General features: G+C 45.3%; 1 protein-coding gene across 1 annotated transcript; it reads left to right on the top strand.

Moving 5' to 3' along the window:
* The first annotated feature begins 23,345 nt into the window (after positions 1–23,345).
* On the top strand, positions 23,346–49,504 carry VXN (vexin). Its single transcript, XM_086336757.1, has 6 exons — positions 23,346–23,497; positions 28,186–28,241; positions 37,379–37,529; positions 41,637–41,698; positions 44,567–44,658; positions 46,941–49,504. The coding sequence occupies exons 1-6, from the start codon at positions 23,431–23,433 to the stop codon at positions 47,122–47,124; spliced, it is 612 nt and encodes a 203-aa protein (XP_086192883.1). The 5' UTR covers positions 23,346–23,430; the 3' UTR covers positions 47,125–49,504.
* The last annotated feature ends 21,019 nt before the right edge of the window (positions 49,505–70,523 follow it).

The raw sequence follows: 70,523 nt of genomic DNA, 5'->3' as shown, positions 1-70,523 counted from the left end.
TTGGGAAATTTAAAATCATTTGAGATATGAAAATGCATTCGTTATCTCTCTGAAATGTTCCATGCCATTTCCACCAGTACACAGATGTCTCACTGTGACTCACCAGGAGGGGTGCTTGGTATTCATGCTGAGATGACTCTTAGAGGAAGGATTTAAAGGTCAAACATGAAGAAACAGATTTAGGAAGCCTCGTGTTTTTAATCCCATCATTTCAGTCCTCACAATTTGAGAATACAGAAGAGATGTATTTCTTGACTTAAGAGTATGACACAAGAGATCATGTCAATTTCTGTAAACCAAACATATTTGTGTATCTGAAACAACAATTACATACATTTTTTCAAGTTGGATTCTACTTATCGATTGATTTCCTTAAATGATCAAACTGTTCCTAGGGGTCACAGCTCCATTTACATGGATTAATATAGTTGTTAAGGAAAGGAAAATTAAAGGAATCCTATTCAAAAGTTTATATAATATTACTTTCATAAAATTATCACATATGGTGGCATTTTCACTTAAAATACATCATCCCTAATTTATTTCTTGATACAAAATCACCAATTTGTTTCACGCAGGTCCTGTTTCTTAATTTTTGCCACAAGCCACAATAAACTGCTGGTGTGTTGCACTTCTGTCCCTTTCCCGTGCCCAGAGGAGGGCTGTACTGGGATTGTCCTTATGAGTATGTCTGTGGACACAGCTGGGGGGTGTTTTCCAGTGGTCAATGAGGTGAGTCTGCTCTTGTAAAACAGAGACAAGTACAGTATCAAAATAGAGAGCAAAAACGGCTTTTCTGGCCTTTTAACCCTGAGAAAGATTAATGGTTGTTTAGATTAGAAACTGTACTCTAATGAGGGACTGTCGCCCCTGGGGAGTGGGTATGAGAAAGGGGGTTGTTCACCTCCAGGTCAACATTGCACAGGCTGCAGGGCCTCTGATGACCAGCAACCCCTAGCGGAGACAGCTGCCCAGGCTCCTCCATTGAATGCTGGGTCCTCTGGGAGTTGGTGAGGAGGCCAGGCCACAGCCTGCTCCATCACCATCACAATGGCCTGTGGAAGGTGGTCCCCAGGGATAAACCACACTTTGAATGGGAAGAAATTGGTTCTTAAAGCCTTAGGTTGAATTACTGGCAGCTGGGGGTAGGAGGGTCTAGTTTCTCATGCTATTATTCTTTCCAGCCACCCCAATAACTCTCAGAATTAATGCATATCTCCCCACCCCCCCAAACTGCTCTAACTGTAATTTTGTCCCATGTGAAATCCCTCATGAAACTACATGTGGGACAGCCAACTTCAAAGTAACTCCGTCTCATTTCTTCTGGCTTTAAAATTGACTTTTTTCTTTGAGTGCTTTTAATTGGTTTTCTAACTTATAAAATTGGAAACTGATTAAAATAATCATGAGCGGAAAGAAATAAAGAAAAACTACCATCATATCATTACCCAAACACAGCTGTGATCATTGGCTATATTTTCTTTCCATCTTTTTAATTTGATGGTGTCGTTTCTAGCTCTTTTCCCTTAAGCCATGACATTTTAAGTATTTTCTGTGTTGCCATATAATCTTCAGGACCATTATTTTAGAAGGTACATAACAGTTTACTGAATAGGAATTTAATCATTTATTCATATTACAGGGCACCAAAAGTGCTTCCAAATTTTTACTCCTACCACCACCATCACAGTGAATAAATGAGAAGGTACATGTGGCTTGTCTCATATTCTAAATTAACTTCTTAGATTAATGAATCCCCAAATAGAATTTTTACGTTAAAGTATGGCCATTTTGAACTTCCCTGGTGGCTCAGTGGTAAAGAACCTGCCTGCCAATGCAGGACATGCAGGAGATGCAGTTTCCATCCCTAGGTCAGGAAGATCCCCTGGAGGAGGAAGTGTCAACCCACTCCAGTATTCTTGTGTGGGAAACCCATGGACAGAGGAGCCTGGCGGGTTACAGTCCATGAGATTGAAAAGAGCTGGACATGACTGAGCAACTAAAGAAACCTCACTTTACAGGGTTGTTATAAATGTCTGCAGGAAGTGCCTGACCTACAGTCTATACTCAGCACTTGTGAGTTCTCTTCCCTTCCCGAACACCCCTACATGATGTCAGCTGGGTACCAAGGGCCTCTAAACTTACCCCAGGACAAGAATGACCTGGGGCACTAGTTTAGAAAGATAGAGATCACCAGGCCTTTCTTCCATCCCCCAGAAATTCAGATCTTGTCAGCCTGGGTTTGAACTCAGGGATCTGTTGTTGGGTAAGTTTCATTTAGGAAAATGAGGCTGCTCTGGGACCTGTTTGGCAGCTTCTCTGCATAGGTGGTGAGAAAAACAAAGCTGCAGTCTCAACCTTCAACGTGCACAGAAACTTCTGGAGAGTTTGGAAAAACATGGGTTTCTGGGTCCCAGCCCCAGGGTTTCTAATTTAGTAGGTGCATTCTGAACTAGTTCCCAGGTGATGCTGCTAGTCTGAGACCACATGTTAAGAACCACTGAACCCATGGATTGCAATTTTCTCATATTTCAAATTCAGGAGATTCCAGCTGGAATTAGTCCCACCCAGCGCAGAGCAGGACCATGAGTCCATGATGAGGGTCAGGACAGGACCAGGACACGACCACAGGACATCGTCTCCCCCAGAGTGGGAGACCCCAACCCCAGGCACCACCCTGCCTCTTTCCCACTGTGCCGGCCTCACCATGAAGCCCCTTCCTCCTTCGTTTCCACCTGCTTTTCAGGCTGAAGCCTTTTCAGGGTATGGAGAGGTTCTTCCATCAAAGCCCAGACAGAAAGGAGACACTCACTAGTGACTGCAGCATTGAGGAAGACCACGGTATTGGCTGCAATCAGGATGTGACTATTAAAAACTGCAGTAAGTACCAGGGCATTGAGTTTCATTTTTGTAAAATTGGTATAAAGAATAAAAGATCTCCCAGCTATGGGGTTAACAGACTAGTAAGATCACTCTGTCTTACCTCTGTTTGTAAAAAAGAAAACAAAAATTCTCCTTTTTACGAGTGGTAAGTCACTTCAGTTGTGTCCGACTCTTTGCTAGACCCCATAGACTATAGCCCACCGGGCTCTTCTGTCCATGGGATTCTCCAGGCAAGAATACTGGAGTGGGTTGCCATGCCCTCCTCCAGGGGATCTTCCTGACCCAGGGATTGAACCTGCGTCTCTTACATCTCCTGCACTGGCAGGCAAGTTCTTTACCACAAGGCATTGACAGGTTTGATTTGTCCTGACATCTCTCTCCTTGGCCTGCAGGTGGCGCCTTCTTGCATGGTCTTATTGCATCCTTCCATGGCAATGGCAGAGTCGGACACGACTGAAGCGACTTAGCAGCAGCAGCAGCAGCAGCATGGTCCTTCCTGTGTGCATCTCTGGTGTTTCTTTTGTGTCCAAATTTCCTCTTCTTCTAAGGACACCAGACAGATTAGATTAGGGCCCGCTCATTTGATTAACCTTATACTTCTTTACATGCCCTGTCTCCAAATGCAGTCACATGTGAGGTACTGGAGGTTGGGGCTTCAGCACACGATTTTGGGGAAACTCAGTTCTGTCCTTCACACTGGGTATCCCATTTCCCCCCTAAGAAGGCTGGAGGCCAAGCCAGCGAAGCCAAAGTTTCTTGTAGGGGCCAGGATGGGGACAGGCTAAGAGTGCTCCCCCACTTATGGTGTTTCTGCTCTCAGGTGACTACTTGGGCCCTTGAGAGGGGAGGCGGGGTGTCTTATGCAGCAGTTCCCATCACATTGCCGGAGGCAGGGGGCGCTTAGTGGGCATTCAGGGAAAATTTGAGAACTGTTCCCTCTCTGACCCCCTCCCATACAAACTTAGGGAATATCAGTATTCTTGCCTGGAGAATTCCACGGACAGGGGAATCTGGCAGGCTACAGTCCATGATGTCGCAAAGAGTCAGGCATGACTGATGAACACTTTTACTTTCTTTCACTAAATGTCCATAGACAGAGGAACGGATAAAGAGGATGTGGTACATCTATACAATGGAAAATTACTCAGCCATTAAAAAGAACAAAATAATGCCATTTGCAGCAAAATGGAGGGACCTAGAGATCGTCATCCTGAGTGAAATAAGTCATATAGAAAAGAAGAAATATCATATGACATCCCCTTTATGCAAAATCTAAAAAGAAATGATACAAATGAGCTTATTCACAAAACAGAAATAGACTCAGACTGAGAGAACAAGCTTGCAGTTGGAGGAAGACTGGGGTAAATAGATAGTGAGTTTGGGACTGACATGTACACACTGCTATATTTAAAATGGATAACCAACCAGGACCCACTGTTTAACACACAGAACTCTGCTCAGTGTTATGTGGGAGCCTGGATGGGAGGAGGGATTGGGGGAGAATGGATACATGTATATGTACCTGTATGGCTGAGTCCTTTTGTCGTCCACCTGAAACTATAACAACATTGTTAATTGGCTACACTCCAATATAAAATAAAAAATTTAAAACCAAACAAAAAAATGAAAAGGGTTTGCTAGCAAATGAGGGGTAGACTTGAAGGATTTACATCAGAAAGGGCTAAAAGCCACTGGTAGGGAATTGCACAATTTTACATTCCCATCAGAAATGTGTGAGTTTCTCTGCATCCTCATCATCACTTGGTGTTACCACATTTTTTTTTTATTTTAGCCACTTTGGTAGGTCTCACTGTGATTTTAATTTGCATTTTTCTAATGGCTAATGATGTTGAACATGTTTTCATGCACTGATTTGCCATCTGTGCAAGAGGATTTGGTATCCTCTTTAGTGAAATGTCTGGTCATGTCTTTTGCCTGTTTTCAAATTGGATTATTTTTTTACTGTTGAGTTTTGAAAAAATGTTCATATAGTCTAGTTATAAGTCTTTTGTCAGATATGTGGTTGGCAAATATTTTTCTCCCAGTCGATTGCTTGCCTTTTCATCTTCTTACAGGGTTTTTCACAGAGCAAAAGTTTTTAATATTTTTTAAATTGAAGTATAGGTGATATTGGAGAAGGCAATGGCACCCCACTCCAGTACTCTTGCCTGGAAAATCCCATGGATGGAGGAGCCTGGTAGGCTGCAGTCCAAGGGGTCGCAAAGAGTCAGACACGACTGATCGACTTCACTTCTACTTTTCACTTTCGTGCATTGGAGAAGGAAATGGCAACCCACTCCAGTGTTCTTGCTTGGAGAATCCCAGGGACGGGGGAGCCTGGTGGGCTGTCGTCTATGGGGTCACACAGAGTCGGACACGACTGAAGTGACTTAGCAGCATAGGTGATATACAATATTATATATGCTATGCTGCTGCTGCTGCCGCTAAGTCGCTTCAGTCGTGTCCGACTCTGTGCGACCCCATAGACGGCAGCCCACCAGGCTCCTCCGTCCATGGGATTCTCCAGGCAGGAACACTGGAGTGGAGTGCTATTGCCTTCTCCGTATATATGCTATAGGTGTACAATATAGTGATTCACAATTTTTAGGTTATACCCTGTAATTTTTACAAGATACTGCAGAAATTTTTAATTTAATGAGATTCAATTTATCACATTTTCCTTCTATGCATCATGCTTTTCATGTGAAGTCTAAGAACTCTGACTAGCCCAAGATCGGTAAGATTTTATCCTAAACCTAACACTGCAAACTTGCTGAACTCACTTATTAATTCTTTAAGTTTACTGTGGATTCCTTGGGATTTTCTATGTTGACAATTATGTCATCTGCAAACAGGGACAGTTTTATTTCTTCATTTCCAATATGTATGCCTTTTATCTCCTTGCCTGATTGCATTGCTAGAACTTCCAGTACTATATTAAATAAGAGAAGAGAGAGCAGACATCCATGTCTTGATCCTGAACCTATGGAGAGAGCATTCACTCTTCCATATTAACTGTGATGTTAGCTGTAGAGCTTTTGTAGATGCCTTTTATCAAGTTAAAGAATCTGTCATCTTTTTTAAAAACATTATAATAACACAGTAGCTTTTCTTACTTCCTGATGTTTATGCTTAGATAATCTATTGGAGATGGGTTATTTTTGTAATCAAAGGACAAAGCAATCTTCTCTATTTCCATTACAATCCTATTAAGGTATTATAATTTTATTATAATTATCCATGCAGATATTATAATTTTCATTTATCAAATAAATGTTTATATAATTTTATTTATTTATTTATTTTTGGCTGTACTGGGTCTTCACTCCTACAAGCAGTCCTTCTCTAGTTGCAGGGAGAGGGGGCTACGCTCTAGCTGAGGTGCACTCGAGGCGCCTGGGCTTTTCATTGCAATGGCTTCTCTTGTTGCAGAGCCCAGGCTCTAGGTGCACAGCTTCAGTAGTTGTGGCACACGGGCTTAGCTGCCCAGTGGCATGTGGAAGCTTCCTGGACCAAGCGTCGACCCCGTGTTCCCTACATTGCCAAGTGAATTCCCATCCACTGCGCCGCCAGGGAAGTGAAAGTGAAAGTCAGTCCTCAGTTGTGTCTCAGTCCTCTTTGCAAACTCATGGACTGCAGCCCATCAGGCTCCTCCGTCCATGGGATTCTCCAGGCAAGAATACTGGAGTGGGTTGCCATTCCCTTCTCCAGGGGATATCCCAACCCAGGGACCAAACCTGGCTCTCCTGCACTGCAGGCAGATTCTTTACTGCCTGAGTCACCAGGGAAGTCCCACGTAAGCTTTTTAAAATCAGACACTCCAAGAGGTAAATTGACTTGCCCAATTTACATGCAAATTAGTAGGGTCTGACTAGGTCCTAATAGCATTAGTTCAATAACTTTACTGTAAACCTAGTATTGATAATACAGTTGAACCCCTATATGCCAGGCACTATGAGTGCTTTACATGCATTATGCCATTTAATGCTCAAAACAACCTGACGAGGGTTATTACTATCATTCCCATTTTACAGATGATGACACCAAGCCTTGGAGAGGTTGGATAAGTGAACAAGGTCACACAACCAGCAAGAACACAGACACAGATCATGCTCTTGAAAACCACCCACCGCCAACTCCTGTGCCAGGTTTTGGGGATACAAAGCTGGATGAGAGTCTCCCTTCCCTGAAGGTGCTCTCAGGTGAACAGGAGAAACAGATCAGCTTTGTAGCTTGGTTCCTAAAGAAGCCATGGCCCCAGTTAGTGAGATATCTCACCAGTGTTAGAGAGCTCAATAACATTTATTGATTGAGTGGTCAGAAAGGAGGGGAGGAAGGGAAGGAAGGAAGGAAAGAAGGAAGGCAGGCATTAATCTGTTCTGGGGGGGCCGATCTAATGTGAATCATATTTTATGTAGAAGGTAACTTGGTGGCCCAGTGATAAAGAATTCGCCTGCCAATGCAGGAGACACAAGAGATGCTAGTTTGATCCCTGGGTCAGGAAGATCCTCCGGAGTAGGAAAGGGCAACCTGCTCCAGTATTCTTGCCTGGGAAATCCATGGACAGAGGAGCCTGGCAGGCTCCGTCCAGAAGAGATGCATGCGACTGAGCACAACTCTTTCTAGTAGAAAATACTTTCTACTTTATAGAAGTAGAAGGAATTCCTTAAACCAAAAAACTACCTGCCTCTACCCATCCTGGTCAGTTTGCATAACTGTGCTGGGCAACACACTGAAAACTATCAAATATAAAGAAAGGGACTGAAACATCGTTGAAAGAACAGAACCAAAAAGTAGTAGGAGCTGGCCATCCAGAAAGAAAAGCAAATCCTTCCCACCCAGCTCTATGGAACAGCCAGACTCAGCCACAACTGCAGCCCAGGGAAGGCTTTGCTTTCCAAGTAACTTTGACCTGATTGTTCCAAAACTCCTGCCATCTCACAAGACCTCCAATACCAAGCCCGCCTCTCCTTGTGCACAGATTCTCACCTACAGGTAAGGTTTCCTGCAGGGCAGAGACGCCAAGAGACATTGTGGGGGACGCTCTCCTCTCTGTACACTATCCTTTCTCCTCTCCCATCCCCTAACTATTCCCTCTTTTACATACTCCTCTTCCTGTTTTCCCTCTGTGCTATTCTATGACCACTGGGAATTATTCATTCCCAAAGAGGAGAAACGGAAATCCAAGTTAACACTGATTGAGCATGGACTGGGCAACAACTTCTGTTCTAAGCGTTTTATTTAATAATGTATGACCAACCTAGATAGCATATTGAAAAGCAGAGACATTACTTTGCCAACAAAGGTCCATCTAGTCAAGGCTATGGTTTTTCCAGTGGTCATGTATGGATGTGAGAAAGCTGAGCGCTGAAGAATTGATGCTTTTGAACCGTGGTGTTGGAGAAGACTCTTGAGAGTCCCTTGGACTGCATAGAGATCCAACCAGTCCATTCTGAAGATGAGCCCTGGGATTTCTTTGGAAGGAATGATGGTAAAGCTGAAACTCCAGTACTCTGGCCACCTCATGCAAAGAGTTGACTGATTGGAAGACTCTGATGCTGGGAGGGATTGGGGGCAGGAGGAGAAGGGGAAGACAGAGGATGAGATGGCTGGATGGCATCACTGACTCGATGGACATGAGTCTCAGTGAACTCTGGGAGTTGGTGATGGACAGGGAGGCCTGGCATGCTGCAATTCATGGGGTCGCAAAGAGTCGGACACGAGTGAGCGACTGGACTGAACTGAACATTTCGATAACCTTATGAGTTATTATTAATATTCCTCTTCACCCCAAACACACACACACAAACACACACACACACACACACACACACACACACACCTTGGTTCAAGCCCACCATCTCTCACCTGGTTCACTCTAGTCACTTGCTTCAGTGGCTGCCCAGGCTCCAGTTCTTAACCACTTCTTCATCCTGCCCTCAGGATGGTTTTGATAAAACACAAATTATATGACCATGGCTTTCCTTTAATTAAAGTCTTCCGGTGGCTTTCCCTGGCCTTTAAGAGGAGGCACACACCCCATGGCAGACATTGGGACTGTCATGATCTTGCCACTGTCTCCTGACCCATGCTCCTGTCTCCCCACGAACTCTTCCTACAATCACACCCTCTCCCTGGGGAGTCAGAGAGCCCTCATCTGAGGTCTCTGAACTCCCTAACATCCTCTGTGTGCCCCTGGTGGTAGTGGTGATTTAGTCGCTAAGTCATGTCTGACTCCTGTGAGCCCATGGACTGTAGCCCACCAGGCTCCTCTGTCCATGGAATTTCCCAGGCAAAAATACTGGAGTGGGTTGCCACTTCCTTCTCTAGGAGATCTTCCCCAACCCAGGGAGCAAACCCTGGTCTCCTGCATTGCAGGCAGATTCTTTACTTACTGAGCTAACAGGGAAGCTCTATGTGCCTCTACTGTGCTGCAGAAACATCGTATTCAGTGCTCACTTATTTCCTAGTCTATCTCCCCCTCTAATCTGGTAACAGAGGGTAAAATCGTGTCTTAATCATCTCTAGATCCTTATTGCCTGGCAGAATAGTGTTCCTATATAGCAGTACGTTTCCAGTAAGTATTTGCACAGTAGGATGGAAAGAAGAGAATGAATAGTCATTGGCCAAATTCTCTAACTTTTCAAGTGAATTCATGCAAAGCCCATGAGCCCCAGGTCCTTAGCTATAACCAATGAGTGCTGGAACCAACATCTTCTGTCCAATACATCCTGATAAAAACAGCCTGGCAAAAAGTGTTCTAGGACCCACTTTTTAAAGTACTGGTCTTCTGAGAATGTTGGGAGAACAATTTGGGGGGTCCACAGAACTTAGGAGCCTCCTCTTACAGATCAAAACACAGAGAAACCTCCAGCTGAGCTGATAAGGAACAACTTCATCAAGAAAAGACAACTATTTAGCCCCACAAAAGAAAATCTTCCTACTGGTAATAAGGCCATTAACATGTCAGCAGCTTTTCCATTATGAATCTGACATTTCTTTCTTCTTCAAAGCTCCATTTGAGTGCTTTTTTAAATGAAATAATAAAGCCATCAACACACAATAAAAGCTCTACAGTATTTATAATCAGGTGTCTCTAGAGTATCCTATATGTTGAAGAAAAGATTGAGTTACTAGGCCTTCCCTTTCAAATCCCTTAAAACCTCAGCTTTAGAATGAGTGACTCAACCTCTTCTCTTGGGTCTTAATTTTTATGTGGCTTCTTATTACTTTTTTTATCCCCTTTAAAACTCTTAAATCTCCTCAACACAGCTTTGGCTCCTTCCATGGCTGAACTGGCAGCCAGCTGATCTTTTTATTGGTGGGTAATGGATTTAGTTTGATTGCTGACACGGGAACAATGAGAGGATAAACAATTCCATTTGTGGCCATGAAATTCCCCATCTGTTGAGTGCGTTCAGGCCTGGAGAGTGGTGGGCAGAGACAGAGCCATGCCTGATGTTAATAGCCTCTGTCACACAGGCTGAACATGTGGCTTCATAAATCAAGAGCTAACAGCAACTCTAGCTGCCCTTGTCATTAACTCTCTGGCCATTTAAATATCCAAGAATTTACCATCAGGTTGAGCCTAAAGACTTGATTTGCAATTCTGATCTCATCAAGAGACTGGAGGTAGCAAAGGAAGCCAGAAATCATTTTCCTAAGTTTTTAAAAAAAAGTTTCAGATGCATATTCAAATATTTACAAATGAAATAGATGATATTGGAATGGGTTTCAAAATAAAATGGGTTAGGGGAGTGGGGCAAGGTATAAGTGAAAAAAGACTGGCCACGAGCTGATCATTGGTAAAGCTGAGTGATGGGAACCTGAGGGTTCGTTATACTATATTCTTCATTTTTATATTTGTTTAAGAGCATTCATAATTTAAATCATTCAAAAGTTAAGGTTAAGAAAAACACTTCAAGATAACGGGAATATGGAAGTTTTCATTGTTTAGCGTAAGCATTTTGGCCTAATTCTATCTTTTCTTTTAAGAAAAAGGAAAAAAATTATGCTCACACAATGGTTCGAGCATCTAACAAGGCAAACCAGCCATGACCACCAAACAGGAAGGGAACACATCCCAGAGGGAGACAACACCTCTGGGTTGTCAGGCAACATCTACTGTGGCTTTTCAGCAACCAACACCTCCTACAGGCCAAGCACTACGGCCTCCACTGGGGAGGACCTCCTGGCCCAAGATCACACCCCTTCCCCAGGCAGCCTCCATCCAGTGCTAGTTGAGTAGGAGGCCTGGCCAACACCCTGCCCCAGTCTGGATAACCCTGGAGGACGCTTCATGGGCTAGCTGAGCTCCTCGTCAGGACTACCTGGCAGATTAGCACTCCCCCTGCCCTGTCTCACCTCCTTCACTTCTGCCCCAGGGGCTGATCCTGTGAGCACCAAAGTCAGCGTGTTGTTTAGTCTGATTCTTTGCAATCCCATGGAATGCACCATGGCAGGCCTACTGCGTGCAAACTTCAGCTGAACCAGCTTCCTGGAAACTTGTTCTGCCACAGGGCCCCCTCTCCCCCACAAATATCTTCCTCTTTCACTCTTCCCCAGTGCCATCCTTAACTCCTCTCTTTCTCTCACACCCACAGCCTATTGGTCAGAAATCCTATTAGAAAGTGAAAGCGAAAGTCTCTCAGTCATGTCTGACTCTTTGCTACCCCATGGACTGTATAGCTCATGGAATTCTCCAGGCCAGAATACTAGAGTGGGTAGCCTTTCCCTTCTCCAGGGGATCTTCCCAACCCAGAGATCAAACCCAGGTCTGCCATATTGCAGGCAGATTCTTTATCAGCTGAGCCACAAGAAATCCTATTGGCTTTACCTTAAATTACACCCAGAATTTGACCAGTTCTCACTGCCCCTTCTACCACTGCCCTCATCCGAGTCCCTGTTATCTCTCACCTGTGGTCCTTCAATGCCCTCCTGACTCCATTCCTGCTCCTGCCCTGGCCACCCTTCAGTGCTTCTCAACAGAATGAAGCTCTCAAGTCAGGCATGGGGCAGCTCTGCTCCAAACCCACTGGTGATTTCCCATCCACTCAGAGTAAAGGCTAAATCCGTGCTGTGACTCAGCATTCCTAGGACAATTCTAGTTTACACCTAGTGTCCCAGCTTTTCACTTTCAAAAGTAGCCTAGTCTGGATCATCAATTGCATGGAACCCACCTACCAGGCCCTCCAGGAAGGAGCTTCCTGCTACCCTGGGACCTTACCTCTTAGTCAGTCAGTTCAGTCGCTCAGTCGTGTCCAACTCTGTGACCCCATGAATCGCAGCACGTGTCCAACTCTGTGACCCCATGAATCGCAGCACGTGTCCAACTCTGTGACCCCATGAATCGAAGCACGCCAGGCCTCCCTGTCCATCACCAACTCCCAGGGTTCACTCAGACTCACGTCCATCGAGTCAGTGATGCCATCCAGCCATCTCATCCTCTGTCATCCCCTTCTCCTCTTGCCCCCAATCCCTCCCAGCATCAGAGTCTTTTCCAATGAGTCAACTCTTCTCGTGAGGTGGCCAAAGTACTGGAGTTTCAGCTTTAGCATCATTCCTTCCAAAGAAATCCCAGGGCTGATCTCCTTTAAAATGGACTGGTTGGATCTCCTTGCAGTCCAAGGGACTCTCAAGAGTCTTCTCCAACACCACAGTTCAAAAGCATCAATTCTTCGGCACTCAGCTTTCTTCACAGTCCAACTCTCACATCCATACATGACCACTGGAAAAACCACAGCCTTGACTAGATGGATTTTTGTTGGCAAGGTATGTCTCTGCTTTTGAATATGTTATCTAGGTTGGTCGTAACATTTCTTCCAAGGAGTGCTGCTGCTGCTGCTAAGTCGCTTCAGTCGTGTCCGACTCTGTGCGACCCCATAGACGGCAGCCCACCAGGCTCCCCTGTCCCTGGGATTCTCCAGGCAAGAACACTGGAGTAGGTTGCCATTTCCTTCTCCAATGCATGAAAGTGAAAAGTGAAAGTGAAGTCACTCAATCGTATCCGACTCTTCATGACCCCATGGACTGCAGCCTACCAGGCTCCTCCATCCATGGGATTTTCCAGGCAAGAGTACTGGAGTGGGGTGCCATCGCCTTCTCCGTTCAAAGCAGTAAGCATCTTTTAATTTCATGGCTGCAGTCACCATCTGTAGTGATTTTGGAGTCCCAAAAAATAAAATCCAACACTGTTTCTACTGTTTCCCCATCTATTTCCCATGAAGTGATGGGACCAGATGCCATGATCTTCGTTTTCTGAATGTTGAGCTTTAAGCCAACTTTTCCACTCTCCACTTTCACTTTTATCAAGAGGCTCTTTAGTTCCTCTTCACTTTCTGCCATAAGGGTGGTGTCATCTGCATATCTGAGGTTATTATTTCTCCCAGGAATCTTGACTCCACCTTGTGCTTCTTCCAGCCCAGTGTTTCTCATGATGTACTCGGCATATAAGTTAAATAAGCAGGGTGACAATATACAGCCTTGACATACTCCTTTTCCTATTTGGAACCAGTCTGTTGTTCCATGTCCAGTTCTAACTGTTGCTTCCTGACCTGCATATAGGTTTCTCAAGAGGCAGGTCAGGTGGTCTGGTATTCCCATCTCTTTCAGAATTTTCCACAGTTTATTGTGATCCATAGTTTATTTGATCCAGTCAAAGGCTTTGGCATAGTCAATAAAGCAGAAATAGATGTTTTTCTGGAACTCTCTTGCTTTTTCCATGATCCAGCAGATGTTGGCAATTTGATCTCTGGTTCTTTTCTAAAACCAGCTTGAATATCTGGAAGTTCACGGTTCACGTATTGCTGAAGCCTGGCTTGGAGAATTTTGAGCATTACTTTACTAGTGTGTGAGATGAGTGCAATTGTGCGGTAGTTTGAGCATTCTTTGGCATTGCCTTTCTTTGGGATTGGAATGAAAACTGACCTTTTCCAGTCCTGTGGCCACTGCTGAGTTTTCCAAATTTGCTGGCAGATTGAGTGCAGCACTTTCACAGCATCATCTTTCAGGATTTGAAATAGCTCAACTGGAATTCCATCACCCCCACTAGCTTTGTTCATAGTGATGCTTTCTAAGGCCCACTTGACTTCACATTCCAGGATGTCTGGCTCTAGGTCAGTGATCACACCATTGTGATTATCTGGGTCGGGAAGCTCTTTTTTGTACAGTTCTTCTGTGTATTCTTGCCACCTCTTCTTGATATCTTCTGCTTCTGTCAGGTCCATACCATTTCTGTCCTTTATCGAGCCCATCTTTGCATGAAATGTTCCCTTGGTATCTCTAATTTTCTTGACAAGATCTCTAGTCTTTCCCATTCTGTTGTTTTCCTCTATTTCTTTGCATTGATGGCTGAGGAAGGCTTTCTTATCTCTTCTTGCTATTCTTTGGAACTCTGCATTCAGATGCTTATATCTTTCCTTTTCTCCTTTGCTTTTTGCTTCTCTTCTTTTCACAGCTATTTGTAAGACCTACTCAGACAGCCATTTTGCTTTTTTGCATTTCTTTTCCATGGGGATGGTCTTGATCCCTGTCTCCTGTACAGTGTCACGAACCTCAGACCATAGTTCATCAGGCACTCTATCTATCAGATCTAGGTCTCACTTCCACTGTATAATCATAAGGGATTTGATTTAGGTCATACCTGAATGGTCTAGTGATTTTCCCTACTATCTTCAATTTCAGTCTGAATTTGGCAATAAGGAATTCATGATCTGAGCCACAGTCAGCTCCTGGTCTTGTTTTTGTTGACTGTATAGGGCTGCAAAGGATATAATCAATCTGATTTCGGTGTTGACCATCTGGTGATGTCCATGTGTAGAGTCTTCTCTTGTGCTGTTGCAAGAGGGTGTTTGCTATGACCAGTGCATTTTCTTGGCAAAACTCTATTAGTCTTTGTCCTGCTTCATTCCATATTCCAAAGCCAAATTTGCCTGTTACTCCAGGTGTTTCTTGACTTCCTACTTCTGCATTCCAGTCCCCTATAATGAAAAGGATATCTTTTTTGGGTGTTAGTTCTAAAAGGTCTTGTAGGTCTTCATACAACCGTTCAACTTCAGCTTCTTCAGTGTTAAGGGTTGGGGCATAGACTTGGATTACTGTGATAGTGATTGGTTTGCCTTGGAAACGAACAGAGATCATTCTGTCGTTTTTGAGATTGCATCCAAGTACTGCATTTCGGACTCTTTTGTTGACCATGATGGCTACTCCATTTCTTCCAAGGGATTCCTGCCCTCAGTAGTAGATATAATGGTCATCTACCCACCCCTTGTTCACTCTGTTCTGGGACTCTATAATAGTCTACAAACAAGCAGACAAACTCCTACTGCAGAGTGTTTCCACTTGCTGTTCCCTTGCCTACGATTTTTTTTAACTTTATTTATTTGCCTGCACTGGGTCTTAGTTGCAGCATGTGGGATCTAGTTCTCTGAACAGGGATTGAACCCCAGGCCCACTGGATTGGGAGCATGGGTCTTGGCCGCTGAACCACCAGGGAAGTCCCTGGCCACCTCATTTAAAATTTCAAATCTCTAACCCAACCCTTCCTATCATTCTTCCTATTAAATTTTTTTCTCCTTTTTAATCTTATCACTATCTAATATGTATGTATTTTACTTATGCTGGTGTCTTAATCCATTCAGGCTGCTACATACCACACACCAGGCAGCTTGTCAACAATAGAATTTTACTTCTCTCAGTTCTGGAGATGGGAAAGGCTGAGATCAAGGCACCAGCATGGTCATGTTCTGGAGAAAGCCCCCTTCCTGCTGTGTAGCTGGGGCCTTCCTCTTGTGTCCTCCCTTGGTGGAACGGGCTAAGGAGCTCTGGAGGGGTCTCTTTTACAAAGGCAGTAATTCAAATAATTTTTAAAATATCTATTTGGCTGTGCCAGGTCTCAGTTGCAGCACGAGGGATCTTTGATCTTCCCTGCAGCATGTGGGATTTTTATTCACGGCACATGGGCCCTAGTTCCCTGAAGAGGGATTGAACCCAAGCCCCTGCACTAGGAGCATGGAGTCTTAGTCACTGGATCACCAGGGAAGTCCCTGAAGTAGTTTTTAATTTCAGTAAAAACAAATAGTATAAGTATGCCCCATGCAATATTTGGGACATACTTATACTAGAAAAACTATTTGTTATTTCTCTTTAATTAAAACAACAAGATAACCTGTGTTTTATCTGACTACCTATACCCGCAAACACGTGCCCTCCGATAAGGAGAGTCTTCACGCATGAAGGGCATCACTTTGCATAAGTTAGAGATTGAAATCACCTCTCTTTCTCTCTGAGGAACTGAAAGGAGAATTGCTACACCTCCTAAAATTACAAATATATCCCCAATTTCACAAAATAAGCCACTGAAGATGAAACAGAGGTTTCTCAGAGGCCCACAGCCTGGCATACCCTTCCCCACCCAAGTCTGCAAAGATTGACCTGGGCATGGTAGTGGACAGCCCAGGTTTTGGAGTCCTGACTGACCCCCAGTTAACGACTCTCTTCTATAAAACAGTAGGAGGCCCACCTTGCCGGGCTGTAGGAAGACTAACGTATAAGTGCCTGGTACACAAGAGGTGATCAACAGTGATGTCATTTGCATGGTGTCTTGCTCATGCTGGGGTTTGGTAAATGTGAATGAATGAACTTTGTATGGAGTGAGCCAGGTGGCCACAGGCCACCATTCATGTTGAGGGGCTGCCCCTGCCCTGTTCAGCCACTAAATCTGCAAGCCTCAGGTGTTTTTAAAGCCACATACTGGCGGGCAACTCTCCAGACCTTTGGAAGCAGAAAGAATGGATGTGTAGCTCGGGCATGCAGGTGTTTATCAAGCTGCTTAGGCAAGTCTGGGTTATGAACAGCCAGGATTTAAAACCATGGATCCAAGTCTCGGAAGAGTGCTCAGTCAAGAACCCTCTTCTTTTTTCTCTTCATCAAAGGTTCTCACTTTATCACAACCAGAAGCCCTGGAAGAGCTTGTACAACACAGACTGCTGGGCTGCAGCCCAGAGTTTCTGACTTAGCAGGCAGGATGGACATGAGAATTTGCATGTCTAACAAGGGTGATGCCGATGCTGCAGTCTGGGGACAACTTGAGAACCACCTCGCTCCATCCAAACACCAGCTGCATAGCTTCATCAGCAGGGGGTGTTTATCGTACCTATGTCTGGGCCCTAGAGGATCGTGTTTAAACAGTCTGTGGGTTGTAGGTGGGGCAGGAGAGAGAAACCTGAGCTCCTCTCAATTCTAATGCCTCCTGGTCAGGAACATCCATTCTCCTTGAGCGAACTCTGCTGAAATCCCAAAGGGTGCCCTAAAACCAGTGAGGCTCCTCAGAAAGCCTGTCACTCAGGCCCCATCCTCAATACATTGGAATCAGAATCTGCATTTTAACAAGAATCCCTGGCAAACCCATCACAGTAAAGTCTGAGAAGCACTGCTTAAGCTCCAGCCTAAATGGAACATCTCAGAGAGGGCATCTTCTAGCACCTCTGCCAGGGCAGGTCTCCAGAGCTCTCATGATGGAGAGAGAAATACAGAGGTAACACCACTCAGCCCCTTCCATTAGCCAGTGAAGAGGGTAGCCAAGTAAGAAAGTCACTCACATTGACTGATTGCCAGCTGAGTCAGTGCAGAAGCAACATGTGAAAACAGATGTGAGCATCTACGTCTGTGTGTCTATTTATGCTTTGCAAATGGGTTCATCTGTACCGTTTTTCTAGATTCTACATATATGTGTAGAATATTTGTTTTCCTCTTTCTGACTTAACTTCACTCTGTATGACAGACTCTAGGTCCATCCACATCTCCGCAAGTGGCACAATTTTATTCCTTGTTATGGCTGAGTAATAGTTCACTGTATATATGTACCACATCTTTATCCACTCCTCTGTTGATAGACATTTAGGCTGCTTCCGTGTCCTGGCTACTGTAAACAGTGCTGCTGTGAACACTGGGGTGCCTGGATCTTTTGGCAGAAATAGAGGCACAGATGTAGAGAACAAACTCATGGATACCAAGGTGGGAAAAGGGGGTGTGGGATGAATTGGGAGATTAGGATTGAAAATATACACTATTGGTATTATGTATAAAATAGATAACTAATGAGAACCTACTATATAGCAAAAGGAACTGTACTCAGTGCTGTGTGGTGACCTAATTGGGAAGGAAATCCAAAAAGGATGGGATATATATATATACATATGACTGATCCACTTTGCTGTACAGCAGGAAATAATACAACACTGTAGAACAACTCTATTCCAATGAAAATTTAAAAAGAAAAAACAGTGTATAACTCTCCCCGGTGACTTCCCTCTACCTGGGAGAAGAGAAGCCCAAGGGCAGGACAGACTCTGCCTAACCTAGGGTTAGCGTGGTCCTGGATGGGGTGGCGACCAGTACTCAGAGGTGTGGGATATACTTATTATCACACATAGATTATAGACTTTGTATTCCAACACGAGGACTCAGCCATCCACCCCTCCACCTCAGCTAGAAGGACTCTATTAATTACAATCAATATTCTGGACTCAGAGCACAAAAGCCAAACAGGATCATTTTGGCAAAAAAAATTTAATAATATCAGGTTTTGCCAAGGGTGTAGCAAATAAGCCCCTCATAGCCTATTAGTGAAAGTGTCAATGGATGCAGAATTTTTGCAAGGCAAAAATCCCTCAGAAGTTTAAATATGCATATGCTATGACCTGTACTCCCCAAACTAGAATTATAGCCTGCAAAAATATTAGAAGACACAAGTAAAGACACAAATATGGGGATGCCCTCTGCAGCATTGTTTCTAATTTTTTAAAAATGGAAAGAAGCTATGGGTTTATCAATAAAAAAGTGGATAAATTCTTACAGTGCAGTAGTCTCCTGCACATTTAACGGAGGGGAACTATATATGTCCCCACATGAATGAGTCTGTACATACATGCATGTGTAGTATAGTTCTATTTATATATATTTTAATTATATATATATATATATATATAGACATGAAAAAATATGCAAATACACCCACCAGTCTGTAAACAATGATTGTTTTCAGGAAGTGAGAGTTAAATGGAGGAAGTAGATTTCACTTCTTCTGTATACCTATCTACAATTTTAAATTTGTTATAGTAAGCAGGTATTATTATATAAAATACATCTCAAACAGGTAAAAATGATTTCTTAAGAATTGTTTTTTTCTGGATGTGTTTCCTTACATAAGCTCATTTAGTTACACTGCTGCTGCTACTAAATTGCTTCAGTCATGTCCAACTCTGTGCAGCCCCATAGACGGCAGCCCACCAGGCTCCTATTTCCCCAGGATTCTCCAGGTAAGAACACTGGAGTGGGTTGCCATTTCCTTCTCCAATGCATGAAAGTGAAAAGTGAACGTGAAGTCACTCAGTCGTGTCTGACCCTTCTTGACCCCACAGACTGTAGCTTATCAGGCTCCTCCATCCATGGGATTTTCCAGGCAAGAGTATTGGAGTGGGTTGCCATTTCATTACACATCTCAGTCTTAGACACAGTACTATATGCTTGAATTAAATTTGGGCTTTCTTAGATAATAGTGAGAGCTGGACAATAAAAAAGGCTGACCACTGAAGAATTGATGCCTTTGAACTGTGCTGGAGAAGACTCCTGAGAGTCCCTTGGACAGCAAGGAGATCAAACCAGTCAATCCTAAAGGAAATCAACCCAGAATATTCACTGGAAGGACTGATGATAAAGCTGAAGCTCCAATACTTTGGCCACCTGATGCAAAGAGCTGACTCATTAGAAAAGACCTAATGCTGGGAAAGATTGAAGGCAGAAGGAGAAGGGGATGACAGAGGATGAGATGTTGGATGGCATCACCGACTCAATGGACATGAGTCTGAGCAAACTCTGGGAGATAGTAAAGGACTGGGAAGCCTGGTGTGCTGCAGTCCATGGGGTCTCAAAGAGTCAGATACGAATGAGCAACTGAACAGCAACAAAGCAGGAACCCCTTAAGATTAAATCCAGGTAATCTTGATTTGCTTCTTAGTGTCCAGAGGGTTTTTTTTTTTTAAATCAATTTAGTATCTGGTCCTTGAAACTACATTCATAATCTTTTAGCCCCTGCCTTTCAATATTACCTCTAATTAAGAATGTGTTCACAAAAATCTAGAATATCTTTTTCATAAATTGCTGCTAAACCATTCTGTATTGAATTTTTTGTAATGTAAAGGCAGATGTTTTCATTTAGTTTTGTTAAGTTTCACCCTGTAATTTTTATTACCTAGTAAGAGTCTGTTACATAATTTGGGATCTTGCTTTTTATTGTACTAGATACTCCTCTAAATGTTATATGATCTAAAAGTTTAATCACTATGGAGGTTACAAAATTTATAGACATATCTTTTAGAGACTACTCTTTTTAGCTGAGAATGACCAAAACCTACGTAAACTCAAGCACAAAGGAATCTATCAAACGGAGATGGAGGTGTCTTATCGACCACGAGACAGGAAGAGACACAAGGCAGAAATGAGAAACTGTCAAGCCAGAGCAACACTCCCTCCCTCCCCTCTGTCTTTTTCAATCTCCCCACACCCTTCCCTCACTCTCCTCACACTCCCCTCACCCTCTACCCTCATCCTTCCCACTGGCCCTTACTGAGTGCAAACAGACCAGAACAGAACCACAGACCCACAGAGAGTAAGCCAGGGTGAAAGGACCTGCTACCCTCCGCCAGTTAAAGTCCTTTACATTTAAAAAAAAAAAAATTTATTTATTTGGCTGTGCCAGGTCTTAGCTGCAGCACTCAGGATCTTCAATCTTCATTGCAGCATGTGGAATCTTTAGTTGTGGCATGCAAACTCTTAGTTGTGGCATGTGGAATCTAGTTCCTCTACCAAAGATCAAACCCAGGTCCCCTGAGTTGGGAGTGTGGCATCTTAGCCACTGGACCACCAGAGAAGTCCCTGAAACTCTTTACCTGGGCTTTGCATCCAGGCTTCAGGCCCCTTCTAGAGTAACAGTTCCATTTATGTCCTCTGGCTTCCCCTTAAGTCCATCCCCACTGACCCTGAAAGACACTGCAGATGTTAAAAGTCAGCACCTTCCCTCTGGGCCCAGACTAAGGCCCAACTTCTGTTTCCAGGAGGCAGTAGTTTGGGTTATATGTTCATCCTGCTTCAATCAAAGGGAAGAGATTCAGGTAGAACAAACATGGCTTCCTAGAGCCATCCTCCGTGGCCAGGTGCAGTCCTCAGAGACAGAGGTGTAATGTTGACAACCACCTGATGAGTAAACACTCCAGCTTTGTTTAACAGAAATATCAATGGTCACCAAATCCAAGCCTAAGCTCAGATCCCCCTCCCAGGTTCAAAGTAGGGGGATGGATTTAAAGGTGAAGAATGGACTACAATTTTAGTGGTTCAGTACATTGGCTTTGGAATCAAGTTGTGACTCAGATGGTAAAGAATCTGCCTGCAATACGGGAGACCCAAGTTGGGAAGATCCCCTTGACAAGGGAAAGGCTAGCCACTCCAGTATTCTGGCCTGGAGAATTGCATGGACTATAGTCCATGGGGTCACAAAGAGTTGGACATGACTGAGTGACTTTCACTTTCACTAAGTATTAAAATATATTCTGATTCTGCCATGAACAAAGTATTTTAATCTTGGGCAAACTACTCAATCTCTTTTGGCCTCAGTTTCCTCACCTATAAAATGGCAAAAATAACAGCTAGTCTCATTGACTAGTTGTAGACATTAAATGAGATTATATAGCAGGCTTCCTAGCTCTTAGCAAGCATCTAACAAATGCCAACTATCATTGTTAATATTACATCATCATCTGGCCAATGGGCACACAGGAAGATACTCAACATCACTAATTATTAGAGAAACACTAAGCAAAATGACAATGAGATATCACCTCACACTGGTTATAATAGCCACCGCTAAAAATTCTACAAATAACAAATGCTGGAGAGGATGTAGTGAAAAGAGAACCTTCCGACACTATTGGTGGGAATATAAATTGGTATAGCCACTATGGAAAATAATATGGAAGCTCCTCAAAAAACTAAAATTAAAGTTGCCATATGATCCAGCAATCCCACTCCTGGGTTCATATCTGGAGAAAACTGTAATTCAGAAGGATATATGCAACCCCTATGTTCATAGCAGTACTATTCACAATAACCAAGAAGTAGAAACAAGCTAAATTTCCATCAGCAGATGAGTGGATAAAGAAGATGTGGTGCACATACAGTGGAACATGACTCAGCCACAAAAAAGCATGAAATAATGTCATTTGCAGCAACACAGGCAGACTTAGAGATTACCATACGAAGTGAAGTAAGTCAGAAAGAAGAAGACAAATACCACATAATATCAATTATATGTGTAATCTAAAATACGACACAAGTGAATTTATCTATGAAACAGACCCATAGACATGGAGAACAAACTGCAGTTGCCAATGGAAAGGGGAGGTGGGGGAGGAATGGATTAATTGGGATTAGCAGATGCAAACTATTCTATATAGAACAGATAAATAACAAGGTCCTACTGCATAGCACAGGGAACTACATTCAATAACCCCATGATAAGCTATAAGGGAAAAGAATGTGAAGCAGAATATATGTATAACTGAATCGCTTTGCTGTGCAGCAGAAATCAACTATACTTCAATAAAATAAATTTAAAAAATTTTACATCATCATCATTATTGGTATGAAGAAATAAATCTGTAACAGAGCAATGAAAGCCAATGGGTTTGACATAATACACCTGTGTGTGTGTGTGTGTGTGTGTGTGTGTATAGGATAAAATATGAGATATACAGGATATATAGAGAACAATAGGATATTTAGGATAATGAAATATAACCTCCCTGTAGTCAGGTATCTCTAGTGTCAGACGCTGCTTGTTACCACATCCTTGCAAGCACTTGCAGGTTTCTACAAGGAGGTGCAAAAAACACACAGCTCTCTAGAAATGTCAGCCTTGTCATGTACTGGCATGAGGCAAGAACGCTCTGGAAGAACAGCCCTTTTGTTTAAAATAGAAACTTTGAAGGAAGCCAAATTAACACATGACAAATTACTGAATAGCCAGTTCTTCTGGAAAGGGGAGGGGGAAAAAAGCCTCTTCATTTCTGAAATGATAGGGGAACTGCCGGTACCAAAAATCACGTTTCCTTTTCAGTATCATCCTCCAGCCACGCTTGGCGCTAACCGAGTAGGCGATTTCACTTCATCACCACTTCACAAAAGACTTCCAAATCCACTGCAGCAGGCACGGCAAAATAAAGATGTTAAATACATCCTGGCTGGGAGGGGACTGAAGCGCTAGGCTCCATCAAAGGTTTGCAATAATAGGATTCATAAAAAAAAAAAAAAAGACAGATGGGATTAGAAAATGTTGCAGTGAAGACTCTGGAATGAAATGAGATCACAGCACCAGCCTGTCTTTTGTGAACAGGCACAATGATCCCAGAGCCAGATTGGATTAGGAGACCTCGCGACTAGGGGTTCAGAGAGAGGCCTCCCATCCCCGGGCACTTTTGGGGAGAGAAGGCTGAAACGATGCATCAGATTTACAGCTGCAGTGATGAAAATATAGAAGTTTTCACCACCGTGATTCCTTCCAAGGGTGAGTAAAATTGCCCTTGACTGTTTCCTTAACGTGGCTGTTTCGGTCAGAGGGTAAAAGACAGTCACGTGCTGTTTTACTACGTTTACCCTCAGGTCTCTGAGGTCGGATGGCCTCTGTTGTGATGGTGTTTGTGGGTGTTTCTGAAAAGGGGAGGGGGCATGGACGAACATCGGTCATTGAGAAACAATCCATCAAGGGGGAAAGGAGGGCAGTTAAACACTGAATTCGATACTGGCAAAACCCAATATGCTGAGTAAAACTGACAGTGAGCCATTGTGTTAGGAAACAGGGATGAAAACAAAATTCCCAGGGCAGCTGGAGAGAGACTCTTCTCCAGGGAACAAGAGGGTTCCGAACTGAGAAACAGCTGGCTCTAAAGTATGATTTCTCACTGTGCCGTGAAACAGGAGGGGGGAGCCTGCTGGCAGTGGTCCGATGAAGTGGTCCAAGAATACTCTGACTCAGGCTAGCCTCCGCACAGACCCCAGGGCCACGCTCCCAAACTTAACCTGGAACTGGCACTGCCAGAGGGTGTGACTTTGTAAAAGCCCTGCTGCTCCGAGGGGAACGGTGTCCAGTCCCAGGCAGGGTTCTGTGGCTCTGGACACTTTCCTCGCCCCACCTGCAGGACTCGGCTCTCTGTTCTGCTGCCCCTGCGCTCTCTCTGCAGCCCCTGTCTTGCTGGGAGAGCCCGGGACCCTGGCTTAGCCCTGGGTCTCACTGTCAGACTGAATGAAAAGGTCAGAATATCTGCTGGTGCAGTGACCCCTCTGTTCAAACAACTCCTTTCTTCTTCCCATGTCAGCCATCAACAGGGCCACTGCTGGGGGGCAGGGAGGGACCCAGTCTGGCCGCAGAGAGACAGCCAGCAGAACATAAATTCAGCTTTAGACATTTATTGCCAGTTAGAGGGGAAGGAAAAAGAACTGGGGAGTCTGCCCACGTGCTAAAGTTGGAACTCTCTGGAGATTTTGGAAGGTACCTGAAAAGTCAAAGGTGACCCTCTGACCCAGCAGTTCCAGTCCTGTAAATACACATGGATGCTCACAGGGCAAAACTGAAAACAGCCTACATGTTCTTGAAGAGGGGAAGGGGTTAAAGGTGGTGTCACCAGACTCTGGAAGACCCCACAGCAGTCAACAGGGATGAACTGGGTCTATGTGTGTGGACACAGGTCCACACTTAACCTCTCTGGGCCTGAGTTTCCAATCTCGTACAAAAGGAAGAACTAGAACTCATCTTCCAAGGTTAATATGGGGGAAAATTGAGATACAGACAAAACGTATAAAGCATATAGAATAGTACCCAGCAGGTAGGAAGCACCATTAAATACATCACTTACAGAGTGATTTCTATTTTTATTCTATATTTACAGCAATGAATAACTTGAAAGCATAACATTGAAAGGGAAATAAAGCAGGCTAAAGATTGTTAAATTTGGAAATATGAAACAGTACTATATATTGTTTATACACACATATCTAGAGAAAAGCATTAAAAAAAAACCACAGGCCGGAAAGACACCAAGTTAGTGAGATTAGTAGCTCTGGGGAGGGAGGAAAGTAGAGTTAGAGGTGGGTAAAAAGGGGACCAAAGCTGCCCTCTCGCTTGCTATTTCTTTTGCATGAGAAGAAAACAAATTGAAAGCAAATACAAAAATGCTAAAATGTCCATTTTCTATAAATGTTTTCCATTTAAAAAAATTTTAAGGGAGAAAATCCTCAAAGCTGAATGGCCCTTTTAAATCAAAAACTTATACAATTCAGGAGGAAAGTCATACTTCACCTGAAGAGAATCATTCAAAACAGGGCCTTTGAATCCATTGGCTTAGCAGGCTCATCAAGAGACCTACCACCACGTGTGGGCTGTGTGACCTTGGACAGGCACTCAACCTCTCTGGGCTCGAGTTTCCAATCTTATAAAAAAAGGAAGAACTAGAACTTATTTCCTGAGGTTATTGTGGGTGGGGGGGTGGAATTGAGATATAGAAGACATGTAAAGCATCTAGAACAGTACCTGGCAGGTGGTAAGCACCACTAAATATTGGGTTGGCCAGAAAGTTCATTCAGGGAATTTTTCCATACGATGCTATGGAAAAAACCCGAACAAACTTTTTGGCCAACCCAATGCATCACTTACAATGTAGTTTCTCTCTTTATTCCAGATTTACAGCAATGAATATGCTTAGTCAAAGATAAATACACAACCTTGAATTTCTTTCTTGCCATTTTTATTCACGGCCACCTCCGGGTATTAAACCAGTCATCAGTATTCATGGTCATGTCACTGCTCAGGAAGCTGTTCTCTGGGAAAGGGATATTTACAGTGTTATATTAGACTGTCAGTGGAAGAAGCCTGCCTCTCCCTACACCTTGTTTTGTCTCATCTCACCTCCTCCAGAGCCTCAGGCTCTCAGTGGGAGAAGACGGTGCCTGCCAGGTCTTCCTAAGTCATTGCTTATCAGATAGATTCGTAACTCTTCATCCCATTCCCACCCTTCCCTGCCTCTAGAAATACAAGTTGGTTTGATTTCCTCTAACAAGGGTTATAGTTCTCCCTGGTGTGTCCTTTCCCAAATGCTCCTGTTTACTATATTCAACGTGCAATGAACCAAACATTCACAGAGCAAAATTTCAGAGGCAGAGGCTGTATTCCACCACCCCATCTGTGTAGCCCTAACCCTCAGTGTCTACCTATGAAATAGAGTTAATGAAGAGACCCAACCCCACAGAGTTGTTATGAGAAGTGAATGAGAAGGAAAGAAGCTGTCCATCACCTACTAAAGGCCAATGTGAGCCATTATCACACCTATGATTGTATTATATCCCTCTTTCCAACACACACACACACACACACTGGGTTCAACCTAAATCTATGCATTTAGCTGAGTCATCTTAATTTCTCACAAAAATATGGCAACAGCAAGTGTTACAGTGTTTAAGTAGTTAAAAGGCACAATACAGAGACCAAGTCTGTAACTGAGGACAAGTGTGTATTTTCACTTCCCAGAGAGAAGGGGAGCCCTTAAGGGAAAGATTTCACAGGCACAATTCACAGTAAACATAAAAGATAAAAATCTGTGGTTTTACCAAGAAGTTATACCAGAACTTATTTCCTGAAGCACACCAGTGGGTTTAATTCTAGGGTGAACGGCCTTCAGAATAATTCTCTTGGGAATAAACAACAGTGGGGCGGAGTTGGCAAGGGGAACTGGGGAACTGCAGGAGGAAACGGAGAAAACTCTAGAAGGAGAACTCCTGATGGATGTACAGTCTCCTTCCACCTGCCCTTACCTTGCAGAGACAGATAATCTTAATAACCACCCCTGAAGCCTGGGAACTCACTCTTTGCCAGGCACCAAGCTAAGGACTTGATAAAGATTAGTCCATTTAATCCTCACTGTAACCCTTGCAGGCACTTCCCAGGTGGCTCGGGGATAAAGAATTCCCCTGCCAATGCAGGAGGTTCAGTCCCTGGGATGGGAAGATCCCCTGGAGGAGGAAACGGCAACCCACTCCAGTATTCTTGCCTGGAGAATCCCATGGACAGAGGAGCCTTAGGACTACAGTCCATGGGGTCTCAAAGAGTTAGACATGACTGAGCATGCCTGCACATAGCCCTCAGAGGTGGTTGTGAATTCCACGCCCATCTTCCAGATGAGTACAGGGAGTGAGGATGAGTCAATGACCCTGGTCAAGTTGGGATTCACACCGAAGTGAAAGGAGTGGAGACCCCTGGCTCAACCAGTGCCCTGCTCTCCTGGCTTCAGGGCTGCCCTCACTCTTCAAAAAACACCAACAGAGCTCTCACCTGAGCTCTTACCTGACCTCTGACAAGAGGTCATTTCCATTCCAGGGTAATGACATGGCAGGATTTCACTTCTAAGTCACTCAACATCAATGTGCAAAAGAGATGCCTGGGTGTTTCCACCTCCAACCAAATAAACACCTTTTCCCAACCAAGGAACTTTTTATGGCTAATTGACTCTGAGTTTTTTCATTGTGGTAAAATGTACATTATAAAAACTTTATCATTTAACCATTTTTAAGTGTTCAGTTCTGTGGCACTAAGTACATTCACATTGTTGTCCAAACATCACCACTGTCTGTTTCCTGAATTTTTTCATCTTCTCAAACTGGTGCTCTGTAGTCATGAAATCATAACCCTCCATTCCCTCCTTCCTCCAGCCCAACGTTCATCCATGTTAGAGCAAGTTTCAGAATTTCATTCTGTTTTTTTTTTTTTTTTTTAAGGTTGAATGACAGTTCATTGTATGTCTATGCCACTTTGAGTTTATCCGTTCATTTGTTAATGACTCACCTTTGGGCTATCATGACTAGTACTGCTCTGAACTTTGGTGCATTTGATCAAGGAACATCTAAAATTGCAGTTGCATCCTTCTCTTCTTCCCATCCCCCCTCCCCTGTGTCCTGTGCCACTCCAGGTACATAGCCTCTCAGTATTGCTACTGTAGCTGCATCAGCCTCAGGAAATGAAAGTCGCTCAGTTGTGTCTGACTCTTTGTGACCTCATGGACTATACAGTCCATGGAATTCTCCAGGCCAACCCAGAGATCAAACCCAGGCCTCCCTCATTGCAAGTTGGGTCTTTACCAGCTGAGCCACCAAGGAAGCTCTCAGCCTCATAGGTGTTCTCTAAAACAATTCCTTTCTCTCTCTTTGCAGTGACCAGTCCAGCCAGAAGAAGAGTCAAAAGCTCTCAACATCTCTTAACCAAGAATGTAAGAAAACTTCAGTTTTGATCCTTTTGTTGACTTTCATTTAAAAAGCAATGTCCAGCTTCTTCACTTGCCCCACTCCATCCACGCTCTTAACCAGAAAGGTTTTCTGTAGCCCAGGTTGCTGCTGCGCTGTCCATTGTCCACTTAATCAAAACAACTGACAAATGTCAACCAGACAACAAAAAGCTCTGTACTGGACCCACTTTTGCATCAGATAGTTTTTGTTTTACATATACATTTTCTTCTTTTCTTAAACAGAATCCATGATATGGGTACAGCATCCTTGATCTAGGTGTTCCCCTGTTGTTGGCATTCGTAATATTCCATTTTTTCACTACTATAAATAGCAGTGCAATAAATTTATTTGTACAAAATACTATTGGGGATTAATTCTGTGGTGCATAGGCCTCAAAGTAGTATTAACAAGTAAAAGAAGAGTTTCACCCATCCATCATTGGCATTTCTTCTACTGTGCTAAAGTGGACAATATAACAGTGATTTTTAAAAGATGCTTTCTGCTTACAGTTTTGTCCCATATTACCAGGAATTCTGAACAACTGCCAGGCTTCCAACAATGCTTTTCCATTTACCTCCAACCTCATCAACATTTGGCTTTCACGTTTTTGTATTATTTTTTGCTACTTTAATAAGTACATGCATTACCTTAAAATTAGTTTACACGTCTTTAGAGCTGCTGAATTTCTCATTTTACTTACAGATTTCTTTACAAAAGCTTTCAATACAGTTTTGTACTTTAAAAGATTTATTTTCAAGGCTAATTGTTCCCTCTTGCTTATACTGGAGTTTCTATTTCTATCACAATTTTTTTGTAGAACACCATTTTGATTTTCTAAGGATCTCAATTTTTAAAATCCTATTCTCCATTAAAAAAAAAAAAACTTTCTAAGTGTCCTGGAAGTGAAATTAGGTTTCAGTCATTGTTTTATATATATTTATTACTTTTTAAATTTCTAAAGCAGTATGTTCCCATTGCTGCTAAGTCGCTTCAGTCGTGTCCAACTCTGTGCGACCCCACAGACGGCAGCCCACCAGGCTCCCCTGTCCCTGGGATTCTCCAGGCAAGAACACTGGAGTGGGTTGCCATTTCCTTCTCCAATGCATGAAAGTGAAAAGTGAAAGTGAAGTCGCTCAGTTGTGTCTGACTCCTAGCGACCCCATGGACTGCAGCCTACGAGGCTCCTCCGTCCATGGGATTTTCCAGGCAAGAGTACTGGAGTGGGGTGCCATTGCCTTCTCCAATGTTCCCATTACAAAATTTCAAACACTAAAAAGATGTAAAATATAGTATCAGAAAAATCCTGAGAAGCTGAAGAACACAGTGGTTAGGTATGTCGATTAGAGTCAAACTACCTGGTTCTTATCCATTTCCTAGTTTTAAATCTCTGTTCTATCCATTTCTAGCTTTGTGACCTTGGGCAAACAGCCCCACCATTCTGGGACTCAGCTTTGTTAATGTTAAAATGGGGATAATCGAGAATATATCCCAAGAACTATTGGAAGGAACAAATGATTTAATACACATGAAGTCCTCAGGCTTTCCTGGTGACTCAGACAGTAAAGAATCTGCCTGCAATATAGGAGACTGGGGTCAATCCCTGGGTTGGGGAGATACCCTGGAGAAGAGAATGGCAACCCACTCCAGTATTCTTGCTTGGAGAATCCCATGGACAGAGTTATAGCTCAGAGGGTCACAAAGAGCTGGACACGACTGAGTGACTAACACTTTTACTTTCTTTCTTTCAAGTTCTTGTCCAAATCTGACACATACTGAGCATTCAATAAACACTAGTATTTTTAAGTGAAAATTTCTCATATAACAGTACACAGTTATCATGCTTTATTGCTCAATAATATGTTGTTTTGCAATTTACTTTTTTCACTAAATAAATTTTAAAATCTTTACATGCCAATTAACACACACAGACCTTCCCCATTCTTTTTAGAGGCTGTATGACATTGTATGAATGCACTATAATTTTTCACTCAAACCTAATCTGAAGTTTTCTAGATTATTTAACCAAATCATCAATAAATGGGTTTTCCCCATTTTTCCACTAAAATAGTGCCACAAGAAATACTCTTGAATGTATTTTTATGCTCCTGTGCAAATGTTTTTGAGGGTAAATTCATAGATATGAAAATGCTGGGTCATCAAACTAACACCTTATACTTAAATTTACATAATCCTGTATGTCAATTTTTAAAAAGAAAGAAAATGCTCAAAGGATATAAACACTGAAAAAATTTTATAGCCGTTGCCAAATTCTTAGCAACTGTTCTAAAGTTCCTTTACCAGAACAGTTAAACCAATACTATATGACATCAATGTTGTTACTCTTTGACAATCTGATAGGTGAAACTATTTTAATTTGCATTTATTTAATTATTAATATCATTTTTCATTTTTCATAGATTTTTATATTTTCCCCCTATGAGTTAAAAGACATATCTTTTGCTCATTTTTCTGTCACTTGTATGTCCCTTTTTAAATTGACCTTTGAGAATATTTTTATATATTAAGAAAGAAAGGGCTTTTAATGGGGTTTTTTTGTTGTTAAGGCAAGAATTCTTATTTCTCATGATCCCGAAAAACTTAAGACCACAATCTAGAAAGGAAAGTGCTTTTTAAAATTTATTTATGTATGTATTTTTGGTTACACTGGGTCTTCACCGCTGCACATGGGCTTTCTCTACTTGCAGCGAGCAGAGGCTACTCTCTAGTAAGGTGCACGGGCTTCTCGTTGCACTGGCTTCTCTTCTTGCAGAGCATGGGCTCTAGGCCCTCAGGCCTCAGTACTTGTGGTACACAGGCTTGGCTGCCCCATGGCATGTGGCTCTTCCTGGACCAGGGCTCAAACCCATGTCCCCTGCATTGGCAGGTAGATTCTTAACCCCTGGACTACCAGGGAAGTCCAGAGCTCCTGAGTTTCAAGAAGCAGCAGGTGTCCCCAAAAATGGAAAAGGGAGGGGTTGTGTGTAATTTCGACTTTGAGAACAGATTCAAGTTTGGTATTACAGATGGTCCCCGACGTATGATGTCTTGACTTTCATGACTGCTGTCTTTACTATGGTGCCAAAACGAAATGCATTCGGAAACCATACTTGAAATTTTGAATTTTGATTGTTTCCTAGGCTATCGATACATGGTCAGTTAGTTAAGTCACTCAGTCGTGTCTGACTCTTTGCGACCCTGTGGACTGTAGGCCACCAGCCTCCTCTGTCCATGAGATTCTCCAGGCAAGAATACTGGAGTGGGTTGCCATTTCCTTCTCCGGGGGATCTTCCCTACCCAGGGATCAAACCCAGGTCTCCCGCATTGCAGGCAGATGCTACTTGCTTGTGACTCTGGGCAGTGTAGCAAGCCACAGCCTTCCACCAGCCACACAATCACAAGGATATAAACAGGATATACTTATTGCCATTCTGCATCCAGACAACCATTCTGTTTCTCACTTCCAGTACAGTATTCAACCAGTAACATGAGACATTCAATACTTAATTATAAAATAGACTGTGCAAGAGGATTTTGAGGAGGTTGATATAAATATTCTAAGCACATTTAAGGCAGGCTCTGCTGTGATGTCTGGCAGATTAGTTGTATAAAATGCATTTCGACTTACGATATTTTGGGGGTTTTTATCAGGACGTAACTCCATTGTAAATTAAGAAATATCTGGATTCTGGATTTGAAGGACCACAAATCATTCATGACTCAGGGAAGATCCTTTGGGAATTAGGAATGTTTGGTTCTTATCCAAGTTCTTGCCTTGAATTCCTGACCATAAACAATGTTTGTGTCTGAATCACTGCTTATACCAATGTCTACTAGCTTTATAAGGACAGAACTGTGAGGATAAAATGGAAACTAAATCATACTTTTTAGGAGGTAAATAGGGTCCTAGGGAAGAAATTTCTCAAGGGATTCAGAACCTAAACAAAGGAGACAACTCTCCATGGTAGAGGTGAAGCCACATAGGCATGAGGTATGGGAAGCCCCCAAAACATGGAGCACTGCCTCCTGGAACATCCAGCTGACTTCAGCCAGGCTCTATAGACAATGGACATGAATCTGAGCAAACTCCAGGTGACAACGCAGGACAAGGGAGCCTGGTGTGCTGCAGTCCATGGGTCACAAAGAGTTGGACATGACTTAGCGACAAAACAACAAAACTCCATAGAACCAAGCTCTCAGCTTTCCTGGGAATGGAAATTTCTGAAAAAGACTGCTATGTTTATAGTTTAAAATATTTTTACTTTGAGAAAAAAATGACTCAAGTATATGAATACAACATATAAAAATTGCTTTTATTTAAAAACAAACAAAACAGAAGTTAGGATCTTGTCTTCAAATATGCAATCTTCCTACAGGTAAGAGAGCTTAATAACACTCTCTGGCCTTTGAGCTCTCCTCTGAATTTCTGATTTCCCCTAACTGCCTGACTCATCCTCTGCTCATAAAACTCACATTCAGCCATACATTCAAATTAGAAAAGACAGGAAAGGTCTTTTGCAACTGCTCTTACGTACCAGTATTTACGATTTTTCCCTGAAATTCTTATTTGCATCTAGTCTCACCCCTTGGACTATACCATACCATGTCAGTTTTCTTCCTTTACGAATATCTTTTTCCTCTCTGACTCATTCTTGGTGCCGCAGTTTCTCCCTCTGTGGGCCACTCGTAATTTACATCTTCTTCTTCTACAGTCACACACTCTCCCTTCTCTAGACAGTTTTACTAGGTTTTTCCCTCGCACCCTCTCTGATTCTTAGGCAATGTTATTGACCCTGATGCTGGGAAAGATTGATGGCAAAAGGAGAAGGGGGCGGCAGAGGATGAGATGGTTGGATAGCATCACCAACTCAATGAGTTTCAGCAAATTCTGGGAAAGATGAAGGACAGGGAAGCCTAGCAAGGGAAGCCTACAGTCCATGGGGTCACAGAAAGTTGGACATGACTTAGCGAATGAACAACAACAATTGACATTCTGATTATCCTGATGCTACAGACAACGTAAGAGTAGCTTAAAGGAATAGATTTACACTAAAGCGTGGGTCAGTCAGGCCTCTCGGTTCAATGGAGCCACTGGCGCCAAGATTCACAGCCTCTTCATAATAAGCAGTGGCACCGCCACAGGAAAGATGGAAGAATGAGACTGCAAATGTCACTTTTGCCCCAGATTTCAATCTTGTGGAGAAGGGCTGATCTGATTTTTCTTTCTGGTGATCTGATTTTTTCAAAATGCACCATGCAAACAATTTGCACTTGAAAATTCTTACCTGGATGTCAGCACTACCTTAGGGCTCATGAAACCATGGTCTGAACCTTGAAGACACAGGGCTCCCCTTGGCCTCAGTCTCCCTGTGTATAAAATTAGAAAGTTGAGCTAGAACTTTGCTATGGATCCTATCAGCCCCTAATGATGATGATCCTCCATCATCTAGGTCCCACCTGTTTTTATGACTCCCTACCTGCCCCAAGGTCTCTGACATGAGCCCATCCAAGGAGCATCAACTTATCAGAATATAGCTATTACACGAGTTCATTGTCTACTTTCAGCAGGCGATTCACTAACCTCAGAAAGGAAAACCCAACAGTAAACACTGGTCTCCCCTTTGCCCCTTCCCCAGTCTTACCCCTGTGGTCAAGGAGCTAAAGAGCCTGATCCCAGATTGGTTTGTTCTGAAACTAGAGGCAGGAAGGAACTTAGATTGGGTCATTTAGACCAGAGAATAAGCCAGACTGTTGGGAGCCTTCAGAACCAGCTGTCCATTCCCTGGCATGGGCCTAACACACTGTCCCGAGGCCTCTCAGAGCCTCCCCAACTGTGTGGCATGAGACAGAAGCACAAGGCCAGCTGAGAAAGGGAAATCTCCTGAGGTGAGGCCTCTGCTCTTTCCTTTGCTGCGTTGGCATCCTTCAGGGCCAAGAAGATAATCTGCTGAGGGCCAGGGCCCTAGGTCATGACCTGGGAAGAACCCAGCCTCATCCCCACCCCAGGAAACTTGCATCCAGCGGGGCTCCCTTCCCAATAGCTGAAGCCTCTGCACTCTCTCCCTCCCCCTTCCTTCTCCCCGTCTCCCCTCCACAGTGCAGAGAAGGGAGTGCAAAGGGGGCCTTTCTTGTTCTTCAAAGGGAACTTTTTTTAAAATTAATTAATTTATTTTGGGCTTCCCTGGTAGCTCAGCTGGTAAAGAATCCACCTTCAATGCAGAAGACCCTGGTTCAATTCCTGGGTGGGGAAGATCTCCTGGAGAAGGGATAGGCTAGCCACTTTAGTATTCTTGGGCTTCCCTGGTGGCTCAGATGGTAAAGAATCCAATTAAATCATTTTAATTGGAGGATAATTACTCTACAATATTATGATGGTTTTTGCCATACATCAACATGAATCAGCCACAGGAATCCTTTTCTGAAGAGGAAATGCTAGGCTGTCCTCCCTGGACTTCACAGGCTTTCATGTCCTTACTTCCTAGTTCTACAAAATGGGTTGGAAAACACACCAGTTCTCACTCCTCATTAGAGGAATGCTGAGAGCAGGAAAGTAAAATCTAAAATACCTGTGACAAGAGGCCAACAGTCAAAGGTCTTAAAGCCAGTAACGGGGCTCACATCTCTCCTGTTTGACCTGGAAGTCCACACTCGGGGGGGACCCATTGCTGGTGTAGGGTCCGTGAGTGCTGCCCCAGGCTTGCTGGAAATCCAGCTTGCTAGAAAAGGCTTGCTAGAAATCAGCAGAAACACCTCCCTTCTAATCATTTAACAGTTTATAAACATGTCAACTCAACATACTGTACCCCTCAAACGTATACAACTATATGTGTCAATTATGCCTCAATAAAGCCAAGGTGGAAAAGAATATTTTAAATTATTAGGGAAAAACCCCACCTCCAGCAGTGCCTAGAGGAGAAAGGGACCTAGTTTTAAATGGTCCTGAATTATCATCAGCTTTCTCCAAAGGCAAAAAATTAATGAGTCTAGTTCCCAAAATGGGCCTGAGAAGATTTAATTTCCTAAGCCAGATATGACTAAATTGGGGATAAATTAATTTTCTAAGCAAAGGACTATTTGTGATAAATGGAAGCCAAGAGTGATAGCTCCCCTCCCTCTGTTGGGGACGTGATCAGGCACTGGTAAGGAAATGGACGACATGAGGGAAGAGCCTGCCGTGTTCCTGAAATCTCTGGGAACGGCCAGCAGGGACTGTGCCCCAACCAGCAAGGATGACCCAGAGAATGACCCCACTGCATGGAGTCTCAAAGCACCAGACCTGGGGTCTGAACTCCTGTTTGCATGACCCCAAATGGAGATTCATCTTCTTCATCATCAACAACAATCTGATAGGAGAAAAGACAACTTGGTTTTAATTTCCATTTAATTATGGCTGTCCAGCACCTTTCATATTTACTGGCCACTGGTATGTCTATTATCAATTGCCAGCTGGTTTCTGGCCCCATTTTTCTACTGTTTTTTTCTTCTTTATTGATTGGCAAGAGTTTTATGTACACAGGGATAATTCCCTATTATCTGTAACAAATGCTATACTGGGCCATAATCTTGTGTTTGTTTTTTGTTTTTTTAACATTCATCTTTGACCTGTCTGATGCTCATTTTGGTATGAGAAGTGTGGTCATGAATCCACTTTCTCTAGTGGCCTGATACTTATTAAAGGTCCAAATTTCCTCCACTAAGATAAAATATCACCTTATTATAATATTTAAAATTCAGTCTTATTTGCTTCAGCTTCAACCACAATTGTTTTTTGCAGACAACAGAGGGGAATTCATCAAAGCCTGGACTGTAAGGGCTGAGACAGGTCCACCTCATCAGATACACCCCGTGCCAGGATCTAACACAAACATACCCTCGCAGTATGTCTGTGCAAGGAAGGAGCAAGTGAGCAAGAGAATGAGTGAATCCAAACCTCAGAGAAGGTTCTGTGTAATGCTGGAGGTTCTACCTGCTTCACGGGACTGAATGAGCCCATTGTCATTTGCAGCTATATATAAAAAATAGGCAGGATAAGACCCAAAAGCTGTCGAGATTCCCTTTGTCACCTCACCCTCAAATTAAGATAAAATATAACACTATTTGTCTCAAAGTTTTACATTTAAATTATTCAATAATTTAAATATTTTTATTTTAATTTTAAAGGCCCATCTCAGTGGACCCTGACAAAAGTGGTATTCTTCTTAATGTACTTTTCCCCAAACAACTATTCAGCAGGTGATCAGTAGTGAAAACACTTTAGCATGTAGCACTCTATTCTAGCTTGCCAGAATTCCCACTTATCAGCCACAAGTCACGGAAATTCATGTCACAGCTCCACCTGACACAGGCATTCTGCAAAGCAGAGGAAGTGTGAGTATCCAGGAACCGTGCCTGCTCCACTTGCCAACAGCTTCTTTCTTTTTACATCCAGGGTGTCAGGTGGGGCCCAAGTCCTCTCCCTAGGTCTCTCTAATGGAGCATCCAAAAAGCCATGGCCTACATGAACAAGGGCTTCCACTGAGATGCAGAGGCTGCAAGACCCCAATTTCCAGAGCCATCCCCATTTCAAATTGTTGTTTTTGTTGTTTAGTCCCTCAGTCGCGTTCGACTCTTTGCAACCCTGTGGACTGCAGCATGCCAGGCTGCCCTGTCCTTCCCTGTCTCCTGGAATTTGCTCATACTCATGTCCACTGAATTGGTGATGCCATCCAGCCATCTCATCCTCTGCCGCCTCCTTCTCGTCCTGCTCTCAATCTTTCCCAAGGGTCTTTTCCAATGAGTCAGCTCTTTCCATCAGGTGGCCAAAATATTCCTGTCCTGTTGTTAAACCATATTTGGCTCTGAGGCAGGGAGCTGGCCTCCACTGGGGGCCTGACTCTTTGAAGGGACAGCTGGTGGGGAACCCTCAGAAGCCTCATCTTCCTGCACCGTGGTACCCCTCGACTTGCTGGAGTTCAATACAACGGTTCACTGTCTCGGACCAGTCTCCCCCAGGTTTTCTCACGGCTCCCCACAACAGCTCCAGCAGTTCCAAGTTGGCACAAGGTTCCAGGCCTGGGCCTCTGCTGGGGGTTCTGAGATTCGAGGAGAGGAACAAGGTGACTCAGGTTCTTCCTCCTCCCCGCAGGTGGTGATCGAGTCGGACCTCTACGCACCACGGCCCGTGGAGCTGCTGCCGCACCGCACCGACCGCCGCGACGGTGAGGGCCGCTGGTCGGGCCGCTTCCAGAACCCGCGGCTGCAGGGTCCTCATCCGGCCAAGACTCCCGCCAGGCCTGGTAGGTGCATCCCGGCTCTGCGGCCCCTGGGACCTCCCTGAGGGGCAGTGACCCACTTAGAGTGGCTGCAACGGTGTTTGCGTCCTGGCTTGGCTTTGCTCCCACCACGGCGCGGTCTTCCCTGGGGTCCTCCATCAGGCCGGGTGAGCGGTGCACCTATGGCTGGGGTGGGGCCGCTGCCTTCCGCAGTGCATGCTGGTCCCGCTCTGAATGCACCTGCTCTTGGCCCCACGCACCGCCGCACCACAAAACACCTTCTGCCTTAAACCACTGGCTTCTGGGTCTGCCTGATCTACCACCTAGCTCCAGAGGCAGTTCCGCGGGATTCAGGAGGAGATAAAAATCATTCTACTCTGGGGGAGAGGAAACCGGTGTAGACACGACTTATGAAGTAAAAGAAGCTTACATTATGCTGTATGTGTGTGTATGAAATTATACAGACTCATCAACTGCCATCTTAAAATCCCACTTTTTAAAATTTGAATGGCTTAAACTATTTCAACAATTTATAAAAAGAATTTAGAAACAAATTTGTTTTGAAAGTTGGAAACAGAGTCTTACCTTCCACACTATTTTTAAAAAATGGCTCCCACTCCAGCAGTTAAATAGGAATCTGTGTCTAGCTTGCTGAAGTCTTGATGGTGTTTTGCCTTTAATTCCTGGTTTAGTTTATTTCTGTTATGCCCACAGCCTATAGTTATTCATATTTTTAAGTCCAGAAATACACAAAAAGTCTTGGACGTCCTTTTCAAAGCTTTGGAGTGTCAACTATTTTGTATTTTACAAGAACTGAAATTAGACTCCACTGAGTATGGCTCTTCATCCAACCATCTTCCCTCTTTCCTCCTTCATAGATCTTAGACTAGATCTCTAAAGCTTCTTTGGTTACAAACACACTGATCCTGTTTTTACGAGCCTAAGTATGAGAACCCATAAATCAAGCTATATTCTCTAGTTAAGTGATTACATATATGTCTTTTTTACAGAAAATGAAAGCATGAGGGAAACCACAATCTGCCTTGCAAATTAAGAGGAGATAATTTTTTTCTCTGTCTATATATAGGTGGGTGGGTGGATGGGTTCCTGTGTGTAGAAAAAAAGAATACCTTCTCCATAAAATCATAAAATGAATTTACAGCCATGTTGTTCAAACTTTAATGTACCAGAGAATCACCTGGGAATCTTGTTTTTATACAGAGTCTAATTCAGGACTGAGTAAGGCCCCAGATTTTGTTTCTAATAAGCTTCCAGATGATGCTGACAATGTTGACCCAAGACAACATATTGATGACCAAGGATTTAGAGACAATCTGATGGGTGGTTCTCAAAGGGTGTCCCAGGAACAGCAGAATCACCCAAGAACTTGCTTGAAATGCAAATTTTGGGTCCCACCCAAGACCTGTTTGGTCAAATTCTGGGGTGGGTTCAGCCATCTGTCTTAACATGCCTGCTCCCCAGTGATTCTATTGGACCCTGAAGGTGGAAGCCCACAGATTTCTGCCAGCCCCTGCTGTGGATCTACAGGAGAGGAAATGGAAACCATGGAAAATAGCTGACCTACCGTAGGTCACAGCGCTCATTAGCAACAGAACTGAGATTAAATATCAGGTCTCCTGGTTTCCCAGCTAATTGCCTCTTCCCCTCCAGAGAATAATGTCTTCCAACTGCCTAGTTTCAGGGGCTCCTTTCCTCCCTAAGCAGCCTGTGGAAGCCTGGACTGGAGGAGAGAACACTAAGTTATGAAATGAGGGGACTCTGCCCGGCATGTGACAGTCAGCTCATGCAGGGAATGTGCGAGTCAGGTTAAAAAAAAAAGATTGAGCTGGGCATGGATTCAACTCCCTCAGCTCCCACAATCTGACAGATTCCAGGGGAGGGTGAGAGGGAGGGAGGGTGTCTGAGTCAAAGCCAGGCCCAAGTGCTCTTCCCCAGAAAGGCTGGGCACCGGCCTCAGGCACAAGTCTGCCATCCTCCTCTGAGAAGGACATGTGTTTCAGGGATCTGACATCTGGAGACCCAGTTCTCTCCTGAGCTACAGGAGGAGGCTCCTGGGTTTGCAGCCTTCTCATGTGGCAGAAATATGCCCTGAGGAAGCTTAGACATAGCAGGACTCTGAAGGCAGAGGCCCAGCTGAGAAACCCTCTCAGCCTGCAGCTTTGAGCAGGTGAACCTTAGGTGCCCAGGAAAGAGGATACCCCACCTCCTGGGCTGGTGGAACCTTTCCACCAAAGTGGCCTCAGACATCTCAGAATTAACTTGTGCAAATGTGATTGTCTTCCACCTTTAAACCTCTCTTCCTTTCTCAGCTGGGGTCGCTATCCATCTTTCCAGTAAATCGCTGGGGTGTTGACCCCAACCTCCCACCTTGTCCTCCCCCACCCCTACTCCACATTACCAATCACTGACAATGTCAGCTCCTACATAGGTCTCGTCTCTTCTTAGTACCAACTTCAGGCTACCTGGGTGAGACTTCCTTCATCCCTGGTGTGTAGCAGCAAACCTTGGTTCTCAGCCACCAGGCCCTCTCCCTCCACAAGGCTGCTGGAGGGTCCTTCTACAGCAGAATCTGTTATCCCTCTGCATTAAACACTGTGTCCTCCCACCCCCAGCTGCCCTCCAGACCACACCCAAGGCCCTGTAGGACCCAGTTTTCTGCTCCCTCTCCGGGGCCACCTCCTGTGACACTTCTGTCCCCGCCAATCCATACACAGAACAACCCTGAGCTGTGACCACTCATTATATTCTGCTATATCCTGGACCTTCCCTGACACGGTCCTTTCTGTGGATTGCCCTCCCTGGGTCTCTCTGCCTGAAAAACTCCTCCCAGAATGGGTTAGGGGTTCCCTCGGTCAAGTTTCCCTAGCCCTGCAAGACAACCAAAGAGGTCAGCTTGCCATTCCCTCAGTCATCCTCACCCAGCTTCATCATAATTGCTGTGCATCTTTAAAGACTGCATTTCCTCACCTATTATTATGTCTGCCTGTAAGGACTTCCCCAATAGCTTAGTGGTAAAGAATCCACCTGCAATGCAGGAGAGGCAGGAGATGAGGGTTCAATCCCTGGGTCGGGAAGATTCCCCTGGAGGAGGAAATGGCAACCCACTCCAGTATTCTTGCCTGGAGAATCTCATGGACAGAGGAGCCTGGCGAGCTACAGTCTAATAGTCCATGGAGTCACAAAGGGTCGGACACGACTGAGCACAGCACATTGGAGGAGTGAGGATTGTAGTGAGAATTAAATGAGATGGTGTCTGTGTGTCCCACACTCAGCACAGCACCTGACACAGTAAATACTGAAAAATACAAGCTACTGTCAGCACTTCTGCCAGAGCATGACACATCGTGGTCTGATCTTGGTAGCCTATGACTTCATTTTATTAGCATTGAGATGCTTTCCGTGGGGTGATGGGCGTGTTCTCTATGCTATAGTCTGATAGGATGGGGCTCTACCAGGAACATCTTCCCCAGGAGGGACTCCATCAAAGGCCAGCTTCCCCCCACCCATCACTAGCTACTCAGCTCAACACCTGGATTCCCAGAAGCACGGGCCTCAGAAATAAAGGCACAGAAAGAAGGTTCTCACTTACATCTCAGTCCAGTGTCTCAGGACACTGATAACCTCCGATCCTCCCATGAGAGGAAGGCTCATTTTCACAGAGGTGCGTTCAAGAGCGCAGGGTAAATGATTGATCCCAGCTGTAAAGACTTAACGCCTGATAATATCATGTGATGTGACTCCTTAGGAAGGAAGGAGGAGCTAAGGGCGCATCCTCTGGGCATCTACTACAGGCAGACCCTGTACTGAACACCTTCACACATGTGATCTTGTTAAATCTTAGTTCTAGCCCCTTGAAGAGTGCCAGTAAATATTTTTGAATATTTACTGTGTCAGGTGATGTGCTGAGTATAAGACACATAAACATTGTCTCATTTAATGCAGGTGACCCACTCGACAGTCGCCCCAATCCTGACCCTAGTTCGTGATTTTGCCACTCAGTAAAAAGGCCCTTAGAAATTCCTACATTTGTGATTTGATTAGCTACCAATATAATTGATGCAGAACCAGAAGAGTACCACCGAGTAACATCCCCTCCATTCAACTTTGCAGTGGGGACATCAGAACCCAAATCAGCAAATCTGTGTGGGAATCGAACATATGGCAAAGCTTTGGTAAGTAATCTAGCCTGGTTAGCTGTATCTTCCAGGCTTTAAACATCTCGCCTTATCTGTGCCATGAAGGGAGAACAAGCATCCTTTGTCCCAGGCCTGGGGATTATCAGAAAACTGCAGCTGAGGGTTCTTTGTTCCTAAAGCCTGTCAACTAGCGGTACACCACTGGCTGCTGCTCTCTTTCTTGCCAGATATTCAGCTCTTAGGCAAACAGAAGGTATCACCTAGCAGACATCTCACACGGGGGCGGGGGGAGGCAGTTTCTGTGGTAAGTCCCTGCTGGGTGGAGGTGCCTGGCCAATTCCCAGAGACAGCTATAGGGGTAAAGAGATGCAAGGATCTCGAGTTCTGTGAAAGCACAAAACACCATCATCTCAGAGGGAACCCTGAACTGCCTCCTCCGGGAGTACTGAGGCAAGTGCCGTCCACTGGGGTTGCCCGAGATGGATCCAATTGACCAAGGTTTTATATTTTCCCCTGGCTCTGTCATGGCATGCGGGCTGCCCAGGAGAGGGTGACCTTGGGCAAGGTGGCTCTTGGCGGCCAAGGACACCTGAAGAACCAAAAGCCACCTGCGGCCCACCCACCCCTAGCTGGATGGCTTGTCCTTTCCTGAAGGGGATCACATAGTGCATGTCTGGGTCTAGCTCAGCATCACCCTGTGAAAACACATCTCCCTCATCATCTTCCGGGCAGGAACATGGGTACCCTCAGGGTCAGCAGAGAAGGGGTGAAGTGGTGGCTGAAGGAGAGGTCAGCTTGGGCGTCCTGGACTCTGTGGGCATCAGATCTCAAGACTCATGGATCATGAGAACTAGAACAGACTGGAGAGAATGTCTCAGCCATCTGCTCGTCTTTATGGAACAGACTGGGCAGAGATGTGAGTGCTTCACTCCTGGTCTGGGCAGGAAATCTAATTCAATTATTTCATTTAGGTCATCCCTGTATTAGGAAAATCGCCCAAAGGGCAGCGATGGGACAATCAAGAGCTCCCTGACTCAACCCGGTATCCAGGGGCAACCCAGGGTGGTTTGGCTGTTGCCACAAAGTGAAGGTTGTCAGGCTTGACAGCTTGAACCGCTGCCCCCAGCAAGCCCTGGCTAAGGGAAAGAGGGCAGTCCATCACCTTGGATGAACTTGCCCCCAACCCTGGAGAGGTAGCTGCAGTTGGGAAGTCAGAGAGAGAGGGGATGGGACAAGCTGGTGATGGAGATGTAATCTCAATGGAGAGGCAGCAAGAGGGCAAAGCAGCAGCATGACTGACCCTTTCCTCTGGGCCTGAGACCTTAGGGCTGGAGTCCTGCAGCTCTTCAGAGGCCCTCTATCCCAGGGTGGGGAGAGCAATTCAGAGCCCACACAGTCAAATCTGACTGGATGCTAATATGCGCTGGAGGAAACAGGACGGAGGACAGAGAGGGAAGAAGCGATTTTCTGGCCACTGGCACGACCGGAGGGACAGCTCCCGAGAGGCCACAAGGTGGCACAGTGGCTCTGCCCACAACCCTGGGCCAGCGCGGGAGAGCAGGGGAAGGTGGATCCTGGTGTCCTTGACCTGGAATTTTCCAGCAATTCCAGGAATGTAGTGACCTTAAGCCTTCCCTGGGGCTTGGGGTGGAGGAGCAAAAGGGAGATCCACTGACTGAACAAACTCTGGACCTGGCCCTGCTCAGGGCCCCAGTTCCTTCTCAACTCAGTACATGTCTCTTGAGCATTCACCACCTCCTTTAAGAGGAGAGCCAGCAAAGGGTTAAGTCCCAGACCCTGATCCAAGCCAAGCCATTCCTGGGGAGACTGCACAAGCAGAGGAAACAGAAGTGTAAAGACACGGAATTGGTGGGTTGCCAAAACATGACACACAGGGACTCAGTGCCATGAGGACAAGAGATGGAGATAAATCAACTTGGGCTCCAGCCTAAGGGAAGACTTCCTGGAGGAAGTGGCCTTGAAGGGCAGGCAGAGATGAGGCTCAATCCAGAGAGTGAAGGAAAGGTTGGGTGAGGATGCAGAGTTGTGGGTGAGCATCAGAAAAGGCAGGACCAACCCTGCTGGGACATGTCGGGGAAACAGAGGCAGATAAGGGGGAGTCCTGTTTTGAGGACCTTAAAGAGCAGCAGGTAAAAAATCTGCCTGCAATGCAGGAGACTTGAGTTCTATCCCTCAGTCAGGAAGATCTCCTGCAGAAGGAAATGGCAACCCACTCCAGTATTTTTGCTTGAAAAATCCCATGTACAGAGGAGCCTGGCGGGTTGCAGTCCATGGGATGACAAGAGAGTCAGACATGAAAGAGCTACTGAGCACACACGCATGAAGCAGGGGACAGAGCTGACCTCGGTCCACCCTCAGCCGGGAGGCCCTGCGAATCTGGGAGGGGCCTGGGGTGTGGGGCAGGTCTGGTGGGAAACAAGGAGATCCTGTCCCCGGGTCACTGGCCCTGAGGCTCAGTGGAGGAGAATGTCACTGCACTTGGCTGCATTTCCAAGTGAGAACCTGCAGGATTTGACAACAAAGTGGACACAGATCGGGGGTACTAGGGGGACAGAGGCCTTGGGCTAGAATAAGTTGCTCACTTTCAAGTTTCTGTAGGTGAGTGGTTCCCAAAGTGGGGTCTGGGGACCAGCAGCAGTTGAGAACTTACTAGAAAGGCGGCTTCTCAGGCCAACATCAGATCTACTGAGTCAGAAGCGAGGGTGGGCCCAGTGCTGCATTGACATGCCCCCCTAGGGGAGCCTAGGGCCCAAGGCGGAATGAGGTCCGTTGCCCTAGGTTGATGCCGGTTCAGCAGCTTAGCCAATGCCCTTTCCAGTGGCTCCAGCCAGTGGGGGAGCTGGTGACAGGGCAACAACCTCACTCTCCCTTCTCACAATCCAGATGCCTCCAGTGGCCCGGATCTCCGTGAAAGCCCCCACGGTCCTGGAGGCGGCAGCCCCAGGCTCGGAGAACGTAGCTGTGCTCACCAGAGGGTAAGTGCTGTGCCTCCAGCAAGCTCCCAGGGGTTCCCCACCTGCTCCCATTCTGTGCAGAAGAGTAACAGGTGGCCTGGCTGACAGATCCCACAGAGATGCTGAAACAAAATCCCTGGAAGCCATAAATGACCTTCTAATGAGGGCTATAATCCCGGGTCTCTGTAGCACCTCGTTGACTGTTTCACTAGGATTAAGCTCAAGTGTTTTTGATGGTTTCTACTTTATTACCGCCACTCTTTAGACCTGGAGAAGTGTCATTTGGGAGGAATTTTGGTTAATTAGATAAATTAATCACAGGGCATGGAGAAGGAACTGGCAACCCATGCCAGTATTTTTGCCTGGAGAATCCCATGGACAGAGGAGCCTGGTGGGCCACAGTCCATGGGGTCTCAAAGAGTCCAACACAACTGAGCGACTAACATACACACACACACATACACACAATCACAGGCCATACACAGAGCCTCCTGAAATGCCTCACACATTAGGTTCAGGCCCCCTGCCCAGGTAAAAAGTACATAAGATACAAAGGTTTCAAACCAAATTCATGACCTGCATGTAACTATTAAGGTTTCCCTGGTGACTGAGTGGTAAAGAATCCGCCGGCCAATGCAGGAGACAAGGATTTGATATCTGGATTAGAAAGACCCCCTGGAGAAGGAAGTGGCAACCTACTCCAGTATTCTTGCCTGGGCAGGCCCATGGACAGAGGAGCCTGGCGGGCTGTAGTCCATGGGCGGCTAGAGTAGACAAGACTGAGTGACAAAACTACAACAACAACATTACTATCAACTCTGCTCTAGAACCAGCAGCTAGAATAGCCAGAGCAATACCCACACCCCCAAGGACCACCCCACTGCCTTCAGTGGAACACTAAGATAGCCACACCCTCACTACAATCCTCCAGACTTGGAGGGAGCAGAAAAGTGGCTTCGGGGATGACGAAGAGTGTGGGCTCTTGACTCAGTTCTGCCTGGGTGGCTGGCACTGACGCTGACTTGCTGTGACTTCAGACAAGTTATTCAGACCTCTGTGTCCTCATTTCTTTAAAAACAAAACCAAAAAATGGGGATGATTATAACCACTCCAGGGGTTATTGTGAGAACTGGATAAGATAATGTGTGGAGACCTTGCACCAATGATTGCATCATTTTTCAAAAAGCTTTACAATATGCTAATGGAAAAGACACATGCCTGGGGACATGTGACATGCTCACAGATGAGGGACCATGGGCTATCATATCAGCCCAAGGGGTGCACACCTTAAAAGCTGAGGGAATTAAGGGAGGACCAGGCCAGTGTGAAGCCCTTTTAGATGAAAGAATGCAGTCTAGGACAAACAATAAAAACCAAGCCATCGACATATTGAGATGTGATGAGAGAAAAGTATGATTTCTTTCTCTTTTTTTGGCATACCTTGAGGCATGTGGGAGTTCGGTTCCCCAACCAGGGATAGAACCCACAGCCCCTGCATTGGAAGTACAGGGTCTTAGTCACTGGACCACCAGAGAAGTCCCCAAAATCTAATTTCAATTGCATTAAGTTCTGGTAGCAAGTTGTTCTGAGCAGGTAAGGCTGCTGCTGATGGCTGCAGTAACCAGCAAACATGAACCCCCTCAAGAAATGAGCCGTTTGCCTCTACTGCAAAGCGTTCTTCTAAATGGCCCCTGTGTCCCTAAGTGTAGATATTCTCATGTCATTTTTTTCCTGGACCCTGGCTATAGAAAAGAAAACAAAGGCCGCTTCTTTCACTACAGGAGAGCAAGTGAGGAGGAAAATGAACCTTTATTGAAGTCAGCAACGTGCCGGATGCTTTATATAGTCTTACTTCCCCCCTCACAAAACCCCCAAGAGTTAGATAAAATTATCTCCATCCTACACGTGAGGAAACTGAGGGTGGCCGAGGTCAAGTCACTGAGGTCATAGAGTAAGTTCACTTTCAAGAGCTGACGCATGGTGACGTCTGACCTTTCCAGCAAAATCGTTCGAGTTGAGGGGCGGGGCAGGGGTGGGAGAGTAGAGTTTGGAACAAGAGCAGAACTTGAGATCCATGCGCCGGTGGTCCCAGGTTCACCTCCTTCCCTTCCGCATCAAGGACCCCCTGGGGCGGGGTGAGGGTTGTCATTCTTGCATGAGGCCCAGCAGTGACCTTCCATGTGGTCACAGGTCATAGGGGCCCAGGAGGAACGGGGGTTCCAGCTACACTTGTCGAGGGCAACAGTTAACAGTCAGGCTAAGCAGAGTGACTACTCTCCCTGCCCACCTCGGCTTTTCTGTAGATCCAGACACCTCAAGAAGATGACGGAAGAATTTCCAACCCTCCCCCAGGGAGCAGAAGCCTCCCTCCCGCTAACAGGAAGTGCTCCCTGCGGCATGCCCAGCATCCTCCGGAAAATGTGGACCAGGCACAAGAAGAAGTCTGAGTATGTGGGAGCTACCAACAGCGCCTTCGAGGCTGACTAAAGATGATCCCCCCGGCCCAAGTGCCCTGCGCTGGCCCCAGTTCACTGCACAAGGGGAGGAAACTTCCGGATCGGAACGGAGCCACATATTCACCTCTGCTAGTAGCTGGTCCATGTGCCATCACCCTCCAATACTAACTAATCACCCTGGCTGAGGACATGGGACAGAAACCTCCCTCGAAGGCAAAAGGAAAATGTTCCCTTCTTCGAATCGATACAGCTGTTGGTCTCAAAGTGGCTTTGGGAGGTCATCAAGTTTATATCCCTATGTTTAAGCAAAATGGCACCAAAATCAAACCCACTTTCCCAACCCATTTTAAAGACCTCCAAGGAATCAAGCAGACAATTCCTCAGTCTTCCTTGGGAGTTGTTCTAATTTCTGGTATAAATGTAAGAGTTTGACATTTGAGGCACTTGTAAACACACTGGTTCTCACTGTTCCTGTTACTGTATTTATTTCATCTTGATGAGGTATGATTTTTAGTGACAAAGCGCTTTATGTGTTTACTTAGTAGTTCTAATATCCACTTGAGGGTATCATCAAGATCAGTTTTGATGATCATTTGGCATGATTGCATGAATTCTCTATTCTTTTACATGTGATTTTTCTATAGAAAAACATGATTTAAAAATTTGAATGCTAATCTTTTCTGAAGTGGCACAGTCTAATGGAATTAATAATACCTTGCTTGGGTATGATTATTTTAGCTTTAAAAAGCATTCTCCCATCCATCACTTCTTACATTCACAAAATTCCTGTTAAAGAAAGCACAAGTATTCCCAGTCTACAGATGGGAAAGCTGAGGCCTTAAAAGGGTATGGAACTAGATACCAGATACTAAATACAGGTCCTCATCCTCTGTACTAGACTGCTTTCTTTGCTTATTCTAGCAGCTGATTTAAGAATATGTCTCTGGGGGCAGTCTTTGAAGGAAGCAATTTGACAAAGTTAGAACAAGTACATGATATAAATGAAATGCATCATTATGTATAACACTGAACAAGAAATTCTTGTTTTTGTAGGTTGAAAATAATTATCAATTTCATAGGGTTCAACCTAATATATAATATTATGCTTTCCTTCTTTTAATGGAAATGTCATCATCAATTCTATTATCAATGTCAATAGCCTTAAAATAATAACATGATTATGACAGCTACCATTTATTATATGCCTCCTGTGTGCCAGGTGCGATTCTGAGCACTTCACATACATTATCCCAATCTTCCTATCAACTCTGAGTAGGTGGCCTTTCCCATTTAGTAGACACAGCTTTAAAGCAGTTAAATGACAAGTCTGAAGGCACCCAACCCATAGCTGGCATCATGGGTTCAATGCCTATGTTGTATCTACTCCTTTCTACAGAACATTCAGAACATAGAGAAGATCCAAGGCTAATAAATAAACTTCATCTCAAATGCTGCTGCTGCTGCTGCTGCTAAGTCGCTTCAGTTGTGTCCGACTCTGTGCGACCCTATAGACGGCAGCCCACCAGGCTCCCCTGTCCCTGGGATTCTCAAGGCAGGAACACAGGACATAAATGATTGGCACAGACTGCGTGGAGTGCTGTGTGGGGCTGGAATCTGAGATAAAGGAATGTAGTGATCAATTGGTAATGTCTGCCTGTGGAGCTGATTAATGGGATGTGCCTTGTATATTTATCATTTGTGGCCTCAAGTCTGCTTTCCAGAAGGTTTGTTTTCTAATTCAGAAGCTTAAACTAACCCAACTCATTTAACAAAACCAGCGACTTCATGGTGAAATTTAATCTGAGACCAGGTTGGAAATTGCCATTTCTTAGTACAAAGGGAACTTTTGCCAACATCACTGGTCTCAGACACAACAGTTATTCACATGCTGCTGCTTCATGGGCGTGTGTTGCTTTTTGCTCTGGGAATTACCTGCTTCCATATCTCCAGGTGAAATGTAAGACGACATGGGGGTAAGAGGCCTGGGCTTTCACCTTGCTGACCTCTGCTCTTCAACTGTTGTTTTAGACTGAACACCCAGTCCTCCCAACAGAACATAACTTGGAGATGTGGACATCAAGGGCTCTTTCAATAAGGGCCACAGTGGACTGTGTAATATTCTTACAGTGAACAGATGAAGGAGCCTGGAACAAAGATAGGGAGGGAACAGGTGATTTACACTGGACCTGTCAGACTATCCTACAACTATTTATTTTAACTTATTTACTTTACAACTGATGTCCTCTATTTGTATGTGGCAGCTGGAGATATATGTAGGATGGAGCTTATTTATTTTTCATTTAAAAATTTCATGATGAAGTGTTTGCCTCATGTAGAACATTTTCATTGGCCAATTGAAATAAAAATAAAGTATGCTTTGTTTGTGACATTAATAAATGCCCACAAGAGTATGCCTGGGGCTTCTTCACTGGATGGGAGTGGGCTTTCACAAAAGGAAAGAATTATGTATCTGGACCTCATTGCTCCTTTACCTAAATGAAAAGGATTGCAAGAAAGGACCCAGCATGCTCTTTCCATCCAGAGACAATGTCTGGTTTTGATATTACAGCCCTGCCCAGCAGTCAGCACCAGGCTCGTTTCTGCCCAGCCCTGGCCTGGCCCAACCTGGGCTCTCAGGGTTCACTCGCCTCACTGAAATGCTGCCCCCCAGTCCCCACCACAAACCCCAGGGGGCCCAGTGGCCATCACTCTGTGCCCACCTCCTGGGCAGCTTTCCTGGCGACCGCCCCCGTGACTCACGTCACTGCCACTTGCCGGAGAACGCCCAGCCTGGCTGCAGATGGCTGTCCGGGAATGCTGGAGCCTGGAGACCTCTGGAGCCAGAGGCAACAGGGATTCCAAGACATTTAGGGTAATAAAATCGCCTGTGTTAGAACCAAGTCCAGTCACATACTTCGGTTCTTACTTGTGTGCTCTCTGTGGCAGCCCCTCCCCCATCCCGCCCCTAGAGCAGGCAGATGGGCAGTGGGTAGGAAACGCAGCCACAGCCAGAGTCGGATTGGAAAAGGAATTATGAGACATGCTGTCTCTAAGTTGGCAGAGACCTCGGACACGCAAGGAAAAGCACAGACGAAAAGATGACTCTCCTAGGGATTAGAATCGTATTTTAGTTTTCTCTTTCTTTTAAGAATGTCAGCCTCTTAAAAGAGAGGTTTGTGGTGAAGGCATGGCCACGGTGCAGGGGGAGAGAGAGTTCATACTGCAGACCAGGCCACATGCCTGGAAAAATACAGTGGAGGGGGAGGTCGATTTGGATGTGGAACAAGACACACATCTGTGTGTAGAGCCCTCGGCCAAGATCACAGGTGTACAGCCTAGTACCAAGGCCACAGATGCAGGGCCTTGCACCACGGTCATCTCCAGAACTGACTAAGCCCCATAGCAATCATTGCCATGATCCCCCCTGACCTTAACCAGCCAGGTCCCTGACCCCATATTAGGTAAAAATACCCATCACCTAATGCCACCCTTCCAGCAGGAATTTTCTTTGTCGAGGCTATAAAAATTGGTTACTAGCCCTTGCTTCCCAGGTGGCACTAGAGGTAAAGAACCTGCCTGCCAATGCAGGAGACATAAGATACATGGGTTTGATCCCTAGTTTGGGAAGATCCCCTGGATGACGGCATGGCAACCCACTCCAGTATTCTTGCCTGGAGAATCCCATGGACAGAGAAGCCTGGCGGGCTACAGTCCATGGTGTTGCAAAGAGTTGGACACAACTGAAGTGACAGCAGCAGCAGCAGCCCTTGAAATGCGTGGACTCTTCTTGAGTAGGCCTGCTGTTCTACTAGTGTCTCCGCGCTCTACCAAAACTCTGTTCTCCTCTCATTCTGCCCTCATCTCTGGAAATGCTTTTCCAACCCACACGACACTAGGAATGTCCTTTGTTGGGAGGGAGCATGTAGGTCGGGAGGGGCGTGTGCTGCCGAGGGAGGGGAACTGACTTAAGAAGGACTGACGTGGGACTACGTCACTGACAGGGCAGCTGGGCCTCTGCCCACCTGGTCCAGCCCCTTGTTGGGTCTGCATGGAGACAAGTACGGAGGCTCGGACCACCTCACCCCAAGGCCCTCCCTCTGTTCTCTGGGAAACCTCAGAGCCCTGGGCCAGCCCCTAGGAATACAGGTTGCCATGAGGCTAAACTCCCTTCTGCCCTGGAGGCAAACAGCCAGGGTTTTGTCTGCGGGCCTTAAGTGGCAATCCAGCCCTCAGGAGGGAAGGCTACCTGGAATTCTGGGCAAGTGCTGACCCACGTTTCAGACTCCAGCTACAGAAGAGCAGGTTGAATTTCCTACTGTCCGACCATCCAGGCCCCAGAGTGCTTGAGCGAGAGACCCCGCTCAACACCAGCCAGCTTTGGCTCACAGATACCACAGAGCTCGGGATGAATTGGCAGCCCCTGGTGAACAAGACACAGCTATTTCTGAAATCAAGGGCCGCAGCCAGCGCTCCAAGAGATCGCATTCTCTGGGCGACCATGTTCAGATAGAGGGCAAGAGGCAAAGCAAACAATGGGAATGGTTGCTGTGTTTCCGTCAGGACTAGTTCTGGCCACAGTAAAACTGTGGTGGCAGCAGCTTGTTCTCGGTTTCTCATTGCCCGCCCACCCCACCCCGGCCATCCTCCCAACCTGCATAAATGCACACCCCCCATATGTCTTTCATTCCCCCATTTCCCTCCCCCTGCTCCTTGACCTCTAGTGAAGCCTGAGCCCTCCCAGCATCCTCTGTCCACCCAGGGCTCCAAGCTCCTTTATCCCAGGAAAGGCCTCTCATCTCAGGTACTCAAATGCTCGGGATATCTCCAAATGCCGGAAACGCTCACTGGCTGTGAAAGCTTGAGAAGCTGTTGAACCTCAGGGAGACTCAGTTTCCACAGGAGTTAAAGAGAAAACGTGATATCTTCCTCCAAATGTCCTGGAAAAGATGCAACGAAATGTGGGCGTGAATATGCAGCCAATACGCAGCAGTATGGCGGTCCCGTGGGAAAGCGTGGCAGTGCTCCCACACATGGTAAAGATCAATGCCCAGAGCTCCCTGAAGCACCCACCCACCCAGACCTGGTTACTCAGCCCCTCCCTGGGCCCCTGGCAGACCACCCCCTGGACCAGCTGCTGGAGGTAACGCCCAGCACTAGGGTGCATGGGCTACAGGGCCAACTCAGCGCCAGGGCCGGCGTTGATTCTCTCACGGGTCCTTCACCCAGGCAATGCCAGATGTCAAAAACGTGTGCTTGTGTCTTCTTCCTAGAAACGATGTATTTGGATGTGGCTGTCTTATAAGCTGAGGCATAGACCACATAATTGTCAGGTGGGCTACAGTCTGGAGGAAGAACCCTTTAAACTGTATCAGCCACTTGCGCCTAGAGTATGTGAATGAAGGAATAGAAAAGAGTGTTTCTTGGGGGTCAGGAGATAAGGAGAAGGTGAGATGCTGAGGAAAGAAGGGAGGAAAGGAGCCCAGAAAGAGGAAGCAAATTCAGGCTACTTTCTCTACTTTTTCTAGAGTTCTGCTTATCACCACCAGTGTTTTAAATCCCTTGGATTCAAAGTGCTGCTGCTGCTGCTGCTAAGTCACTTCAGTCGTGTCCGACTCTGTGTGACCCTGTAGACGGCAGCCCACCAGGCTCTGCCGTCCCTGGGATTCTCCAGGCAAGAACACTGGAGTGGGTTGCCATTTCCTTCTCCATTGCGTGAAAGTGAAAAGTGAAAGTGAAGTCGCTCAGTCGTGTCCGACTGGTAGCGACCCCATGGACTGCAGCCCACCAGGCTCCTCCATCCATGGGATTTTCTAGGCAAGAGTACTGGAGTGGCTGCCATTGCCTTCTCCGGGATTCAAAGTGCAGTATACCAGAAAAGCAAACGTCCTCCACGAGGAGGAAAGGAAGAGGCCACCACAGGTGGTCCCGCAGGGCCCCACGTGCCCACGTCTGGTACACCAGTCCCCTAGGGGTGGGGATGAGTGCCAGGCTCCCGGCACTCATCTGATTCTAGACCCAGCCCCATGCTGATTTGCAATGCGTCTGTGTGTATGTGTATGTCGTGTGTTGTGTGTTATGTGTGCCCAGTTGGTCAAGCTGCTTACATTTCTCTGAGCCTCCATTATCCCTCATCTGGGACACGATGATTCAATTACCTGCCCGGTGGCCCTCACAGACGGATGAAAGTTCAGAAGAGAGCTGGTGCATAAAAGGACTTTATGAATTGGGAACTGCTTTTCTACCATATGGTATGGTGATAATCCACTCCATTGAGAAAGAAGCAGAGCTGGGAGTGGGGAGAAGTGACTCAGGAAGCTCAAGACAGGAGGGAGGGCTGAGGAGTGTGTCAGAGGCCCAGAATAGAAGCGTTTTCCGAGCCTGGAGCCAGACTCCAGGGCCAGGCCCGTCATCAGCTGGCAGGCTCCAGCTGGCGGGGGTGGGGTGAGGGGGGTGGCGGGGAGACCCCCCGGCTACCTGCTCCCTCCCCTCCACCCCAACCCCAACCCTGTCTACAGCCCGAGGTGGCCGCTTGTCTGGCCAGGCTAGTGCCGGCCAACGGCCGTGGCTCCCAGGCAGGAAGTGGAGGCACTGACCACTCCTTTGACTTCACTGAGAATTCAAACGGCTTTGCCCGCTCACTGCCAAATGCTGCCCTGGCCTCCTGCCAACACTCCCTACCAACAAAATGACCCTTCAGATGGAACCTACAAAGCATATGGACCCAGGAGCCCACAGGCCCCGAGGAGACATGCTGACCCCTGCCCCACCTGCCTCCTCTGGGCTCCAACCCTTTTGCTCCAAGGCAGGAAACAGACACGGGTCCCTAGAACTCAAGACTGAAGAGATATGAAGGATTGGGGTCTGGAGGCAAGCTGGCCCCTGGCCGGCTTGGGCGTAACTAGGCAGGGATTCAATGTTTCACAAACAAACACGGTTCCAAGGCATTCCTGCTGCTCACTCATGCCAAGTACAGCAAGGTAATAACTCAAGGAACAGTGACCTCATCAGACAAGCAGGCTCCCCAGCGTCTCACACAAACCCCACATCCCCAAAAGACCTGGGGACTTGACTTGTCATGAAAAAGCCCACAGAGACCGTGTAGACAGAGCAGGTGGCCAGTTTAGAAGCTGGCTGGAAAGCAGGATGGAGTTTTCCCCTGGCATCTTGGAGAACCCACCCTTCCAGCGGAGGGGTCCCAGCTTCAGGGCCCTGCCCCCACTGTCACACATAAAGAAACCAAGACAAAGCCAAAGTTGTGTGTCATCTCGTCTCCCCGGGGACCTTGGCAGCCATTGGGAGCTGGGTGCTGCTGTGAAGGCGCTGAGCCTAGTCCTGTTTCATTTCCCCCATCTGCTCCTTTCTTCCTCCTTGGGATGTGGGGAGAGGTGGAGATGGAGGAGGAAGCAGGAGGAGAAGGGATGCCCAGCTGTTCTGACTGCTTATTCCCCACTCCTTCAGCCAGAAGAGGGGAGGGGCAGAAAGCCATGGCTGGCCTTGGAAAAGGGAAAAACACACCCCCGGATGCCTAGGACTGTGTGCAAGGGGCTACCCGAAGCCACAGGCTAAACCCACATGTCTTCCTGGGCCCTCCAGCCGGGGTGTGGTGGACTTCTTTACATTAAGATAATAGCTGTATTAAGCAGAGCGAACCTTAGACGGTGCTTACCATGTGCTAAGTACTGTGCTAAGCGATTAAGGTGCCTTGGCTCTTCCACCACTCCAAACAACGCTGTGAGTAGTTCTTTCTGTTGTTGATATTTGATCGCTTAGCCTGACTCTTTGTGATCAATTATTTCAGTTAAATCCTGAAGCTCTCTTTGGAGGGTGAGTACAAAAACAGCAATAAATTGTAGATTTATTGTACAAATATACATATATATATATATATAGTTGTTGTTCAGTCAGTAGGTCGTGTCTGACTCTTTAAGACCCCAAGGACTGCAGCACACCAGGCTTCCCTGTCCTTCACAATCTCTCGGAGTTTGCTCAGACTCATGTCCACTGAGCTGGTAAGGCCACCCAACCATCTCATCCTCTGCTGTCCCCTTCTCCTCCTGCCTTCACTCTTTCCCAGCATCAGGGTCTTTTCCAATGAGTCGGTGTTGTAGCCACGCGTTCCAGGAAAAAAACTCACTCAGAAGGACAATGCAGACAGTGGAGTGCAGTTTATTACACCGGCGGGCCCAAGGCAGAGTCTCCTCTTAGCCAAGGACCCCGACCAGCATTTGTGAAAATCTTTTATACCCCATGTGTACGTGTCTGAAGCCACCACTCCAAATTCCTTGAGACCTACATAAACCAAGGAAAATACAATCCAAATAACCCCATCATTCCCATGCTATGTGCTCATGTGTTCAAACAGTCAAACAATTAGCCAATAATCAATAAACCCAAGGTTACACTCCGATAGACACAGAAAAATTTATGGCCTGTCTGGAGGAAGGGGTGATTAGTGTATGGTTTCTCTTAGGCGATGAGTAACCTAGATATAATCTTCAAGGTTCCCCTGTCTGGAGGGGGTCTTATCCTTCTGTTGTTTTCACAGGCACTAAACAGAGTTCAGAGTCCATTAGAAAGGTGGCTGAGCATGATCAGCATGAATAGGCCTAAGATGGAGTCCAGGCCCTATGAATTCCTTCTTCATTCCCACCTCTTGATGCTCTTAACTCATATTATGAGCATCATTCATAGGGAGATATTGCACCCTAGCTCTCCGACCACCAATTTGGGAGAATGACATCAACCTTCGGATTACAGAGTTCATAATACATTGTAAAATTCAGGGTCCACAAAGCAGAACTATCAAGGCAACTATAACAGTGGTAAATTTAGTTTTCCACCAACCGCCCTTCACCCAAGATAGGACCAAAGCCCAGAAAGGAATGTTTTCATTTGACATTGCTTTTACCTGGTTTTTCATGTCATCTAAAGCAGTCGATACATTGCCAGATAAGTCAGGAATGTATACACAACATTCAACCTTAATTATAGCACAGGTCCCTCCTTGAGCAGCTGTGAGTATGTCCAAAGCCATTCTATTATAAATTACCGCTTTTCTCATTTGGATTTGCTCTTCATTTAAGGCTTGGATGGCTTTTGTTCTATCTAGGAGGGCCTGTTATGTGAAATTAGTCAAGGCCTCTACGTTAATCATGGTATCTCTTGTCCCTGTAGAGGATACAAATAAGGCAGCAATATACTCATATCATTGAAACACAGATCTTGTCCACCTAGCATGTAAATAAGGTAGATTTACCGGGGCTACCAGAGTAGATTTACAACAAGTAGGTTAGGCTTTTGTTACATTGGCATTTATATCAAATGCAACCCCATGACCCAAGTCTATTGACTGTAGATCTTACACCAAGAGAGCAAGGAGAGGTTATGATTGACAAGAGAGAGGAAAGTCTCTTTTTGTCATCCCAGAAAAGAGCAGAGTGGTTTAAAATCTCCTTGGCAGAGCGGTGACACCACCAAGGAAGTCCATCCATCGCTGACAGAGGCATAGCCCTACATACCCAGCAGTTGGAGGTGTTGTGGAAGTCTGCATAGGAATGTGCCCATGAGATGAAAACATTGTCCTGAGTTGAAACGGAAGTTAAATTCAAAATCACGTTGATGAGGCCAAGCAGCAGGAGTTGATTGTGCGGCTTCATCCTGAAGGGGCTCATCCAGGATCTTCTTTTCCTTCTTCTTAAGGATGGTCTTAGTCTCTTGAGAGTCAGCGGGGTCCCTCTGTGCAGTCCACTCAGTGTTTTTTGGGTCTGTGTGGTATGTTCTCTTCACCCTCGTATGATGGATTCAAGGGACAATACCTGCAACACTAACTGCTGTAGGGGTAGTTAGAATAACATAAGGGCCCTTTCATGATTATACAGTGGAAGTGAGAAATAGATTTAAGGGCCTGGATCTGATAGATAGAGTGCCTGATGAATTATGGAATGAGGTTCGTGACATTGTGCAGGAGACAAGGATCAAGACCATCCCCATGGAAAAGAAATGCAAAAATGCAAAATGGCTGTCTGGGGCGGCCTTACAAATAGCTGTGAAGAGAAGAGAAGCAAAAAGCAAAGGAGAAAAGGAAAGATATAAGCATCTGAATGCAGAGTTCCAAAGAATAGCAAGAAGAGATAAGAAAGCCTTCCTCAGCCATCAATGCAAAGAAATAGAGGAAAACAACAGAATGGGAAAGACTAGAGATCTCTTCAAGAAAATTAGAGATACCAAGGGAACATTTCATGCAAAGATGGGCTCGATAAAGGACAGAAATGGTATGGACCTAACATAAGCAGAAGATATTAAGAAGAGGTGGCGAGAATATACAGAAGAACTGTACAAAAAAGAGCTTCACGACCCAGATAATCACGATGATGTGATCACTGACCTAGAGCCAGACAACCTGGAATGTGAAGTCAGGTGGGCCTTAGAAAGCATCACTGCAAACAAAGCTAGTAGAGGTGATGGAATTCCAGTTGAGCTATTTCAAATCCTGAAAGATGATGCTGTGAAAGTGCTGCACTCAATATGCCAGCAAATTTGGAAAACTCAGCAGTGGCCACAGGACTGGAATAGGTCAGTTTTCATTCCAATCCCAAAGAAAGGCAATGCCAAAGAATGCTCAAACTACCGCACAATTGCACTCATCTCACACGCTAGTAAAGTAATGCTCAAAATTCTCCAAGCCAGGCTTCAGCAATATGTGAATCGTGAACTTCCTGATGTTCAGTTGGATTTAGAAAAGGCACAGGAAGCAGAGATCAAATTGCCAACATCTGCTGGATCATGGAAAAAGCAAGAGAGTTCCAGAAAAACATCTATTTCTGCTTTATTGACTATGGCAAAGCCTTTGACTGTGTGGATCACAATAAACTGTGGAAAATTCTGAAAGAGATGGGAATATCAGACCACCTGACCTGTCTCTTGAGAAATCTGTATGCAAGTCAGGAAGCAACAGTTAGAACTGGACATGGAAAAACAGACTGGTTGCAAATAGGAAAAGAAGTACGTCAAGGCTGTATATTGTCACCCTGCTTATTTAACTTATATGTAGAGTACATCATGAGAAACGCTGGACTGGAAGAAACACAAGCTGGAATCAAGATTGCCGGGAGAAATATCAATAACCTCAGATATGCAGATGACACCACCCTTATGGCAGAAAGTGAAGAGGAACTCAAAAGCCTCTTGATGAAAGTGAAAGTGGAGAGTGAAAAAGTTGGCTTAAAGCTCAACATTCAGAAAATGAAGATCATGGCATCTGGTCCCATCACTTCATGGGAAATAGATGGGGAAACAGTGGAAACTGTGTCAGACTTTATTTTTCTGGGCTCCAAAATCAGTGCAGATGGTGACTGCAGCCATGAAATTAAAAGACGCTTACTCCTTGGAAGGAATGTTATGACCAACCTAGATAGCATATTCAAAAGCAGAGACATTACTTTGCCAACAAAGGTCCGTCTAGTCAAGGCTATGGTTTTTCCTGTGGTCATGTATGGATGTGAGAGTTGGACTGTGAAGAAGGCTGAGCGCCGAAGAATCGATGCTTTTGAACTGTGGTGTTGGAGAAGATTCTTGAGAGTCCCTTGGACTGCAAGCAGATCCAACCAGTCCATTCTGAAGGAGATCAGCCCTGGGGTTTCTTTGGAAGGAATGATGCTAAAGCTGAAACTCCAGTACTTTGGCCACCTCATGCGAAGAGTTGACTCATTGGAAAAGACTCTGATGCTGGGAGGGATTGGGGGCAGGAAGAGAAGGGGACAACAGAGGATGAGATGGCTGGATGGCATCGCTGACTCGATGGACGTGAGTCTGAGTGAACTCCGGGAGTTGGTGATGGACAGGGAGGCCTGGCGTGCTGTGATTCATGGGATTGCAAATAGTCGGACATGACTGAGCGACTGACCTGAACTGACTGAAGGGCCCTTTCACCAAGGGGCTAGCAAATCATGTTTCCAATCTTTGACCCATACTTGGTCACCAAGCGTAAAGTCATGAATCTGTTCCCCTAGGGGAAACGGCACCCTTTCTTGTACAAATTTAGTTACCCGATTTATTACCTTACCCAGTTCCATCTGCTGTGAAATCCTATCCCCCCTTACCTGAGGCAAATTTGTTGACACCTGTTTTATTATGGGAGGGGGTCTCCCATACACAATTTCATATGGAGAATAGCCTTGGGACTGTGGAGTCATCCTGAGTCTGAGCAGAGCCGTTGGGAGCAGGTCCATCCAGGAGTAGTCAGTCTCTATGATCCACTTGGAGAGTCTCTTTAATGTCCGGTTGGTTCATTCCACCATCTCAGAACTCTGGGCCTATATGCAGTGTGCAGTTTCCATTTGATGTTTAAAGTTTTGCTTACTTGTTGTACTAAATCAGCTACAAAAGCCGGGTCATTGTCTGAACCAGTGCTGGCAGGAAGTCCAAACCTGGGAACTATTTCCCTAAGCAGGCACCGGGCTACTTCTGATGCTCTTTCAGTCCAGGTAGGAAAAGCTTCTACCCATCTTGAGAATGTACATACCATGACCAGCAGGTAATGGTAGTGTCGGTGAGGTTTCATTTCGGTAAAGTCCACTCCCAGGTGTTCAAAGGGCAGCGTGCCTTTCGGCTGAATACCCAGAGGTTTTTGTCCGAATACCCGAGAGGCAGCATTAACCTGTGAGCAGGCAGCATGGCCTAGGTGGGTCGCTGGTGTGTTTGGCTTACCAGATTGTATGCCAGCTCCTATGGTACCAATAATTTGCCACTTGGCAATTCCCGCCATCCCTTTTCAGTCTTGATGGCCCCTTCTGCTTTGGCTAACCTGACAGCCGTTGTCCTTGTTTTATCAGGCTAGTGCCATCAGTATACAGGACCCAACTAGGGTCTGGAACCTTGTGTCCTTCTTTAAAACAAACCCCAGATACCTTACCTCCTCCTTGCAGATTTGTGCCTTCTTCTTCGACACCCGGTAACCTGCTTCCATCAGCAGCTGGAGCAGTGCTTTTGTCCCTTTCCAGCATTTTTCCTTGGTCCCGGCGGCCAGCAGCAGGTCATCCACATATTGTAGGAGCCAACATCCATACTCTTTGGGATGGAATGAGCTCAGGTCAGAAGGCAAGGCTTCCCCAAAGATGGCTGGGGAGTTCTTAAACTCTTGTGGGGGAGTCCAGATGAGCTGTTGCTTGGTGCCCCCGACTTGATCTTCCCATTCAAAGGCAAAGATGGGCTGTGACGCTGGGGCGAGGCGTACGCAGAAGAAGGCATTCTTGAGATCTAGGCGAGTATAAACTTTAGTCCTCAGCAGGAGGAGTCTAAGTAGGGTATAGGGGTTTGAAACAGTGGGGTGTAAAGTCACAGTAGCCTGGTTGACTAGCCTGAGATCCTGTACAGGCCTATAGTCCTGTCCTCCTTCCTTTTTGACTGGCAGGACTGGCGTATTCCAAGCCGACTGGCACTCTACTAGAATGCCTGCTTGTTTCAATCTATTGATGTTGGGCAGTATGCCGGCCCAGGCCTCTATCGGTAGCGGGTACTGGCGCTTTCTAACCGGGATGGTGCCTGGTTTGAGTTCTATTATCACTGGGGCTTGATGTTTAGCCAGCCTGGGGGCAGGGGGGGTTGTCTTCCGCCCAGACCTCAGGAAATAATTGAATTAGCTCGCTCTCATGCTCTTCCAGCCCACCCAGTTCTTCCTTTGGAGGCTCATGCAACCTCCACTCATCTTGGGGTGGTATTGAAAGAGAGAGAGCAAATAAGTCATAGTGTCTATCTGGAAGGTGGGCCTCTCCTCAGGGGAGAAAGTCACTTGTGCTCCTAGTTTGGAGAGCAAGTCTCTTCCCAAAACGGGTACTGGGCACTCAGGAATGTAGAAGAATTCATGAATCACTTGGTGCTCCCCCGTCTGACATTTTCTGGGCTGGCAAAGTGATTTAATCATCTCTTCTCCTGATACCCCAGTTACAGCAGTAGTCTTTTTGGATAGTGGTGCCACAGGTTTTACTACCAACAGTTCTGCTCCTGTATCCACCTTGAAGTCAATGCGTTGGTCCCCCACTTTTAAGGTTACCATGGGCCCTCGGGGACCTGATATCTCTGAGCCCCAGCAGCCCTATTTACTTTCCAAGTCAGCAAGCCCCACAACTGCAGGAGCCTCCTCTTCCTTCCTTGCCTTAGGGCATTCATTCTTCCAGCGGCCAAAAGCTCACTGGTTTGGCTGTAACGGGGCGGGGCCTCCATTGGGACCGGTTGAAGGACTGTCCTGTCCCTGCGGCAGAGGAGGTTTTCTTGAGGACTGGAGATAGACTTTCCCAGAGCAGCAGCTAGCACTGCAAATCTCTTGTCTGTTCTCTTTCGTTCCCTCTGGCTCTCTGGCAGAGCGCAGTTTCTGCTTAATTCCAACGTCTCCCTCCCCTTCTTGTCAGTACTCACAGGGAGAGGCGGGTATAACTTGGGTGGTTCGGCAGGAGCCAGATCCTGGAAGTGTTGGCCAGAGGCTTCTGTCACCGGGATCGGAACCTGCCTAGGTGGCGGCTCTACGACCTCGGGGAGAGCTGGTGGAGGAGCAGCGGCTGCTGCAGGACTTCACCTGGCCCTGGATCGAGCATTAAGGCGGCCTCTGGTCCTGGTGGAGCACTGGGAGGCACGCGAGTCATTATCCAGTATGGGGGAGGGGTCAGGTCGTCCCCATCCAAATCCTGTAGAATTTCCTTTTTATCATCAGTCATGTTTTGTGCCATTAATATTTTTCCCTTTCCCTTCTAGATACAGAACCTTGTCCAAGTAGGAGGGTCTTGAGCTAGCCCTAGCCATGAGTCAATATGTGGATATTGATCCAGGTGTCCTGGCTCTCCTGTGACTACGGTATAGACTGCTTCCACTATTTCTAAGTTCATGGTGTTCTCTGGTGGCCATCCTACTCCCATAGGGGGCCATTCGACCTCACAGCATATGTGGAGGTGGTTAGGCTTCATCTTCACCCCATAGTCTCCTCCTAATCCCTTCTTAAAATTTTTAATCATGCACTCCAATACAGTTGCCTTAGATTCACTTCCTCCCATCTTGCTTACCTTCTCGGACCTTCTTCTACTTTTCCTTTTCATTCTGTCTACGAAGTTCTCGGTACCCTATGTACTTCTGATATTTCCACTCAATGACACTTAAATTGCCATTCTGCCTCCTTCCTAATTGGGGTGAGAAGAGACAGATCCCAGAGGGAGAAGGGGGATCAGCATGCCTTCACCTGCCAGTCAGCACAGCCGAACCAGAACACCACGTGGTCCAAAACTGTTTCTCCCTTAAAGTCCGTTCTGCCTTGGTGGGCTTGGTCAGATGCGGATGAAAACACAGATGGGTTAAATATCCCATGTCCCAGGCCATCTCCGGGAAAGCCAATTCATACTCACTTATGTATCCCCTTCCTTCTAGCCTAACAATTCGGAGGGGGTCAAGAATTTCACAGCAAATGGGACACCTCCTGGGGGAGGGCAGAATACGAGCATACAAGGACCAGTTTCCTATCCTAAAAATCCCCTGGTGATTGCTGGTAATAATTTTCCCTGAGACGGCGTGGACACACCTCCTAAATGACCTTCACAAATTTCCTTCCTAAACCGTAGCACGCTCGTCGACCTGTGTACCAAGCAATCGCCGCTGCCTGCCTATTCCAGGCCCCTGAGGGTCCATGCCCCTTCTGGCCCCTCCCAGAGAGGGTGATCAGGCCCCCTCTTCCACCCTGCCGGGTGGGTTCCTCTTCACCTGAGCTCTCATGTGTGAAGGGACACACATATATTTCTTCTCAGCAAGGCTGCCATTCACTACCTGCCAAAGCGAAGAAACCGGGCGTCGATCGGCTGAATTCTTCCAGAGTGCCGAGGCGCCTTCCCCCCTCTAGGAGATTCAAGCCACAAAGCCTCAGGGTGGCCTCAAATGAGACCTGTCTCCTCAAAGTGAGGAGTTTCCCAGCCAATGCACCAAATGTTGTAGCCACGCGTTCCAGGAAACAAACTCACTCCGAAGGACAATGCAGACAGTGGAGTGCAGTTTATTACACCGGCGGGCCCAAGGCAGAGTCTCCTCTTAGCCAAGGACCCCGACCAGCATTTGTGAAAATCTTTTATACCCCATGTGTACGTGTCTGAAGCCACCACTCCAAATTCCTTGAGACCTACATAAACCAAGGAAAATATAATCCAAATAACCCCATCATTCCCGTGCTATGTGCTCATGTGTTCAAACAGTCAAACAATTAGCCAATAATCAGTAAACCCGAGGTTACACTCCGATAGACAAAGAAAAATTTATGGCCTGTCTGGAGGAAGGGGTGATTAGTGTATGGTTTCTCTTAGGCGATGAGTAACCTAGATACAATCTTCAAGGTTCCCCGGTCTGGAGGGGGTCTTATCCTTCCTTCTGTTGTTGTTTTCATAGGCACTAAACAGAGTTCAGAGTCCATTAGAAAGGTGGCTGAGCATGATCAGCATGAACAGGCCTAAGATGGAGTCCAGGCCCTATGAATTCCTTCTTCATCGGCCCTTCATGTCAGGTGGCCAAAGTATTGGAGCTTCAGCTTCAGCATCAATCCTTCCGAAAGGATTGAACGGTTTGATCTCCTTGCTGTCCTAGGAGATATATGTATATAATATATATGATGCTGTGAAAGTGCTGCACTCAATATGCCAGCAAATTTGGAAAACTCAGCAGTGGCCACAGGACTGGAAAAGGTCAGTTTTCATTCCAATCCCAAAGAAAGGCAATGCCAAAGAATGCTCAAACTACCGCACAATTGCACTCATCTCACACGCTAGTAAAGTAATGCTCAAAATTCTCCAAGCCAGGCTTCAGCAATACGTGAACCGTGAACTTCCTGATGTTCAAGCTGGATTTAGAAAAGGCAGAGGAACCAGAGATCAAATTGCCAACATCTGCTGGATCATGGAAAAAGCAAGAGAGTTCCAGAAAATATCTATATCTGCTTTATTGACTATGGCAAAGCCTTTGACTGTGTGGATCACAATAAACTGTGGAAAATTCTGAAAGAGATGGGAATACCAGACCACCTGATCTGCCTCTTGAGAAATTTGTATGCAGGTCAGGAAGCAACAGTTAGAACTGGACATGGAACAACAGACTGGTTCCAGATAGGCAAAGGAGTTCGTCAAGGCTGTGTATTGTCACCTTGCTTATTTAACTTATATGCAGAGTACATCATGAGAAATGCTGGACTGGAAGAAACACAAGCTGGAATCAAGATTGCCGGGAGAAATATCAATAACCTCAGATATGCAGATGACACCACCCTTATGGCAGAAAGTGAAGAGGAACTCAAAAGCCTCTTGATGAAAGCGAAAGTGGAGAGTGAAAAAGTTGGCTTAAAGCTCAACATTCAGAAAACGAAGATCATGGCATCTGGTCCCATCACTTCACGGGAAATAGATGGGGAAACAGTGGAAACAGTGTCAGACTTTATTTTTCTGGGCTCCAAAATCAGTGCAGATGCTGACTGCAGCCATGAAATTAAAAGATGCTTACTCCTTGGAAGGAATGTTATGACCAACCTAGATAGCATATTCAAAAGCAGAGACATTACTTTGCCAACAAAGGTCCATCTATTCAAGGCTATGGTTTTTCCTGTGGTCATGTATGGATGTGAGAGTTGGACTGTGAAGAAGGCTGAGCACCGAAGAATTGATGCTTTTGAACTGTGGTGTTGGAGAAGATTCTTGAGAGTCCCTTGGACTGCAAGCAGATCCAACCAGTCCATTCTGAAGGAGATCAGCCCTGGGGTTTCTTTGGAAGGAATGATGCTAAAGCTGAAACTCCAGTACTTTGGCCACCTCATGCGAAGAGTTGACTCATTGGAAAAGATTCTGATGCTGGGAGGGATTGGGGGCAGGAGGAGAAGGGGACGACAGAGGATGAGATGGCTGGATGGCATCACTGACTCGATGGACGTGAGTCTGGGTGAACTCCGGGAGTTGGTGATGGACAGGGAGGCCTGGTGTGCTGCGATTCATGGGGTCGCAAAGAGTCAGAAATGACGGAGCGACTGAACTGAACTGAACTGACATATATTTCTTCTTTCCTTCCCTTCCTTTTTCTTCTTAACCAACTTAGTCTCAAAGTAGTCTGAGCTGGCAAAGCAACACAGGCATCCCTGCAGGATAAGAGGGGAGGAGGGCTAGATCCTTTGAGATAAAGATACTCCTGGGACAATTGGAGAGACTTGAGTGAAATGAACAGATAGATGGCGTTCATGTGTCCATGTTAGTTTCCTGATCGCATGATTCTGTTGAGGGGGTTATAGGGGAACTCTTTATGTGGAGGGCATCATGCCAGCAACTTACTCTTAAAATTTTTATTATTATTTTTGCCTTTCCATTTACTTTGAAAATAAACCAGCAATCCATGCATTTATTCTCATGGTAAAAAGCATCAAACAATACAGAAATTGTAATAGGGAAGAACCTTTGTAGTCTATTACAAGTTAATCACTAAATGGATGTTGCGTATAAGCTTAAATTATACATAATAGCGCGTCTCTGGGAACCCTGCCTCCCAGGCAATGAATGTTAAGCTAAAATATCTTTGTTTAGCACACAGGAAACATCCTGATCAGGCCCACCTGTGAAGGACTGCAGGAAGGAAGAAATTAACACATTCTCTCTGGAGGCTGACCGGAATCAGGAAATATTTGACTTTATTCCCTCCATTTTTAGTATAAAAGAAGCCTGAATTCTGACTTAGGCAAGATGCTCTTTTGTACACAAGCTCATCTACTTGGTCTGCTGGCATTCTGCATAAACTCACTAGCTGTTCCTTTCCCCAACAACTCACTTTTCAGTTAATTGACCTGTCTTGTGGTGAACTGAATAAGCTTGGACTCAGTAGCAAATCTATTCCTTTAAAAATATAACTGTTCCCCCACTTCCCTTCAATCTCAGTCCCCTTTTCAGAAGTCAACACTATTATTGAGGTGGTATTTTCATAGAATAAAGTACACATGTAAGAGAACAGATCTGCAAAGCTCTCGTCACAGGAAAAAAAATTGTAACCAGGTGAGATGATAGAGGTTAAACTTTGATCATTTCGTAATATCTAGCAAATCACCGTGTTGTACAACTTAAATAATACAATGTTCTGTGTCCATTATATCGCAATAAAATTGAAACAATGAAATTAAAATTTCTAAGAAAAAATAATATAAAAACTTTTTTTTGGTACTCACCATCAAAAACAGAAATACTGTTGTTAAATGTTCATTGCATTGGTTGTCAAAGTCAAAAAAATATTAGTAAGATATAGGTTACTTTGGGAAAAAAATACATAAGCAACCAACTTTTAAATAATTCAGGAGGAAAAAAAAGTGTTCTTTGCACTGTGCTTTTTAAATTCTGAATTTGAGACTGCTAAAAATAAATTTTAATGAAATAGAAAACAGATACACACAAAACACGAGCCTTGACAGAACACTGGTTCTTTGGTTGGAGACCCCCATGGCACATCTTCACGAGTCTTCTGCTAATACAGGCACTAAAGAAAAATGTCTGGGGAGTCTAACCCCACCCAAAACAAACTGTCTAGAAATTCCAGGTGCTCTGAGCTGCCCCCCACCCAGGAGTGGAGGGTTCCCTCCTGGGGGATGCATGCTGCCCCGTCTGCTCACACCCTCTGGCCTCCACTTGGGAGTTCCAGCTGAGAAGATGGCATAGGAACCAAGCTGTGACCTGCGGGTTCTCCATTGCCTAGAAGATCCCTGCTTCCACCCAACCCCTGGAGCAAAAACGCCTTACAAGTTCTCCTCTTACCAATCACTCTATGGAAGAAATGGTACTTGTACTCCGGGTTCCCTCTCCACAAGGCACTGGTTAATACTGATGGAGAAACAAGGCAAGTGGTGTTTGAAAGTGCCCACCTGACTGATGGTGGTGTCCACAGCCTGGGGATATCCCTGCACAACCTCTGCAGCATGAAGAGCATGCCTACCTGCTCCTCTGGGCTCAGGGCAGAGGCAGTATCGTCCCCATTTTCAATGAACTAACTGCTTTGTTGGATAACCTTTCATTCTATGGCCCCAGAGAAGGATAGAAATTCCTTCAGTGGTCTTTTGTTTTTAAATTTATTTTTATTTAGAGGATAGTGCTTCACAATAGAAAGTTAAAGGTGGTGCTAGTGGTAAAGAACCTGCCTGCCAGTGCAGGAGACTTAAGAGACTCGGGTTCAATCCCTGGAGAACCCCATGGACAGAGGAACCTGGTGGCCTACAGTCCAAGGGGTCGCAAAGAGTCAGACACGACTGAAGCAGCTTAACACATTGTGTTGGTTTCTGCCATACATCAACATGAATCAGCCATAGGTATACACATGTCCCCTCTCTCTTGAACCTCCCTACCAGCCCACCCCCATTCCTTTCCCCTAGGTTGTCACAGAGCACCAGGATGAGCTCCCTGTGTTATATAGCAACTTCCCATTAGCTATCTATGTTACACATTGTAATGTTTATATTTCAATGCTACTCTGTCAATTGCTCCCACCCTCTCCTTCCCCTGCTGAGTCCACAAGTCTGCCCGCTATGTTCCTTTGGTGATCCTGACCAGCACCACAGCTGACTCGAAGAGGGAGGAAATGCTGCCTGGGGCTCTCAGAACAAGGAGGAGCAAGTCAGGCCCTCAGCCAGTCCATTGCTCAGCAGGTGAGTTGGTTGTGAAAGAAGTGGTTGTCTCCCAGTGTCCAGGGCAACAGCACAAACAGTGTGGGTGCGTGCAGGTCAGGGTGCCGAGCTCCTGCGCGTAAAACCCCTACACCATACGTGCTGGGAGGGGGCGGGGCACAAAACAGAAAATAAACAACCGGATTAGCTTCTTGATGTGAGAATATTTCTCCAGCCTCAGGACATTTCTAAGGTCCTTGCATGCGTGCCTGCTTAGTCACTACAGTCGTGTCTGACTCTTTGAGACCCTATGGACTCCTCTGTTGAGACACCAGGCTCTGTTCATGGGATTCTCCAGGCAAGAATATTGGAGTGGATTGCCATTTCCTTCCTGACCCAGGGATCGAACCTGCATCTCTTATATCTCCTGCATTGGCAAAGGGGTTCTTTACCACTGAGCTACCTGGGAAGCCCAAAAACAATGGGCCTAACTCCCAAGTAATTGATGCAGTGCTAGGGGAATGGAAGTGCTCCAGAATGGAAGTCCCTCCCCTCTGCACGAAACCTGGATTTGTGGCAGAGACTTCAGAAGCACACCATCTTCCACAAAAATGAATACTGCGTCTTGAAATGTAACTCCTGCTTTCCCTGTAAAACAACAGAAAGCAAAAATTAGCCTCAGGAAACATCTAATTTAACAGTGCCAAAGTTGGGATTATGGGGCAAGCAAGAGGGAAAGGGGGCTTCCTAGGTGGCTCAGTGATAAAGAATTTGCCTGCCAATTCAGGAGCCAACCACAGGAGATGTGGGTTCAGTCCCTGGGTCAGGAAGATCCCCTGGAGAAGGAAATGGCACCCACTCCAGTATTCTTGCCTGGAGAATCCTATGGACACAGGAGCCTAGTGGGCTACAGCCCATAGGGTCGCAGAAGAGTCACACACAACTTAGTGACTAAACACCACCACCAACAGGAAAAAGAGGTTAGGATAAGAAATACAAGCCAGCAAAAATAAGCTAAGAATTAGATGTGAGAGTGCAGCGGGAGTCAGAGAGAAAAGAGAAAAGAGAAGGAGCCTAAAGAAGCTTAGCATCAGAAAGCAGGATGATTTAAGACAGGATAAACGAATCATTCAGCAAACTGTGCCAGACACTGAGAATGAGTAGTATTAGCTGGTTGGAGGAAGTTAAACCCCAAGTGCAATCATGAAGCCGGCAGGTCATCAATGATTCTCAAATAAATCAACAGAGATAAAAATCCATGTGACTAACAAAGAGGTCAACGGGCAGCCAATGCCCCAGGACTTATATAGAAAATTAGAAACACTGTAACTAAACTAACCATTTATCTCCCAAATCTACACACTTTTGAAAGTGAAAACAGACACAAAAGTAAATATAAATTATATAAACTTTCCAATATGTATTTTTAGTGGACAAATTGAATTTATTGTACTGGTAAACTTATAAAATAGTTCTATTCCAAAGATACCTTCAAAAGTAAAATTTTTAAAAAGTAGCCAGTATGTATGTATATGAAAGAAAAAGAGAGATAAAAAATGCATTCACATGGGTTATCCAAAGAGTAAAAATAAAAACATTCTTGGTACATGTTTGTGTACATTAACTGGTTACTTGGTCATATTTTTCTTACTGAAATATGTTGAAGAATATATTTTTATTATACTCTTAAAGGTTTTAATTATCTCATGAAGTTGCCTGCAATTTTCTGCAAAGTTGTATATATGATTAATAAATTTTAAAGTGTTTACATCTTAAAATGATTTCTGTATAGACCACATTATTTTTAGTTGGGAAAATACTCTTTCTACAGATGTTAAAATAGTTGGTAAACTGAGAACAAACTCTGCTAAATAGAAGGCATTCACAATTCTAATTTTTCTTCTACATTGAAATGTGTCAGTAACTCAGATCAGGTATATTTATAGGTACTATCTCCTTTCTTAGGTCAAAGTACATTTCTTTTTTTCTTTTTTTAAATTGAGATAAAATTGACATATAACATTATGTTAGTTTCAAGTGTACAACATAATGATTCAACATTTGTATATATTGTGGAAAGATCATGATAAATCTAAACAGTCATCAACACAGTTACACATTTTTCGTGTGATGATCTACGCTCAGCAACTTTTCAATATACAATTCATCATTACTAACTGAAGTCACCATACCATACCATACATATCGCCATGACTTATTTTATAATCAGAAATTTGGAACTTTTAACCCATTTTGCCCACCTCTGACCCCAAAGTACATTTCTTTAACAAAGGTTGGTATAAAATAAATCTGATCAAATTAAGTTGTATCTATTTATGATTCTTTTTAATATTTTGCCAAATCTAGATGCTGTAGATTGTAAGCCTTCTAGATACCATTCCACTCCACTTCAGAATCTAAATTTATTCAATTAAAAGTTGGAGTTTTGTCAACAGAGCCCCACAAATCAAGATTCTGCAAAGCACAAACACGAGTATAGGTTTTTTTAATTAAATCTTGTACAACATTGGAGCCCTTGATTTTTAACTGTTCGATTTTTCCTTTCCCTTTTTAGGGATAAATTTCTCTGTCTTCCTATTTGTAATTTGGATTTGAAGGCTACAGTTTGTTAAAAGCTTCCGAACACTAAAGTTTTTGGCCCTTCCTTCATTGACTACATCAATTAAACATTTAAAATTGATTTTAATCTTAAAGCAACCAGAGAACTTATTTACCAACAAAAAACAAAAAACAAAAACAGTTTGTTCTGCTACCAGTGAAGCCAGCACATTAATATCAATTGC

This window comes from Bos grunniens, chromosome 14, assembly GCF_055505025.1.
Source record: "Bos grunniens cultivar Pamir isolate PY7600 chromosome 14, Bosgru_T2T1.0, whole genome shotgun sequence".
Taxonomy (NCBI): domain Eukaryota; kingdom Metazoa; phylum Chordata; class Mammalia; order Artiodactyla; family Bovidae; genus Bos; species Bos grunniens.
This window is presented reverse-complemented; position numbering and strand designations above follow the sequence as displayed.

Coding starts and splice junctions, on each gene's coding strand:
- VXN (XM_086336757.1), top strand. CDS start 23,431: ATGCATCAGATTTACAGCTGCAGTGATGAAAATATAGAAGTTTTCACC. Junction 28,242..37,378: donor AACATCTCTTAACCAAGAAT/GTAAGAAAACTT, acceptor TCCTCCCCGCAG/GTGGTGATCGAGTCGGACCT. Junction 37,530..41,636: donor CAAGACTCCCGCCAGGCCTG/GTAGGTGCATCC, acceptor TCAACTTTGCAG/TGGGGACATCAGAACCCAAA.